At 35.7% G+C, this 72,089-nt stretch overlaps 5 protein-coding genes across 5 annotated transcripts; 4 read left to right on the forward strand and 1 right to left on the reverse strand.

The window, feature by feature from the left end:
• Positions 1–6,999: 6,999 nt before the first annotated feature.
• Positions 7,000–8,802, forward strand: LOC135152054 (uncharacterized). The gene is made up of 3 exons (XM_064091531.1): positions 7,000–8,097; positions 8,264–8,692; positions 8,794–8,802. Exons 1-3 carry the CDS (start codon positions 7,000–7,002, stop codon positions 8,800–8,802), a joined length of 1,536 nt encoding a protein of 511 aa, XP_063947601.1.
• A 14,513-nt stretch (positions 8,803–23,315) lies between these two features.
• On the forward strand, positions 23,316–24,837 carry LOC108192227 (stemmadenine O-acetyltransferase). The gene has a single exon (XM_017373369.2). The coding sequence runs from the start codon at positions 23,347–23,349 to the stop codon at positions 24,646–24,648; it is 1,302 nt and encodes a 433-aa protein (XP_017228858.1). The 5' UTR covers positions 23,316–23,346; the 3' UTR covers positions 24,649–24,837.
• A 148-nt stretch (positions 24,838–24,985) lies between these two features.
• LOC108192463 (NAC domain-containing protein 30) lies at positions 24,986–28,402 on the reverse strand. Its single transcript, XM_017373373.2, has 4 exons — positions 28,320–28,402; positions 26,785–26,968; positions 26,345–26,616; positions 24,986–25,614 (listed from the first exon to the last, which is right to left on the reverse strand). Exons 2-4 carry the CDS (start codon positions 26,951–26,953, stop codon positions 25,138–25,140), a joined length of 918 nt encoding a protein of 305 aa, XP_017228862.1. The 5' UTR covers positions 26,954–26,968; positions 28,320–28,402; the 3' UTR covers positions 24,986–25,137.
• A 4,313-nt stretch (positions 28,403–32,715) lies between these two features.
• LOC108204078 (uncharacterized) lies at positions 32,716–36,092 on the forward strand. The gene is made up of 3 exons (XM_064091598.1): positions 32,716–35,180; positions 35,273–35,550; positions 36,022–36,092. The coding sequence occupies exons 1-3, from the start codon at positions 32,716–32,718 to the stop codon at positions 36,090–36,092; spliced, it is 2,814 nt and encodes a 937-aa protein (XP_063947668.1).
• A 2,793-nt stretch (positions 36,093–38,885) lies between these two features.
• LOC108192695 (uncharacterized) lies at positions 38,886–40,906 on the forward strand. Its single transcript, XM_064087990.1, has 5 exons — positions 38,886–39,247; positions 39,344–39,655; positions 39,776–39,898; positions 39,986–40,489; positions 40,578–40,906. The coding sequence occupies exons 1-5, from the start codon at positions 39,101–39,103 to the stop codon at positions 40,758–40,760; spliced, it is 1,269 nt and encodes a 422-aa protein (XP_063944060.1). The 5' UTR covers positions 38,886–39,100; the 3' UTR covers positions 40,761–40,906.
• The last annotated feature ends 31,183 nt before the right edge of the window (positions 40,907–72,089 follow it).

Raw genomic sequence — 72,089 nt, forward strand, 5'->3', positions numbered from 1 at the left:
GAGAAAAACACAATTATTTACCGTGTTTTTCTCCACTCAGGAATTCAAATGGATTTTGTACCGTTTGACAATTAAAACTAATATTTACTCGACCAAATATTATTTAATTTAAACTCCGACGCTGGTCAAAGACTTGACCATTTGACCAGAGTTTAAACAAATATCAGACTATGTGACAAACCAAGTGTTAACAGAAAATATTGTGCTGATAAATGAAAGCAATTTGGAGTTTTATCAACAAATTTCCTCAGAGTTTGCAAACAGCTATTTGAATATAGTCAGACATTACTCGTTGTCACAAAATTTGTTATTCACAAATATGGAGTGTAAAGTGTGTGGTTACATGATTCCTCCAATGTCACAGAGACTGACAAAATTCTTAAGAACATTAGAATGAGTAAGATTATCAGACGATGACTTAAACACTTCATAGGCCGAGTTTACCATAACATGGATCAGATTATAAACTTTCTTCTCTTTACTAAGACACTAATCTTTTGAATGGAAACTTCTCAGGGTAAGTGAGTCATAACCTTCATCAGATTAATATTTCTCAGTGTATTTCTCCAGTATTTAGAGAATGCGAAAAGTCTCCAAGAAAAATAAGATTTTTCTGATTCATTTTGCTTAATACCAGCAGTGCACTTGGATCATTCCTTTCACAGATTATCTAAGATCTCAAAGGAGTACCTGAGAAGAAACTAACTTTATTGATCCATATTTAAGATTTATTAAACTTTGAGCTCATAAAGGGAGTAAGGCAAATTCCACACTGATTACATATCTAATATTTAAGAAGTAAGGCAGTCTAAGTGACAGATTTAGATCATGTGATGTGTCAGATAGATTTCCACATATGTAAAGTCACAAATATCAGACTTTAGAGATGTTCATGACTGAATTCAAGATTTTGCAACATATTCTTCACAGGAATGATACTTATCAGTTAATATTTCATGTAATCAGAGTTTGTCAGGTCAGAGTATAAATATCAGTGTTTGTCATACAGAGCATAACCATCAGAGATTGAATCATAGAATAACAGATGCAATTATAAAACATGCTTATTGTGGCAATTAGCGGCAGATACATTCTAATGCAATATAGCAGAGTTTAGAGAGGACCAGAGATCATCCCTAATTCATTTACAAGTCTTGTAAATGTTGCTTTAGCTAAGGGCTTGGTGAAGATATCTGCTAACTGCTGATCTGTAGGTACAAAGTGAAGTTCCACTGTTCCTTCCATCACATGTTCTCTGATGAAATGGTATCTGATAGCGATGTGTTTTGTCATGGAGTGCTGTACTGGATTTCCTGTCATGGCAATAGCACTTTGGTTATCACAATAAATAGGAATTTGAGTGAGAGATAACCCATAGTCCATCAGTTGATTTTTCATCCATAAAATCTGAGCACAACAGCTTCCTGCAGCAATATACTCTGCCTCTGCAGTAGATGTAGAGATAGATTTTTGTTTCTTACTGAACCAAGATACTAATCTGCCTCCAAGAAATTGACAGCTCCCACTTGTGCTTTTTCTGTCTATTTTGCATCCTGCAAAATCTGCATCAGAGTAACCAATCAGTGTAAAGTCTGATTCTCTGGGACACTAGAGTCCCATCTCAATTGTTCCCTTCAGATATTTGAAAATCCTTTTGGCTGCAACTAGATGAGGTTCTCTTGGATGTGCTTGAAATCTTGCACAGAGACAGGTAGCAAACATGATATCAGGTCTACTGGCAGTCAGATATAGAAGTGAGCCTATCATACCTCTGTAGTTAGTGATTTCTACTGATGCTCCTGTATTTTTATCTAACTTAGTGGCTGTTGCCATGGGAGTAGTAGCAGCTGAGCTATCCTGCATACCAAATTTCTTTAGCAGATTTTTAGTATATTTGGACTGATTAATAAATATGCCTTCATCAGTCTGCTTGACTTGTAGTCCCAGAAACTAGCTCATCTCTCCCATCATGCTCATCTGATATCTAGACTGCATTAGCTTTGAAAATCTTTCACAGAGTTTAGGATTAGTAGATCCAAAGATGATATCATCCACATAAACTTGAACTAAAAGCAGGTCATTACTATGATTGAGATAAAACAGAGTTTTGTCAATTGTACCTCTGTTGAAACCACTGTCCAAAAGAAATTGAGCCAGAGTTTCATACCATGCTCTTGGTGCTTGCTTTAGTCCATAGAGTGCCTTGTCTAGTCTGTAGACATGATCTGGAAATTTAGAGTCTACAAAACCTGGAGGTTGTTCAACATACACTTCTTCTTCCAGCTCCCCATTGAGAAATGCATTCTTCACATCCATCTGAACAACTTTGAATTTCTTGTGTGCAGCATAGGCCAAGAAAATTCTGATGGCTTCTAATATGGCAACTGGAGCAAAGGTCTCATCATAGTCAATTCCTTCCTGTTGTGAATATCCCTTAGCCACCAGTCTTGCCTTATTTCTGGTGATTATGCCATCACTGTCTGTCTTGTTTCTGAACACCCATTTGGTACCAACTATTGATCTGTTCTTTGGTCTTGGTACTAGTGTCCAGACTTTGTTTCTTTCAAATTCATTTAGCTCTTCTTGCATTGCTGTTACCCAGTCAGCATCCTGAAGAGCCTCTTCCACTTTCTTAGGTTCTGTCTGAGATAGAAATGAATGAAATAAGCATTCATTTGATGTTGCAGTTCTGGTTTGTACTCCAGCATCTGGATCTCCAATTATTAGATCTGGTGTGTGAGACTTTGTCCACTTCCTTTCATGTGGCAGTTGACTTCTGGAATTTGATCCTCCCCCATAATCCATGCTATTTCCAATGTCATTCTGATTCTCTGATGCTTCTCCCCCATGATTCATGCTATCTTCATGAGCATTCTGAGTTTCTGATGCTCCCCCTGAAGATGTAGTCTCATGATTTTCTGATGTAGAGTTATCAGAGTTTGATGAATCAGTATCAGAGTTTGCGTTTTCTGCTGAGTCTGCATTACTTTCACCCAGATATTCATTGTGAAAATGCTCCCCCTCAACCTGTGCTTGAGGGTGATGAGTTGGAGTGACATACTCTGATATTATCTCAGAATCAGAGTTTATTGAGTCAGAGAATGCATCTTCATCTTCAAATCTCAATTGCTCATGTTCATCAAAATCTTCCATCCTAGTTATTTTCTTATCATCAAAGGAGACATGGATGGATTCCATGACTACTCTTGTTCTCAGATTGTAAACTCTGAAGGCTTTTGTTGACAGAGGATAGCCAACAAAGATTCCTTCATCTGCTTTCAAATCAAATTTGGTCAACTGTTCAGGATGACTTTTGAGAACAAAACATTTGCACCCAAATATATGAAAGTATTTGAGATTTGGTTTCCTGCCTTTGACCATCTCAAATGGTGTTTTTCCATGCTTATTTATCAGAGTTGCATTCTGTGTGAAGCAAGCAGTTTGCACAGCTTCAGCCCAGAAGTAAGTTGGCAATTTTGCTTCTTCCAGCATGGTTCTAGCATCTTCAATCAGACTTCTGTTCTTTCTTTCTACAACACCATTTTGCTGAGGTGTTCCAGGTGCTGGAAATTCCTGCTTTATTCCATTTGCTTTACAGAACTCTTCCATCTTAGAATTCTTGAACTCAGTGCCATTATCACTCTTGATGATCTTTACTGCATCTTTAGAAATTTTGTCCAGTTGCTTGACATGCTTAATCAGAAGAGAAGATGTCTCATCCTTGCTGTGTAGAAAATATACCCAAGTATATCTGGTAAATTCATCAACAATGACCAGGGTATATCTATTCTTTGCAATGGACATTATATTTACTGGTCCAAAGAGATCAACATGAAGCAGATGATAAGGCTCAAGAATTGAGGACTCAGTTTTACTTTTGAATGAGGATTTCCTCTGTTTTGCCTTTTGACAAGAGTCACAAAGTCCATCTGGAGTAAAAACTGATTCGGGCAGTCCTCTTACAAGATCATTCTTCACTAACTCATTTATATTGTTGAAGTTCAGGTGAGAGAGTTTCTTGTGCCAGTTCCAGCTTTCTTCAATACTAGCTCCGCCAAGTAGACAAATTGCAGAGCTTTCAGAGTTTAAAGAGAGCTTGGTTTCATATATATTTCCATGTCTATATCCCTTCAGAACAACTTTCCCAGTGCTTTTGCTAACCACTTCACAGTGTTCTTCAAAGAAATCAACATGATATCCTCTGTCACAGATTTGACTTATGCTGAGTAGATTGTGCTTAAGTCCTGTGACCAGAGCTACTGTTTGAATGATGACACTTCCAAGATTGATATTGCCATATCCCAAAGTTTTCCCTATGTTGCCATCTCCATAAGAAACATTTGGGCCAGTCTTCTCCACAAAGTCTGATAGCAGGGCTCTATTTCCTGTCATATGTCCTGAGCATCCACGGTCCAGAACTAGGATGTTTTTCCTGTTGCCCTGCAATCACATGCACAACTAATGATTAGTTTTAAGGACCCAGACTTGCTTGGATCCTTTGTTCTTGTTAAGTTTGTTAACACTAGCAGCGGAAGATTTATTAGGGTTTAAATCAGAGTTTATGCTAACAGACTTTTTAACAGAGTTTAAACTAGGAGAATCAATCTTTTTCTTCAAAGAAGGTTTCAATTCATAATAATCATAGTATAAACTATGGTATTCCTTACAAGTGTAGATGGAATGCCATAAACTACCACAATGAAAACAAGGATTTTCTGGTCTAAATCTAATATTCCAATCTTAACTTCTGATTTGGGAGACATAGTATTTATGTCCTTATTCTTCCTGCAAAAAGAAGCAAGATGATTAGGATTACCACAGTTATGACAAGTTTTCCTAGGAGCATTAGGAATAGGCATATAATTATTGCTTTTGTTTATTCCTACCTTTCCATTTCTGTTTTTCCTAGGTTCCTTAATCCTGTTTTCTTGTTTAACCTCCTTGAGCTTATGCTTAAGCTGTTTCTGAGTCATTAAACCTATGTTGACCTGTTTTGGTTTATCAGTCTTTGATTTGTCATGAATTTTTGATTCTGCAACAAATCTTACTGGAGCAACCTTAGGTCTTTCAATTTTAACAGTTTCTTGTTTATATGACTCAGCTTCATTTTTATTAGAGTATCCTAAACCTTTCTTCCAGTTTCCACTTTCTAAGATATTCTGAGTGGTTTTACCTGAGTTAGTCCAAGTTCTGATTATCTCTCTTTCCTTAGCAAGTTCTGATTCAAGAGATGCAGTTTTCTTTAATAGCTCATTTTTAATGAAAACAGAATCATCTCTTTCTTTCTGAACTTCTAGCATCTGAACTAGTTCTTTCTCAAGATGATCATTCCTTTTCTTAACATCTAAGATCTCAGATTTTAGTCTCTCATTTTCTAAAGTCTGATCTCTATAACTAACATGCAAATTTTTGAGAAACAATCTTAACTCAGTTATATCTTCAGTGTCAAAAGCAAGAGTGGAATGAGGTACCTTGGATTCAACAGCCTCAGTGTTGTTGTCTATGTTTGCCATCAAGCATAGTTGACTTCTTCCTCACATTCTGATGAGTCTGCCCAGCTTCCTTTCTTGGTAATGAAGGCTTGTTCCTTTTCTTTCTTGGCTTTCTTGCACTCAGTTGCAAAATGACCTTTCTCACCACAATTGAAGTAGGTATACTTAGACTTATCAGCTTTTCCAGATTTTTCTTTTTTACCTTCATTCCTTTTGAAGACCTTCTTATCAGAGTTTCTATCTTTCCTTGAGAACTTCTTCCCTTTATTGAAGTTCTTGTAAGCCATCTTCTTGAAGCTTTTAACCATCAATGCTGCAAGCTGCATCATTTCAGTATCACTGTCATCAGAGTCTGAAGGTATATCAGTGTCTGAGTCATTTTCAGAGTTTGATGACTCAGTATCAGACTTTGTGACATGTGCTTTTCCTTTGTTTTTCACAGCTGTTTCTCCTTGAACTTTTAGAGCAACTGGTTTGGGTTTCCCTCCATGTCGTTTGCTCCTTTGTTCCATGTCAAGTTCATAGGTTTTTAATCTCCCAAAGATATCATCCAGAGACATCTCTTCAAGATCATGATTATCTCTAATAGTGGTTACTTTCAAATCCCACTTTTCAGGAAGAGCAAGTAGGAATTTGAGATTTGAGTCTTCCAGATCATATTCTTTATCCACTAGAGATAAATCATTCAGCAGCTTGACAAACCTGTCATAAAGATCAGTCAATGATTCACCAGTTTTTGAATCAAAGTGTTCATACTCTTGAGTAAGTATGGTCCTTCTATTCTTCTTGATGGATTTGGTTCCTTGACATCTGATTTCCAAAGCATCCCATATTTTTTTTGCAGTTTTGCATCCAAGCACCAAGATTCCTTGAGGACCAGAACCCTAAGTGACTCATATCTACTGTTTGAAGTTTGTGATTTTTCAGACATGATTGTGTGATTAAGATCTCACTGTAGGTATATCGACTGAGCTCGCTCTGATACCACTTGTTAGGCCGAATTAATTCACTATAATAATGAATATAGTGAACACAATCAATAATAAAATACTCAAATAATAGAATTATCAAAGTAAACTCTTATTCACAAAACTCAGTAGGTTACAAATACTCTCTTAATGATTTATAACTTATCACTAAGAGCTGCTGGGTTACGGAAACAATATACTCGATGTTCTAACTCTTATAGAGTAAACCCTAAGCTGTGTTTATATACACAGTTACATGATATCTACTGATTGATTTACAATTATCTGCTTCCTAAAATAATCTAATCAGTAGCTATCCTTCTTCTGTCCTGATCTGCACAATCTTCCTTGATCTTTATCTTCCTTGTTTATCCAGATTTGCTCCTGAAAATCAACCCCCTGCAAACTCTGATCTTCGCTAAACTCTGATCCTACTTGCATTTGTTAAACTCTGATTTACAGTTAAACTCTGATATTTGCTTCTGCACACTAAACAAGTTAGATACCTGTGACATCATCAAATATGTAACAACAATGCTATGTCGAATAGGGTGATTGGATGCAAAACTGCAAAAGAAATATGGGATGCTTTAGAAATTAGATGTCAAGGAACCAAAGGCATCAAGAATAACAGAAGAACCATACTTACTCAAGAGTATGAACATTTTGATTCAAAGGCTGGTGAATCATTAACAGATCTATATGACAGATTTGTTAAGCTGTTGAATGATTTATCCCTAGTGGATAAAGAGTATGATCTAGAGGATTCAAATCTCAAATTCCTACTAGCTCTTCCGGAAAAATGGGATTTGAAAGTAACCACTATAAGAGACAATCATAATCTTGAAGAGATGTCTCTTGATGATATCTTTGGAAGATTGAAAACCTATGAAGTTGAGATGGAACAAAGGAGTAAAAGACATGGAGGGAAACCTAAGTCTGTTGCTCTAAAAGTTCAAGGAGAAGCTGCTGTAAAGAACAAAGGGAAAACACATGTCACAAAGTCTGACACTGAGTCATCAAACTCTGATGATGACTCAGACTCTGATGTTCTCTCAGACTCTGAGGATAGTGATACTGAGATGATGCAATTGGCAGCATTGATGGTTAAAAGTTTCAAGAAGATGGCTTACAAGAATTTCAATAAAGGAAAGAAATTTTTAAGGAATGACAGAAACTCTGACAAGAAAGGTTTTAAAAAGAATGAAGGCAAGGAAGAGATTTCTGGAAAAGCTGATAAGTCTAAATATACCTGCTTCAACTATGGTGAAAAGGGTCATTTTGCAACTGAGTGCAATAAAGCCAAGAATGAAAAGGAACAAGCTTTTATCACCAAGAAAGGAAGCTGGGTTAAAAGTTTCAAGAAGATGGCTTACAAGAATTTCAATAAAGGAAAGAAATTTTTAAGGAATGACAGAAACTCTGACAAGAAAGGTTTTAAAAAGAATGAAGGCAAGGAAGAGATTTCTGGAAAAGCTGATAAGTCTAAATATACCTGCTTCAACTATGGTGAAAAGGGTCATTTTGCAACTGAGTGCAATAAAGCCAAGAATGAAAAGGAACAAGCTTTTATCACCAAGAAAGGAAGCTGGGCAGACTCATCAGATTCTAAGGAAGAAGTCAACTATGCTTTGATGGCAAACACTGACAACAGTTCTGAGGCTGTTGAAACTAAGGTACCTCATTCTACTTTTGCTTTTGACACTGAAGATATAACTGAGTTAAGATTGTTCCTTAAAAACTTGCATGTCAGTTATAGAGATCAGACTTTAGAAAATGAGAGACTGAAATCTGAAATTTTAGAAAGAACTAGTTCATATGTTGGTAGTTCAGAAAGAAAGAGATGACTCTGTTTTTATTAAAGATGAATTGTTAAAGAAAAATGCTTCAATTGAATCAGAACTTGCTAAGGAGAAAGAAATTATAAAAACATGGACTAACTCAGGAAAAACTACTCAGAATATACTAGATAGTGGAAATTGGAAGAAGGGATTAGGTTACATTGATAAGAATGAAGCTGAGCCATTTCAACAAGAGACTGTTAAAATTGATAGACCTAAGGTTGCACCAGTTAGATTTGTTGCAGAATCAGAAGTTCATGTCAAGTCAAAAACTGATAAACCTAAACAAGTTAACATAGGCTTAATGACTCAGAAACAGCTTAAGCATAAGCTCAAGGAAGTCAAACAAGAAAACAGGATTAAGGAACCTAGGAAAAACAGAAATGGAAAGGTAGGTATAAACAAAAGCAATAACTATATGCCTATTCCTAATGCTCCTAGAAAAACTTGTCATAACTGTGGAAATCCTAACCATCTTGCTTCTTTTTGCAGGAAGAATAAGGACATAAATTCTATGTCTCCCAAATCAGAAGTCAAGACTAGGAATGTTAGATTTAGACCAGAAAATCCTTGTTTTCATTGTGGTAGTTTGTGGCATTCCATTTACACTTGTAAGGAATACCATAGCCTATATTATTATTATTATGAATTGAAACCTTCCTTAAAGAAAAAGATTGATTCTACCAGTTCAAACTCTGTTAAAAAGTCTGTTAGCATAAACTCTGATTTAAACTCTGATAAATCTTCCGCTGCTAGTGTTAACAAACTTAAGAAGAACAAAGGATCCAAGCAAGTCTGAGTCCTTAAAACTAATCATTAGTGGTTTGTGTGATTGTAGGGCAACAGGAAGAACATCCTAGTTCTAGACAGTGGATGCTCAGGACATATGACAGGAAATAAATCCCCGCTATCAGAATTTGTGGAGAAGGCTGGCCCAAATGTTTCTTATGGAGATGGCAACATAGGGAAAACTTTGGGATATGGCAACATCAATCTTGGAAATGTCATCATTCAATCTGTAGCTCTGGTCTCAGGACTTAAGCACGATTTGCTCAGCATAAGTCAAATCTGTGACAGAGGATATCATGTCAAATTCTTTGAAGAACACTGTGAAGTGGTTAGCAAAAGCACTGTGAAAGTTGTTCTGAAGGGATACAGACATGGAAATATCTATGAAGCCAAGCTTTCTTTAAACTTTGATAACTCTACAATCTGTTTACTGGGCAGAGCTAGTGTTGAAGATAGCTGGAATTGGCACAAGAAACTCTCTCACTTGAACTTCAACAACATAAATGAATTAGTGAAGAAAGATCTTGTACCCAAATCAGTATTTACACCAGATGGCCTCTGTGACTCTTGTCAAAAAGCAAAACAGAAAAATCCTCATTCAAAAGTAAAACTGAGTCCTCAATTCTTGAGCCTTATCATCTGCTTCATGATGATCTATATGGACCAGTAAATATCATGTCCATTGCAAAGAAAAGATATACTCTGGTCATTGTTGATGAATTTACCAGATATACATGGGTATACTTTCTACACAGCAAGGATGAGACATCTTCTCTTCTGGTTGAACATGTCAAGCAACTGGACAAAATCTCTAAAGATGCAGTAAAGATCATCAGGAGTGATAATGGCACTGGGTTCAAGAATTCTAAAATGGAAGAGTTCTGTAAAACAAATGGAATTAAGCAAGAATTCTCAGCACCTGGAACACCTCAGCAGAATGGTGTAGTAGAAATAAATAACAGAACTCTGATAGAAGCTGCAAGACCATGCTGGAGGAAGCAAAATTGCCAACTTACTTTTGGGCGGAAGCTGTGCAGACTGCTTGCTTCACACAGAATGCAACTCTGATAAATAAGCATGGGAAAACACCATTTGAGATGGTTAAAGGCAGAAAGCCAAATTTGAAATATTTTCATATATTTGGTTGCAAATGTTTTGTTCTCAAGAGTCATCCTGAACAGTTGACCAAGTCTGACTTAAAGGCTGACGAAGGAATCTTTGTTGGCTACCCTCTGTCAACTAAAGCTTTCAGATTGTATAATCTGAGAACAAGAGTGGTCATGGAATCTATTCATGTGTCTTTTGATGATAAGAAGATAACTGGAATAGAAGATTTTGATGAACATGACCAACTAAGATTTGAAGATGAAGAAGCATTCTGTGATTCAACAAACTCTGATTCTGAAATTATATCAGAGTCTGTCACTCCAAATCATCAACCTCAAGCACATGTTGAGGGGAGCACTTTGACAATGAACATCTGGAAGAAAATGGCGAGGACTTAACAGACAACACAAACTCTGATGCAGATTCATCAAACTCTGATAGATCTATATCAGAAAATAATGAGGGTACATCTTTAGGGGAAGCATCAGAAACTCAGAATACTCATGAAGATAGAATGAATCATGGGGGGAAAGCATCAGAGAATCAAAATGATAATGGAAATAACATGGATTATGGGGGAGGATCCAGTTCCAGAAGTAAACTGCCTGATGCAAGAAAATAGACAAAGTCTCATACACCAGATCTGATAATTGGAGATCCAGATGCTAGAGTGCAAACTAGAACAGCAACAGCAAATGAATATCTGTTTCATTCATTTTTATCTCAGACAGAACCCAAGAAAGTGGAGGACGCTCTTCAGGATGCTGATTGGGTGACAGCAATGCAAGAAGAGCTAAATGAATTTGAGAGAAATAAAGTCTGGACTTTGGTACCAAGACCCAAGAACAGATCAATAGTTGGTACTAAATGGGTGTTCAGAAACAAGACTGACAGTGAGGGCATAATTACCAGAAATAAAGCAAGACTGGTAGCCAAAGGTTATTCAACAAGAAGGAATTGACTATGATGAGACCTTTGCTCCAGTTGCAAGGTTAGAAGCAATCAGAATCTTTTTGGCCTATGCTGCTCATAAAAAATTCAAAGTCTTTCAGATGGATGTGAAAAGTGCTTTTCTCAATGGGGAACTGGAGGAAGAAGTGTATGTTGAACAACCTCCAGGTTTTGTAGACTCCAAATTTCCAAATTATGTCTACAGACTTGACAAGGCACTCTATGGACTAAAGCAAGCTCCAAGAGCATGGTATGAAACTCTGGCTCAATTTCTGTTAGAAAGTGGATTCACCAGAGGTACAATTGACAAAACTCTATTTTATCTCAACCATGGTAAAGACCTGCTTTTAGTTCAAGTTTATGTGGATGATATCATTTTTGGCTCTACTAATTCTAAACTCTGTGAAAGATTCTCAAAGCTTATGCAGTCCAGATATCAGATGAGTATGATGGGAGAGATGAGCTATTTTCTGGGACTTCAAGTCAAACAAACTGATGAGGGTATCTTCATTAATCAGTCTAAATATACCAGAAACCTGCTAAAGAGATTTGGCATGCAGGACAGTTCAGCTGCCACCACTCCCATGGCCACAGCCACTAAGTTAGATACAGACACTGGAGCATCAGTGGATGTTACTAACTACAGATGCATGATAGGCTCACTCTTATATCTAACAGCCAGTAGACCTGATATCATGTTTGCTACGTGTCTCTGTGCAAGATTTCAAGCAGATCCAAGAAAGCCACATCTGGTAGCAGTTAAAAGAATTTTCAAATATCTCAAGGGAACAGTTGAGATGGGACTCTGGTATCCTAGAGAATCAAACTTTACACTAATTGGCTACTCTGATGCAGATTTTGCAGGATGCAAAATAGACAGGAAAAGCACAAGTGGGAGCTGTCAATTTCTGAGAGGCAGATTAGTTTCTTGGTTCAGTAAGAAACAAAAATCTATCTCCACATCCACTGTAGAGGCAGAGTATATTGCAGCAGGAAGCTGTTGTGCTCAGATTTTATGGATGAAAAATCAACTGCTGGACTATGGGTTATTTCTAACTCAAATTCCTATTTATTGTGATAACCAAAGTGCTATTGCCATGACAAGAAATCCAGTTCAGCACTCTATGACCAAGCACATCAGCATTAGATATCATTTCATCAGAGAACATGTCATGGAAGGGACAGTGGAATTACATTTTGTCCCTACAGATCAGCAGTTGGCAGATATCTTTGCCAAACCTTTGGCTGAAGCAACATTTACAAGACTTGTAAATGAACTAGGGATGATCTCTGGTCCTCTCTAAACTCTGTTTAGCTATCTAAGAATATATATGTTCTCATTAGTTGTCATGAGCATGATTTATAACTGCTTCTTTTATTATCTGTCTTAAACTCTGATGATTATTAGATAAACTCTGATGCTTATACTCTGACCTGACAAACTCTGATTATATGAAACTTTCTCTGCTGAGCGACCTTCCTGTGAAGAAATTGTTGCAAATTCCTGAATTGAGTCATTAATAACTCTAAAGTCTGATATTTGTGACATTACAGATATGAAAATTTCTTTGACATCCCTCATGATCTTAATCTGACACGTACTTAGACTGCCTTACTTCTTAGACATTAGATATGTAATCAGTGTAGAATCTCTTTTATTCCCTTTATGAGCACAGAGTCATTAAACCTTCAGTAAGGATTCATATTTATTATGACTTCTCTTATAAAAAAAATACTCCTTTGAGATCTTAGATACTCTGTGTTGGGAACGACCCAAGTGCATTGCTGGTATTAAGCAAAATGCATCAGAAAAACATTATTTTTTCTTGGGGACCTTTCACATTCTCTGATTACTGGAGAAATACTCTGAGCAGTAGGAAATTTATCTGATGAAGGTTATAACTCACTTACCCTGAGAAGTTTCTATTCTGAAGATTATTTGTGAAATACTCAAGAGAAGCGTATGTAAACTCTGATCCATGCTGTGGTCGACTCTGTTGCCTATGAAGTGTTTAAATAATTTTCTGACAGACTGGTTCGTTCTAAAATTCTTGAGAATTTTGTCAATCTCTGTGTCAATCTTAGATTCATGTGTACACACACTTTACACTCCATATTTGTGATTAACAAATTTTGTGACGACGACTTATTTTCGATTTAATTCAAATAATTGTTTGTAAACTCTGAGGATATATATTGTCTTAATTTAAGACTCTCGATATGTCATCTCTCATCAGATAAATTCTGTGTATATCTTATCGTTGTCGCATACTCTGATATTTATTTAAATTCTGGTTCAAGTCAATCTCTGATCGACTTCAGAATTTATTAAATAAATATTTGGTTCAGTAAATATCAGGTATAATTTTTAAACAGTACAAAATCTGTTTGTATTCTTTAGTGGAGTAAAACACGGTTAATTATTGTGTTTTCTCGGAAATGGTTATGAAAACACAAGTTTACACGCAACGTTAATAATTACTGCTCCACCATCTTTTGTTACGGTTAGCAGTCTGCCACATGTCCCACTACCATTTTGTAATCAGCTGATCGTGTGCATTCATATGTATCCTCAGTTAAAAGATTTTAATCTTTTACTCTTTCACACGAATTTTTCACTGCTATCTCTCTCTCTTTTCTCTATTTTCACTTACACATTTCATCAAGCACCTTATCTGCGTCTCTAAACTCTCACATTTTTTTCAGCAAAATGTCGACTACAGCTTTTGAGCATGATGGAGTAAAGTTCGTAACCAACAACTATGCAGCCATTTTGGATAATGATGAAGCCCCCAAGGAGTTTTATCTAATTCAAGATTTTCTAGCTCATAGTGAGCTCATGTATGCTCTGACTCAACCTGAGTCCATATCTCCTGCTCAAGTGCTCACATTTGGAGAACAACAAGATATGATGATGGAGGTGATCATGGCTCACCATCCCTGACTTGTGAATATGACGGTCAAGAGTATTTCGTCTCTCCGGCCACTGTCAGAAGGGCGCTTCATCTTCCTGACCACAACAAGTTCGAATCTTCTGTCACTACCCAAACTCTGAGAGACATGATGAATTTTTTTGGGTATTCAGGCAGTACTGACAAGATGGGGGAGCTCAAGCGTCCAAATCTTTGCAAGGAATGGAGTTTCTTTTATGACTGCATTACCAGGGCCTTTGGGAACAAGTGTAGCAACTTTGATGCAATTCCAATCTTCAGTCAACAAATTGGGTATTCTCTGATCCAGTTACAGCTCATGTTCAGGAGATCCCTTGTGATGCTATTTCTGAGGATGCTACAGAAGCTCTGGCATCTCATACTCTCAGCATTACAGTTGTTGAAGATGATGAGAATGAGGAGGTATCTTCTCTACCTATTCCAGTTCCTCAGATTGCCTCTACTCAGTCTCCAGAAGCTCCTACAATCTCTGAGCCTCCCACCACTGAAGCTCAAGCTGTGTTTATATACACAGTTACATGATATAAACTGATTGATGTATATTTATCTGCTTCCTAAAATAATCTAATCAGTAGCTATCCTTCTGCTGTCCTGATCTGCACAATCTTCCTTGATCTTTATCTTCCTTGTTTATCCAGATCTGCTCCTAGAAATCAGCCGCTTGCAAACTTTGATCTTCGCTAAACTCTAATCCAGCTGGCAGTCGTCAAACTCTGATTTCTGGATAAACTCTGATCTTCAATTCTACACACTAAACAAGTTAGATACCTGTGACATCATCAAATATGTAACAATCAGACTCTGGCGGTTTCTCTACAAAATCCATAGAAATGTTTTTCCAAGGTGTATTAGGAACTATTAGAGATTGCAGAAGTCCAGGAGACAAAAGGTGTTCATTGTTATATCTCTGGCAAATCTCACAATTTTTTATCCAAACATCCACATCTTTTTTCATTCCTGGCCTGTAAAATGTAATTTTCAGTCTTTGTAAACATGCACTTTGGCTAGAATGACTTCCCAGAGAAGAATGATGCAATGCTTCCACCACCTGTTTTCGAACTTCTCCAGTACACCCCAAGTAGATTTTTCCTTGTTTCCATATAATTCCTTGGACATACTGAAATTCACTTGTACTAGTTGGATCTATCAATATTTGGGAAAGATCCCATGGCATTCCATATCTTGCTCATAACTTTGCATAACCTGCTGTAGCCCCATAGGTTGTAATTCTGAGATAGCAGTCAACCTTTCCACCTGTCCACTACTGTCATGACCTTGCTCCACCCTTGACAAAGCATCAGCTGCTGTGTTATCAACCCTTTCTTGTGCTGAATCTCATAATCCAGACTTAATAATTTTGATAACCGCTTGTACTGTAATATGGTGTGAAGAGGTTGTTCTAACAAGAACTTCATGTAGGAACAATCGGATCTTGGCCCTGCGTTTTATAAAATTCATTAAAAGAGTAGGAATAGAATATTAACCTTAATCGCTACGTCGCAAGCGATTCAAATCTACGTCTTCTACTGTATTCCCTGATTCCCCCTTGGACGAAGTGTGGCCTTCGATCTCACAAGGTGTACCTCTCCTTAAAGCTCCAAAAATCCAAAATCCTAGCTGACTCTTTGAGAAAAATGGCTGCCTCTCTCAAACCCTAGGATGTAAATTCGTTTTTGGTGTGTCCCATAGCTTTAGGAGAAAGAGAATATATATAGGCTACAGTAGAGATCATGGACCATTAGGTCAAGCCTTCCAATAACATACCGGGCCAAGCCCAATTTCATTAAATATTAATTGAATCCACTAAAGAATTAACATTTGCACTACCTTTCCTAATTCCGTAAATTAATTATTTAATTCGGCTCCCATATTAATTGCTTATAAATTCCCCATGTTTAAAATATCGCATGTCCATTAATTAAATTAATTTTTGACAATTAATCTAATCAATATCTTTTATCCTTGATCATCCACTCAATCTTATAATTATGCAAGAACAAATCTGCCTGCAGGACTAAAGCATAATTATCTTTATGAGCTTTCAAGAGGACAACATCACAAGAATATATTTTTCAGACACGTTTTCCTTTTATAGTTAATATCCCACTTTGTATATAATGTCATTGCCGAATACATAAATTAGTAATTTAAAATAAATTACTTAACGTATGAATCAAGGCATGTGCATTAAATACAAGTGTCAATCACTATATCCTGATTAAGAACCTAAGAAATAATAATATCATAGAATCTTAGTTCTTTACTGTCAGCATAAAAGAAACAATTATTCTACTATTTTGATCTCGTTCAATATACACAAAGTATATAAGTATTATTCATTAGTCAAGATAAACTATTTCTAAATAATACTTTAGCCGTTCCAATGGTCTGTTTAACACCACTTCGACTGTGAAACCTTATTATATTATATAAGGAGTTTGACAATATTCTAACCTTCTGCTATCCCATTTGATACTAGATTGTCTACAATATATAATATACAGGCAATGTGAAAACATGCATTCAAGATTCTCATATAATAGTTATTAAAGTATATACTTCAAAGGAATATTTCAGTATAAACCCCAACACTTCAATGATTGATGGTCTATCTTGATAATAAAATGGTGACCTACTAAGTAATGTCTATATTTAGTTACTGCCAACACCAGTGCTAACAATTCTTTTTCATAGACTAAAAATCCCAGATTCCTCTTACTAAAAGATTTGCTCAAATAAGCAACTGGCTTACCCTACTGCATTAGGACAACACCCATTCCAGTTGCACAGGCATCAGTCTCCACCACAAAAGCCTCAGCAAAATTTGGCATTGCCAATACAGTTGCTTCACACAGAGCTTAAGAACATTAAAAGCTGCTGTAGCTTGATCATTCCACTGAAAACCCTCTTTCTTGTGTAAGTTATTCAATTTTTAGTGATTACCTCATAATGTTTGATAAATCTTCTGTAGTACTCTGATAAACCCAAAAACCCTCTCAAGGTATTAAATGGGTCAGGTACGGGCCATTGGATGATACTTGTTATTTTTTATGGATCCATACTAACTCCTTTACCAGATATCAAGTGCCCCAAATACCCTACAGAAACAGCTGCAAAAGTACATTTAGATCTCCTGGCATACAACTCATTTTCAGTCAGCACTTTCAAAACTAGTTCCAAATGTTGCAGATGAGAATTCAAATCCTTGTTGTACACCAGAATATCATCAAAAAACACTAATACAAATTTCCTCAAGAAGGGTTGCAAAACCTGATTCATTAAAGACTGAAATGTGGCAAGAGCATTAGTCAGCCCAAATGGCATGACTATAAATTCAAAATGGTCATGGTGAGTCTGAAAAGCAGTTTTGTAAGTATTAGTTGGCTTAACCAAGATTTGATGATATCCAGCCCTTGGATCCAATTTTGTGAACATTTCTGCCCCATGCAATTCATGTAGCAACTATTAATATTGGGTATATAAAATCTATCTTTGATGGTTAGCTTGTTCAGCTGTCTACAGTCAACACAAAATCTCCAGGAATCATCTTTTTTCCTAACAAAAATCACAGGAGATGCAAAAGGACTATTGTTGTTCTTAATAATGTCACTATCTAACATTTGTTGCACCTGTGTTTCAATCTCATTTTTTTTGTGAATGAGGATATCTATAGGGTTTTAGTTTAAAAGGTGTAGATCCTTCTTGTAAAGGAATTATATGATCCATAGATCAAGATGGAGGTAACCCTACAGGTATCTCAAAGACTTTTGAATACTTATCATGTAAAGAAGAAATAGAACCTGGAAGTTCTTGTTTCTCCTCTATTGCACGTACATTATCCTTCATTTATTGCTGTGCTAATTGCTTGTTCAACAATTGTAAATCATTTCCCCTGACTAACTGCATTGTTGCCTTTTCTACCCTTCCACTCAAAATCATTTGAGGTTCAGTGTCTGATTCTACATTCAACTTCAAGTACAATTTCTTGAAGTCAAAAAGAATAAGGCTGAATTGTTGTAACCAATCTACTCCTAGTATCCAATCCCATCCAGCAATGTCAATTACTCTAAGATCGAAAATAAACTCATATTGTTGTATTTTCCATTTAACCTTAGGTAAATAAAATTCACTAATGAATTCCCTTCTATCTGCTAATTTAACAGAAATTCCTTCACACTTCATATTCAAGAACAGTACCATTTTGAACCAATTTATTGAATGAGGGTTCCTAACCAACACCACAGATTTTAACTCCTCAAACCTTTCTACATATTCAAGAACAGTACCATTTTGAACCAATTTATTGAACTCATCATGCTCATCTAACCCTCCTTTCTTTCCAAATCTTTTAGCCAAAGCATCACAAAAATCAGACCAAGATATCGTTTCTTGAATCAACTTGAAACTCTGAAACCACACATCTACTTTACCTTCTACAAACATTTCAACAAACTCTCTACTCGAGCTTTGTCACTAACATGATGCATTAGAAAGAACTTGTTGCACTTGCGAATTCAAGCTCTTAGATCATCCCCACTAAAGCTTGGAATCTCCATTCTTGGTTGTCTGAATTTCCAATTAAAAGCTTTCTCACCCCGATTGTGGCCACCCCCATCTTCCTTCGACTGTGACTAATTGCCCGAAGTGTGTAGAATCGGTGTTCTCTCTATGAATATCTCACCCTCACGACCCACAGTTTTGGTCAAATTTAACCCCGAAAGGATTCCCCCAACCTTCGTCTGAATCCTATCCTCCATAGTAGAGTTATATATCTCAATTTTCGCATCGCAATTCGTAACCAAAGATACCAATTGATCAATCTTATTGATAATTTTTGATTCCATGGCAGAAGTTGTCTTTTCAATCTGTTTGTGACATGTGACACTCACTTCTTGAATTTTAATTTCGATTTCTCGCCATGAATCCTCCGTTAGTCTCGATCTCGTCGTCGTCATGTGGCTTGAGAATCGAGTGGCTCTGATACCACTTCTAAAGAACTAAGAAATGTATTACTGAAATGGTAAGCTGTTACAAAGAGTTTACAGAGAGAAATGGGGAAGAATAGAAGATTCTCGAGAGAGAATGGAGCAATACTAGACTGATTTTCTGTACAAGACAATGACACTACTTTATAACATTTTTTCCCTCCAAAACTAACTACATATAACCCTGACAGCTTGGATGTGTAATCGTAACACCAGGTAAAGACGAAGTGTATCATATGTTAGTCGACATGTAAAATCTCATAGCTGTCGGATGAGGCGCGAGGGATATTTTAGCGGTACAATTTTGTTTTCGTCCTAGCAAACTGGATTATTTGGACTAAGTTGAAAATGTCCGATATGAATACATGTCAAATTTCAGACTAAGCAAGGGTACTTCGAGAAAAAATTAAAAATCAGAATAATATCTATATCCTCCCTAATCGAGTGTGATGAGATAAATTTGTATTAAGAACTTATCCTAAATCGTACACTACAAGAAAAGCGGCTATTTTCGACCGTCAAAATCTGGTCGAAATTAATTATTTTCGACCGGAAAAAGTTGGTCGAATATAAGCTAGTCGAAATTAAAAACCCGGTCGAAAATATTTAATTTCGACCAAATACGGTCGAAATTATAAATTCGACCGAAATTTGAAAATTTCAAAAATTCAAAAAAATTCAAATTTGCCGCCCAAAAAGTATAATTTCGACCGAAATTGGTCGAATTTATACATGCTAAATTCGACCAAATCCGGTCGAATTTAACATACCACATTTAAAAAAAAAATACAGCAGACTGTTGCACAATGCAGCATGAATGAGAAACTAAGACATAAAACCAACAAACAATCTCTTTAATTCTAAGGTAACAATAGTAACATGATTCTTGAAGAACACCAGAATTACTTATACATAAGAAATCCAAAGAAGTTTAAAACAAAGCATATAACAAACAAAACAAAGCATAAACTAAACTCAACTCAAACCCATAAATAAGTTTGTTTGTATCTACAATAAACTTGAACATACATATGAATTTATGTATGTATATGTAAGGTATCGGCAAACGAAAAGGGGTTGTCGGAAACAGGGGCCTCTTCATCATCGGCGCCGGAGATATTCACCAAAACGGTGCCGGAGGAGTCGACAAAGTCGTTGGTGACTGTGTTAGCTTTGAGGATTTTTAGAGACTATACAGAAGACCTGCTCCATGAACAAGATAAAAAGTCCATTAGCTCCACAGCGACGGTAACTGAACCGCGTTCATTTTGGGAGAGATGAACCGGGAAGAGTTTTAAAAATATAGCTGCAGATAGATTATATGGAGGAAGAGAGAGAGAAGGGGTACCTCGGGCGGTCGGGCGTGAATAGCTTGTATGTATGAATTGTTGCGGGCGACACTGAAGAAAAGATATGTGGGGAACTCATTGAGAGTTTAAGTTAACCTTTTTATACAATGAACAGATGACAAAAACTGGTTAATAAGTTTTTGTTTTTAATATTTAAGCTTGTATCCAAACTTTTTGGATTTAATATATTTTAGTGGTATTATTAAAATTTTAGAAAATTATTAAGTTTGATTCATATAATACTTCTAACTAGTGTTATTTCCCGGTTGTTATTTTGAATTATCTAAAAATAATTATCGATAAAACAATCTTATATAAATTAATATTAATATAATTTGATATTAATAAATATTTTAGTTATATTATTAAAATTTTAATAAATATTAAATTTATATAATTTGATATTTTAACAGCCAACTGATAATTTGGCTAGTACATCTAAATCTTGTATACTCCTAATTTGTTAATTTGAATTTTTTAAAAATAATTCTCAATGATCCAACCTTATAGATGTTAAGATCGATCTATTTTAGTCATATTCCTAAAACTCACAAAATATTAAACAAATATAATTTGAAATTTTAACAGTCAACTAATAATTTTACTAGTACATCTATAGTGTATAATCCTATTTTGGTAGTTTTATTTCTTAAAAAATAATTATCGATGATCCAATCATATAGATGTTAATATCGATATATGATTTATATGATTTGAGATTTGGACAATCGATTGATAATTTGACTATTACATCCAAATATTGTATACTCCTGGTTTGTTTTTTGATTTAAAAAAAAATAATTATCAATGATCCAACCTTATGGATGTTAAGATCGATATATTTTAATCATATTCTTAAATTTTCAACAAATATTAAATTTATATGATTTGAGATTTTAACAGTCAACTGATTATTTGACTATTATATCTAAATCGTGTATACTCGTGATTTGGTAGTTTGAATTTTTTTTAAAATATTTATCGATGATCCAACCTTACAGATGTTAAGATTGATTAACTTTAGTCATATCTCTAAAATTTCAAAATATATTAAATTAATATGATTTGTGATTATAAGAGTCAACTAATAGTTTGACTAGTTCTTTGTTCTAGCGTTTAGTCCGGAATTGTCATTTGAATTTTTATAAAATAATCATCACTGAGCAAATCGCAAAAAATTATTATCAATATATTTTAGTAATATTCCTAAAGTTTGATAAAATATTATTTTAATTGATATAAGATTTTAATAGTCAACTAGTATTTCTAATCAGCATCAATCCGGTCATATCATGTATTATTGAATAAAATAAAATTTATGACAACACATAATAAAGATATTCATGTTTGTTTTAATTTTTATGTTGATCTATGCAAGAATTTGTATTAAACTAACAAGATTTGTGATTTTATAAAAAAAATATAATTTCAATAATATTTGGCCGATTTAATAATTTCGACCATTTCTGGTGGAAATTGTTAAATTCGACCAGAAATGGTCGAAAATAATAATTTCGACCAGAAATGGTCGAAATTAGTTCAAAATTTTTTGAACATAATTAGGCGGCAATTTTCCCGCTCAAAATTTTTGGGCGGGAACTTTCCCCCTCAATTTTGTGGTCAAAATAAATTCGACCATATTTGGTCGAAATTATTAATTTCGACCTTTTTTGGTCGAAATTAATAATTTCGACCAAAAATGGTCGAAATTAGTTGAAATTTTTTGGGCGGGAACTTTCCCCCCTTTATTTTGCCATCAAATTTTTCGACCAACTAAAAAAATGGTCGAATTTATGTCTATTTTCGACCAACTAAATTCGACCGGAATTATTTTCGACCAATTAAATTCGACCGGAAGTATTTTCGACCGAGTTTGGTCGAAATAATTATTTTCGACCGTTTACGGTCGAAAATAGCCGCCGGTCGAAATTAACCGGTCGAAAATAACCGCTTTTCTTGTAGTGGTATGAGTTTTTCAATTTGATTTGCAGTGATTTATTAGACTAGATACTAATTTGTAAAGTATAGGAGCTATTTATCAGAATATGTTTGTTTACCTTTGATTGAAAATTGTCAGCTTCTATTTCAAAAATGAGAATATGCAAAAACAAAATCCAGATATGCAAAATCGACCTGTTTCAAGACTTTCAAATTCGGGTTACAACCGAATTCATGAAGTATATTGGATGCATTAGTAGAATTATCGGAGAGCGATATCAGCAAGCTTGTTCAAGACTGCTCGGTTGTTTTGTGCCGTCACCAAATCATAAATTAAAATTGGTCATTTCTTCCCATAGTCTAGTTTGGTGAACGTTGGGTGTTGAATAATAAATGCGTAGCTATCTCAATGTATTCGCATCAGCATCTTCACAATCTTGCATAGATATCGATATCCAGAGTAAGAATTCGCAGTTAATATTAGTTGGACCGAGATATCGGATCAACGCTCACCTGTCAGGGACCTGATCAGTAATAAATTCAAATATTCACGGTCTCTTGTTGCACCTTTTACAGATACTAGTAGAGGATTTTAACAAGGATAATAAGATTGAAATTCTTTTTGGGGTTTTTAACAAGCAAAGCTTATCCCTTTCGAAAATTTATAAATGTAGTATGATCCTATCTGTCACGGTCAAAATGGTAACAAGGTATGATCTCATTCGACTTTAAATCTATGCATGCATATGATTTACTACCGAATATGAATTTTGGTTTGGAAATTCGTAGTTGTGACTTGTTCGGGATTGATTACTACATAAGTCTTGGTTGTTCAAGGCTAAATATGAATTTTTGGTTTCGAAATTAGTAGTTGTGACTTGTTGGGGATTGATTACTATATAAGTCTTGGTTGTTCAAGGTTAAAGACATCAACACATATTACAGAACACCAATCGTAAGAGAAGCAGAGCAAAAATGGCTATTGACATTGAAGTTGTTTCAAAACAAAACATAAGGCCATCTGTTCCAACGCCCGAACACCTCAAAAAATACACCCTTTCGTTCCTTGATCAACTCGCTCCTGGAGTTTTTATACCACTACTCTTCTACTACCCTGCTGATGATCAGGCCGAAAACAGGCTCAAATCCGATCACTTGAAAAAATCTCTTTCGGAGGCATTAAGTAAATTTTATCCGTTAGCGGGGCGTTTTGTTAGTGACAATGGTCATGTTGACTGCAACGACGAAGGTGCACAATACGTTGAAGCTCAAGTCAACTGCAAATTAAATGATGTTATTCGTGATCCGATACCTAATGAACTCGCCAAGTTGCTTCCCCTGGAACTGGATGATGCTACTGTGGACCTCAACTTTGCAGTTCAGGTCAATTTCTTCAAATGTGGAGGACTCGCTGTAGGCGCGGTGATCTCCCATAAGGTAGCTGATGCCTTGTCCTTTGTGAATTTCATGACTAGTTGGGCTGCTATTGCTCGTGGGGAGCAGGATGTACCATCTCCGATTTTTGGTCTGGCAAAATTGTTCCCCCCTCTTGATATGTCTGGATTTGAGGATCGAACGGGTGTACTGAAAGAAAATATAATTTCCAAGAGGTTCCTGTTCGATGCATCTAAAATACTTGCCTTAAAAAATAAATGTGCTGAAGATAACAAAAATAAAAGCCCAGAGGATCGGACTCAACCAACCCGATTTGAAGCCTTATCAGCCTTCATATGGAACCGTTACATGGCTGCAACAGGAAAAAACCCAGGGGCGCCAGAGAATACAAACATAATGTTTCTGCCAGTGAATCTACGGACGAGGTTTGATCCGCCACTTCCAAAGCATTATTTTGGCAATTTATACCGTATGGCCATATTGACACCGTCCATGCAGAATGGGGAAAAAGAAAATTACGGGGATATAATTAGCCAGGCCAGAGAGGCAATAAAGTCCGTTGACACGAGCTACGTGGAGAAGCTAAAGAAAGGCGAGGATCATTTGATGTGTATGAAACAGATGGCCCAAAAGTTTGATAAAGGAGAAATGCTTACCATGTCTTTCACTAGCTTGAGCAGGTTTGGTGTGTATGAGGCGGATTTCGGATGGGGAAAACCAGTATGGGTCAGTTCTGCTCGGCTCACGTTCAGTAATGTGGTTACATTTTTCGACAACAAAGAAGGTGATGGAATTGAGGCATGGATTATCTTGAAGGAGGATGAGATGGCTAAATTCGAAGCTGATCAAGAGCTCGTTTCGTTTGTTTCCTCGACTGTTTAAGTAATCAGTTACCGGTGATCTGCAATTTCAATTTCAAGTTTAAGATTTATGTTGCACTTGTACGATTTATACGATAGTCTCTGTTTAAACTAAGCATGTAACAATGTAATGTGAAAAAAAAAAAATATGTCTGCAGTTATGTTGAATAATTGTAAAATTGCTCGCTATTTTAGGGAGCAAAGCACGGTAAGATTTGCGTACATATAATTAGAGTTAATTTCACGTACAATAGAACTATATGAAACTAATTTTGTCGATAGAAAACTTTTAAAACTATATGAAACTTAAATTTGTCAATACAACTCATAATCCATATGGATACACTGATTTACAACTTAAATTTTGTAAACAAATAATTGAGTACATAAAAATTACAACTTAGTTTTCGAATTCATATCCACTACACATTTAATCAGTCTAGATACATAGCATCCCAAATATTGCTGAGAATCGATGGTCAACTACTAGAACTGCACATACATTAGCTGGTTACAGATCAGGATAGCATCCAAGGAACTCGTTCATGTGATTCTGAGAGTCTAACTCTTCGTCGCATGGAATCAGTGGCATGTTCGGAAAGGAAAACAATGCATCTGGCGCCTCAATCACTTTCGGCATGTAGAAGTTGTCAACATTGATCATTTCATTGTAATTGTTTACATAATTACCTATCTTATCTTGATCAGGATCGAGACCTGTAGAAACTGTACTTGGACTATCGAGTTGAGGAAGATCAGTAAGCTGGTGATTGAAGTGATGAGTATTGTTAGAAATCTCCTTGCGGTCTAAATTGTTGTCAAATGGTACTAGGTGATAGTTTGTGCTTTGATTAAGCAGGGCTGCGTGCATTGGATTCAGCATGTCGTAGTTTCGAAAATAATGTGCATTGTTCCATTGGTCATTTTCTTGATGCCTCTGGTTTGGAGTCGGCTTTTTGAATGCTCGGCAGACAACCCATCCTTCTTCCTGCAATTCATAATTAATATGTCATCAATTATACTATATTTACTTGCATGTTCTAAATTAACTAACGAATGTTATATACAAAATAACTAGTTATGATACATATTTTAAAATGTTGAAGCTCCCAAGACCCCTCCCTAAATCAAGCTCTCACTAAAAAAACAGGGCAAAACTGACTGTCTAAAACCGACCGACATGAAAAAGTGTCGGGTTAAAACCGACCGGCTAAATTCGGTCGGTTTTGACGGGAACGACGTCGGTTTGCCTTCCTGGCAACACCCCGACATATTTTAACCGACCACCGTCGGTACGGTCGGTTTTATAGCTAAAGTGTCCTATTAAGTTATCGATCCATCTAAAATCTCAAGGTATTAAAGAAAAATCTATCGAAAATCTTAATCTTAAGATGTCAGAGAAAGGTCTCAACACGGTCTTATATTATTCAAAAGTTCTCTTGCTAAGTGCACAACTTATCTTTGTAAAATTTGTATGATATATATGTTCACATGCGCGCGCCGCAAAAGTAACCAGAATGTATTCACATCTTCGGCCTCGTAAAGAAGCTTTCTGGAGATGGTGGTGTCGCTGTCATATAAGACTTCTTTTAAAGAACATAAGTTCTAAATGTAATAATGCACGAATAAACATTGCCAATTATCTTTAGAGTTTATGTGGTCTATTTTAACACCCTCCGAGACCTGTGTACACATTCAAAAAAGGTTGAAGAACTTGCCTGTGGAGGTCCGTGTTCCGATGACTGGAGACGATACTCATGCATGATCCAGTCAGTTTTGATCCCAGTGGGGGCACGGCCTTTGTAGAAAACTAGGGTTTTCCTCATGCCTATTATGCTTTCTTTCGAGAGTACAGCTTTATCTCTTCCGGTTGCCTTCCAAAACCCTTCAGTAGTTGCTCTATTAGTCCGTCTTCCGGTTGGATACTTCCTATCTTTGTGACTGAAAAAGTACCACTCATTTTGTTCTTCATATCCCAGTTTGCATTTGCCTGCATATATCAACACATATATGTAATTAATTGGTTTTCTCAATAGTTAAGTTGATGTAATTTTCGATAAAGATACATGGTGTGGAGAATCAAGTACGAGGACTAGTTAAAGTTCTTGAACGTGTGTGTCAGTATTTAAATTTTTATAGACTCATGTCTATAAAATACCTTGAATGTCCCAGGGTTCAATCCTGTAAAGATCGATTTCGACAATAACATCCAAATCAATCTTTAAAGAGTTAATTTTCCGCCGGAGGTAGTAGCCTACAAGCTCTTCCTCCGTCGGATGAAACCTAAAACCAGGCGGAACACATGATTCGACTTCCATCGACGACATATTGATGATCCTCCTCTGCAAAACCGAAACATAACCATATTAACATATATAATTAGAGACTGAAATGTCAATAACCATTGTAGTGATCAACTAGGTATAAATTGTAATATTATTCCTTTCACATTTCTTTTGACTTGAGAGCCAATTCAACTAATTTAGCATGCACTAAACCTTGTCAATGTTTGAACAAAGGGATAATGGAAGAAGCTTCCTAGATCATCATTATGACCTATATATGTATAATTTCCAAGCTCTATAGTGAAATCCACACTTGTATAATTGGCATTGATTCCTAACCATTCGTGAAGAAAAAAGCTATGATTATGGACCAAATTAGTCCGGGACCATAGATATAGCTAGAACACTAGCTGCATGAATGTGTTTTCAACAACTTGGCCATACAGGGTTGTTTTTGTGTGTGGGTGTGTGAGTGAGATCTTACCAAACAAATATATAAACGATATATGGTAGATTATTCTTAACATTCTTGAAAAGTGAATTTCAAGCTGCATCTATAAAAGGAAATTTGAAAGGATGTCGAAAATACAAGTTAATAATATATCCTGGGAGAGAGAACAATAAGAGATCATATTTCCTGTAACATGTCCTAATAATATTATATAATATCTACCTGACAAAAAAAAATTATATAATATCTTCGTCATAATAATATATGTTGCGGGAATATGTTCTATCGATGTTATGTGTATAAGATACATTGCACAACATATTAATACATATAAGAAAATATATTACATAACATATATATAGTCCTCGGATTAGTATTTAATTTAAAGGAATTAATCTATTCAACTAAATCATGTAAGTTTTTATTAAATATTTGTGCAGGACAATTGACAATAAATATATATAGGTATATAGTATACATAAGCGTAGAAAGCATGTTATCTTTTCTTTTAGTAAACTCCACTCCTTGTTGGATGATGATGATGATGAAAGTGAAGGTCTTGTACCCACTTCAGTCTCAATATAAATATATTTCTTTATTTAAAATTGTCAGTTTCTTCTTACACATAACAGTTAACACTGCTTAAAAACTGCTTAAGCAAACACGCCTACAAACAAAGACTCAAGATTTTCAGAATTAGTATGATAAAATAATAAAAACAATCATCATGCAATACCAACTAAAAATTAACTTATATTTAAGCTCAAGAAAATGCAATAACAAATATCAGAAATCAGTTGCATTTCCAGAAACTCAGTCTGCAGTCTCTGAGATCCTATTCTGAAATCATGCAAATGCAATTAATTTCTCGATCAGTATCGTTAACGCTACAAGATACACAGGTTTTACTGACCGAAATAATGCGACACATATAAATATCATGCAAGAACAACTAACCAGAAATGAAAACTGAAGCTGGAAGTGCTATTAGGAGGCTTAAAGAGAGAGAGAGAATTAGCAAGAGGGGTAGTGTTGTGAGGAATGTGGTTATGGCAAGACCTAGTAGGTTATGATTGTATTTATATGTGAAGAAAAACAAGGAGAGGGATTTGTGGTTTGCGCGTGGGGTAACAGATGCATGAAATGTTTGTTTGGACGGCGTGGCACTAATTTTCACGCCACCCCCAACCTCCTAAATCCACCGTTATATTGCGTTTCAAGATTTTCTTTATATTCACTTTTTTATAACTAGTTGAGAAGTCGCGCGTTGCGGCGGTCTATTAAAATTATATTAATGATTTAATTTTAATATTTGTAGAGTATAATAATTTTGTGGCTGTCTATAAAAAATATATTAATGATTTAATATTTGTAGGATAAAATAAATTTTATATTATAAAAATCTTGATGTAATACCAATACTAATATACAAAATTGCGAAATTGGACTATAATTCATGGTGAAAAAATGAAAATAAATTTCTACACGTAATTAACAATTTAAAACACGACGAATCTTAATTATTTGTGTTTTTTTAAAAGTAATCATGTTCTTACATTGTCACCTTCCTCCAATTGTTTTGGATTGTTGTGCACAAAAACATCTAACTTGAATCCGTGCGATAACGGTTTATAACTACTCTTGCGTGTAACAACTTTTATTTTTTAATACTGTATAAACAGCTTTCTTAAAAGTTGCTTGAACAGAATAAACAGATAATACATGAATAATTTTTTTCTGTATACAAAATAAATCATATGAAAATTAACAACAAACATGTCCGATTAACAAAACAAATATTATAAAAGAATAACTTCTCCCGTGTTTAGATTTTTGTCGACTCCCACGTAGCGGTCTATACATTTGCTTGCACCAACCTTTATTTTTTTAATACCGTATAAACAACCTTCACTTATCGTTGCAGAAGAACGGCACCATCGAGCTAGAAATCGAGAAAGAGGACTATCACTAGAGATATGTAGGGTTGTGATATTGAGAGAGAGTAGGTTGTGTTTAGATGATCCAAAACTCTACAACCGATAGGAGTCTTTATAGGTGCAGAGAGACTTGTGTGCTACTCTTTCCCATAATTAAATAATCTGAAACAAAATCAGATTAAAACTTTCAAGATGTTATATTTCATAAATAATCTGAAACAAAATCATATTTTGAAACTTGCTTCTAATATATCCGAAACTTGTTTCTAATATATCCGAAACTAAAAAAGGTAGTTCTATCGCTTTTCCTTTATATAGAAACAAAATCAAATTAAAACTTTCAAGCTACTATATTTCTAAATAATCTGAAACAAAATCGGATTTTGAAACCAAAACTAAAAAAGATAGTTCTAATTTTTGATATTTTTCATTCAAAAATTTCAAAAAATTAGAAAAATAGAACGGAGCGATGTGAGAGGCGCCACCTACACGCCCCTCGCTTCTCCTTTATATAAGTATATTGATTAATCTTACATAATTACAAATAGCTAATTAAGACTAGTTTTAGTATTTACTTAGTTTCACTCTACTCATTAAACATGGGAATTATGCTTATATTCCATTGGCAACTCTATTTTATGTTTGGGTTGTAAATTTTAGTTAGAGTTAACTTTATTAATGTGAGCTGTTTTGGAAAGTTTAAATGCTCAATTCAAATTATGTTTATTATAAGGTTATATATAGTCACTTTCAAAATCTTTGTATTTTTCGATATTATTGAACAGTCAGCGACAAGAGTCATCCACGTTTTCATCAATATAATTCATGTAATATTCTCAACAAAGAAATCGCATAATGTTATATTGGTATAGCGATTGTTAATTTATAAACAATATTTAGGCGTTATGACTTCATAATTTACGTCTCAATTCATCCTAATCGATAAAAAATGTTAATCGGTATAAAGATAGAGTAAACTTCAAAATTGTGGTTAAATTTTACATCGATTTTCAAAACGTTGGCCAGAGTTTCAAATAATTTTCACAAAATTAGCTAAACTTTGACTCCGTTTTTTAAAGGGGTGGCTGCCGTTAAAGATTATTAACGGGGGTAATAGACAAAGGGTAAAAATGAGTTTCAGATTTTCAGAAAGGTAGCCAACTTTGGCTCCCTTTCTAAAAGTGTGATTCCCATTAAATGACATTTAATGGGAAGAACATTTTTAGAGCTAAAATTTGACCATTTTTGTGAGAATTTGAAACTGTGGTTAACTTGTTTCACGACCCAATCCATCATTTGTATGATCGTTCATTAAATGGAACTAACAAACACAACGTCCACTTATAATGTTTTATTCGAATCGAGCAAATTTGCCACCAATTAAAGTATGTGGACGACGTGAGTAATAATAAATTACTAAAATTTTGTAATACCTACATATCATATTATTTGATTTTTGGTCGAAATTATATAATCAAAAATAGTTAATTTCAACTATTTTGATAATTTCGACGAGTTTATTATCGATCAATGTTGTTGTAATCAAAATACACTCATTTCAAATATATAAAACAAAATTTAATTAATTTTGATATTTATCCATCAACCAAAAATAATCGGTTTTTCATCGATTCAATCATAAGAGCTAGCATCTCCAACCACGACAATCTCTTAACTAAAAGCTTGGTTGGCATACCAAATATAAAAATTATAGCCAACGCCTTTAGAAAACGACACTCCAACCATAATCACCTCTTGTGTATAATTATAGACAACCTCCTGTGAAAGCATCTCTAAAGGTAATATGTATAATGGTTGGCTATTTTCATTGGCTATACTAAATATGTAAATTTTTTGTTAAGGGGTCTAGTGATTACTCCAACGGGATTATCGTTATTTATGCTTATGTAAAATTATATCTAAAGGCTTTCTTAGATCGACAAATATAACCAACTAGACATGGTTGGCTATATTTTTTGCTAAGGAGAGAGAGAGTTGGAGTTTCAAACTTTTTACATGATCTTTAAAAGTGATACGTAGATGCCAAATAAGCGCCGCCTAGATAATTTTAGCTAAGGGTTTTTATCAATATTGGAGATGCTGTGAAGGATTATATTTGTCGATTCGCTGCAGGTCTGTGAGAAATCTGAAAGAATATTACACATCACTTATTACTATATTAAGTGATAGATTTTATTTATAATAATCTAAAATATTAATAGATACTACTTTTAAATTATAGCCCATCAATAAAACCATCATCAGATTTTACATAACGTGCCAGACGTCCAATTTGATACTCTAAACCTATTCACACTAATACTAAAATACATTCTCTTTTGCATGAGTCTTCGTCTAAAACTTAACAATATCTACCTTTCAAACGGAGGTGAAAAATATGATACAGCATTTGGTGGTAATTGTACTGGTTGTTACTGCAACTCGTTTATTATACTATAATTATGGAAGTGGTAGCTAAGTTGTCGATCTTACGAAATTCCAACCAACAATCCCAAATAAAATTGATTATCCCCAACAATCCCAGCTCTTATTTATTGTCAAGTTCGTGCATTTGCACTACAAGAAAACAGGTCAAAACCGACCGCACAAAACCGACCGCCACAAATAAAACTGACCGACGGTCGCGTGGTCGGTTTTAACCCGTCGAAATCACAAAACGACGTCGACCTGGGTGACGTGGCAACAAATAAAACCGACCGGCGTCAACGGTCGGTTATATGTATGACATGGCAATGCTATAACCGACCGTTCCCTGTGGTCGGTTTTGTGTTCCGCGGAAAAATAATTAAAAATCAATTTAAATAAAAATATCTGTGCGTCAGCCCCTTAAAACGACGTCGTTTTCTTTGTTTGGTACTAAAACCGACCGATTGGTCGGTCGGTTTTATCCTGCAGCTTTTATATCACTTTTTAGCTAGTAGTGAGCTCCCATTCACTTGAAATAAAAATCAAAGGAGAAGAAAGGAGCTAAAGTGGGGAAGAATTATTGCTTGCAAACATTTCAAGTAAGTGATTTTCATTTTCTTTGCATTAAATGTGTGTGTGGTGGGTGTGTTAAATGTGTTTGTTATATTAAATGTGTGTGTGTGTGTATTGAATGCTTGTATTGAATGTATGAAATTCATGTGAAATTATTTGTTAAATGTATGTGTTATTACATTTGTGTATTGAATGTATGTGTGTATTGAATGTATGTGTGTATTGAATGTATGTGTTATTAAATGTATGTGTGTGTTAAATGTATGTGTGTGTTAAATGTGTGTTAAATGTGTGTGTAGATGACAAACTTGGATCGAAGTTGGATTAGTAATCAAGTGCAAAGTGATAAAATTTCGTTAACTCCGGAATATAGGAATGGTGTAGAAACTTTTTTAAAATTTGCAAGTGAAAATGGAATGGGAGAAGATGGTACAATGAAGTGTCCTTGTAAACGTTGTAGGAATTTGAATTGGTTAAGTATCGATGATGTTAGATTCCATTTACTTGCTAAGGGGATGCTTGAGGGTTATACCGTTTGGACATCACATGGTGAAGAAAGAGGAAGAAAACGTAGTCGAACATCGTATAATCGTTATTGTGTTCGGGAACCTACGAGGGTAGAACAACCGGTAGATTTGAATGCGATGCTACATGATTTTGCCGGTGAAAATTCCGAATTTTATAACAACGTGGATACGGGAACTAGGAATGTAGAAGAAGTTCCAAATGATAGTGCAAGAAAATTGTATGAGGTGATTGTTGAAAATGGAGCACCTATTTATCCCGGTAATACGAAGTATACAAGATTAAGCTTTACCACAAAATTGTTAGAATTCAAGAATATCTCACATTGTAGTAATAAGGCTTTTGATAGTTTGCTTACACTTTTTGCGGATGTATTACCAAAAAAACACACGTTGCCCCAAACTTATTATGAAATGAAGAAGATAATGAAGGGTTTGAGGGTTGAATATCAAAAGATTGATTTATGTGAGAATGATTGTATGTTATTTTATGGAGATGACAAGGATAAAGTTGTGTGTGATATATGTGGTCAAGATCGTTATCGGGATGTTTTGAGGAAAGATGGTAAAAAAATACCAAAAAAAATATTGAGACATTTTCCTTTGATTCCTCGACTACAACGCTTGTATATGTCAAAACATACATCCGACCATATGAGATGGTACAAGAATCGAGATGTCAAAGAGGGAGAAATTAGTCATCCCGCGGACGGAGAAGAGTGGAAAAATTTTGATCGTCGATATCCATCATTTGCTCAAGAAATTCGTAATATAAGGCTTGGCCTTGCAACCGACGGTTTCAACCCATTTGGCCCTACCGGGAAAAAGACATATAGTGTGTGGCCCATAGTAGTAGTTGTCTACAATCTTCCGCCATCAATGTGTATGAAAAAACCCTATATGTTTATGACCGATATAGTGCCGGGTCCGAATAGCATTGGCAAAGATATTAACGTTTGTCTAAGGCCTCTCATTGATGAATTGAAGATATTGTGGAATACAGGAATTGAAACATATGATCAATCTTTGAAACAAAATTTTACAATGAGAGCGGCTCTTATGTGGACAATTAGTGATTATCCCGCTATGAGTATGATAAGTGGATGGTCGGGTAAAGGAAAATTAGGATGTCAAGTGTGTCTTGGAAGTGTGCAAGGGTTTCAATTAAAACATTGTGGTAAATGTAGTTTCTATGGCACGAACCGAATATTCCTTGAACCGAATGATCCACTACGTCAGAAAAGTAATTTGTTTGATAATGCGGAAAGAAGAGTGTTTCGTGGTCGTTTGTCCGGGGAGGGTGTAAAGGAGTTGCTTGACGGTTTAGTTTTTCCACCACCTGGAAAGACTAATACAAAGGCGAGGAGTATCGGATATGGGGAAGAGCATCATTGGACTCATGTTCCAATTTTTTATGAACTCCCTTATTGGTCTTCACATAGTTTACGATATTCAATTGATATCATGCATACGGAAAAAAATGTTTTTGAGAACCTATTTTTTACTATTGTGAATGCGAAGAAGTCAAAGGATCACAAAAAAGCAAGAGCGGATTGCAAGCACTTTGGTGTGTTACCTCATTTGTGGATCGATGAAAATGGCAAGTCACCCAAAGCACCTTTTTCCATTACAAGAAAACAACGTAAACTTTTGTGTGAATGGATTAGTTCACTGAAACTTCCAGACGGTTATTCCTCAAATATATCTCGTTGTTGTAATGTTGAGGAGTGTACATTTTATGGATTCAAATCGCATGATTGTCATATATTTCTTCAAAAATTATTGCCTCTTGCAATTCGTGAGCTTTTACCGGCGCCTATTGCGGATGCCATCACGGCAATTGCAAATTTTTTTCAAGATTTGTGCTCATCCACGGTTACAAAAACCGATTTGGAAATAATGGAAAAATCAGTTGTGAAGGCATTGTGTTTGTTGGAAACAATTTTTCCTCAAAGTTGGTTTGATTCGATGGAACACTTGGTTGTGCATTTGGCGGAAGAAATTAGACTTGCTGGACCTGCTTACTGGCATTGGATGTATCCAATTGAGCGTTTATTGGGGAAACTAAAACAAAAAGTCGGCAATAAAGCAAGAGTTGAGGGTTCTATTGCCGAACGATATATGGAGGAGGAGATTGTCAATATTTGTGCTTTTTACTTTGCATCCGACTCGATTCACAATAAATTAAGTCGTAACGAAGTTTTGTTTGATGTACAAAAGACCGACAAATTAGAAGTTTTTAAATATCCATGTGATTCTCTTGGAAAAGAACGAAGTCGATATTTGAATGATGATGAGCAATTATTAGCTGATGAATATGTTCTTCTAAACTCTCCTGAAGTTCAACCTTATCTAAGGTATGTTAAATACATTTTATGATAAATTTTTGTGAAGATGTCAATACATTTTATGATAAATTCATGTTATTGACATTTATGCATTATTGTAGGAGGTACCAAGATCGAGTTATGAGACAACGTCCTGAGACAACACCACAACAATTAGATCATATTGTGAAAACTCGATTCAAAGCTTGGTTTAAGAAAAAGGTTGAGAAAGACGAGATAGACGGACCTCGTTTCATGGACTTGCTAGAAGGACCGGCATTAAAGGTCATGACTTTTGAAACTTGTCAAGTTAATGGATATAAATTTTCAACATCATCCGCATCCGGTTCCGGTGTTGTAGTTAAGGGAACTTTGCACGAAAATAATCTTGATTATTATGGTCAACTAATAGAAATTATAAGACTTATTTATCAAGGATGCAATCATGTATATTTGTTCAAATGTATTTGGTTTGATAGTCTCGGAAATGGTGTGAGGATCGATAAGAATCGAGTCGTGACGGTTGATATAACTTCAAGATTGAGATCTAACGAAGTTTTTATTTTGGCTAGTCAAGCCTCTCAAGTGTATTACGCTCCTAGCGTATTGGATCCACGAAGCAAAATATATACGGTGGTCAAATCTAAAAGTCGTCCGATTGATGAATCAATTATTGTGCAAAATGATATAGAGGACGCTTTTCAAGAAGATAGATCTAATGCCGCTAGCTCATTTTCACTATTTGTTGATTTTGCACAATATGGACAAATACCATTTATTCGGCATGAAAATCAAGATGATGATGATGAAGAAGACGAATTGCGAGATGATGAAAATCAAGATGATGATGATGATGTTGAACACAATGAAGAAGAGGAAGATGATAATGAAGATGATGAAGATGATGATGAAGATGATGACGGTTTTGATGACTTTCAATGATGTTTAATTTTGTGTAATGATTTATAATTGTGTAATCATATACGATGGTGTAATGATAAACAATGTTGTTTAGGCTGCTAAACAATGTTGTTTAGGCTGCTTAGTAATTTGGTTATGTATTGCTATTTGATGTTGGTACAGGATTTGGCAACTGAAACTGCAAACGAATTATGTTTTTTTTTTCTTTTTTTGCCCAGAAAACCGACCGATAGTACACATAACCGACCGGTTTTGACCATAAAATTTCCAGAAATCCGACCGAAATCACTTAAAACCGACCATCTTCTTCAACAAAACCGACCGTACTCATCTAAGAGCGGTCGGTTATGATTCGGTCGGTTTTAAATATCAGGATGGCCTACTGGTACAAGCCCGACCGAGTCATAACCGACCACATATAACCGACCGTGGTAGGATTTGACCTCGGTCGGTTTTACCTAAAAATCAGTCAAAGCATATCTATATTATTTGTTATATATATAAAAATTATAATAATATAAGTTTACCAGAAAACCGACCGCATTCATGTAAAACCGACCACTTCTTTCCAGAAAACCGACCGTATTCTTATAAAACCGACCGTGTTTAGACAAAACCGACCGTTGACACCTTTGACTTCGGTCGGTTTTAGGTAAAACTCAGTCAAAGCTAATATATTATTTATTTTATATATATATATAAATTATAATAATATAAACAAATATATATATTATATAAATATGTATATATATAATATTTAAATGTAATATTTATATAAAATATATTCAGAATATAAATATATATACAGTCATATAGCTATCTTCAGTCTTACATACACGGATGGTTACAAGTGAAGTATCCGGAGAGGAAGGTGTGAAACCTAACTCTTGTTTCCTCCTTTCCTCACGGTGACAAGCTGTAAACGTCGTTCATTCCGTCTCCTTTGACGATATTCAAAGCAGAATGTAGACTGACTCAGTACTAGTCAGTATCTCGTGTCTATATATTATTGGCTCCTTTTTAATATATATTATTTTAACTTTTGTTTTCTAACTTGATGTGCCAAGAATTTAAGATTATTCTGATCATTGCATGTATATTCTTATAACTTATATATGTTCATAAGCAGTGTTCTAATTAAAAATCCCCGATTTAACTGAGTAATCCCCGATTAATCCACTGCAAGGTCGGCCAATGATTCGATTTTTGAAATACGATTAATCCTTATATATATTTCTTAATCGAAGTATATATGATATATATTAAAATTAAAATATTATATTACCTTAAATATGAATAATTATAGAATTTATGAATATAGTAATATTATTTTTAATTATAGAGTTACTAATAGCTAATATAGTATTATTATTTTTAATTTGAAATTAAATTATTATTAAATAATACTAGCTATTAATATATAATTTTATCTTAATATTTTTAATATTAAAAGCTATGGTTTTTATTTAATTAAATAAAACCCTAAATTTAGGGTTCAATAAAACCGACCGACCCTTACTAAAACCGACCGATTTTTTTTGCGCCTAAATATTTCGTGAAAAATTAAAAACCGCGCCACAGTGAAACGACGTCGTTTCACTGGGGACGAAGACATAACCGACCGCTGCTGCGGTCGGTTTTGTGCTCTGTATATATAAAAAAGAACAGCCGTTACTTTTTCTTTCTATCTCCCTTTTCTCTCCCAATTAACTCTTTTCTCCCAACTCTCTTCTCTCCCAACCTTCTGCAATGGCGATTTCAGTGCTCTCTTACTCTACAATGGCTCTTCAACTCTCAATTCACTATGCTCTCTTACTCCTACTCTCTGCAATCCAACCCCCAGTGCTCTCGATTCCAACTCTCTTGCTTATGGTGGTTCCAATGGTGATGGGGGCTCACTATGGTGGTTCACAAAGGAGACCCGGTGCTTATTATGCTCGGAGGAAGAAACCCCCAACTCTCAGTGGCGATTCCAATGTATATTCTCCATTTTCTCTATTTTTAATTTCGTTTATGTGTATATATATATATATGTGTATATGTTGGTGAATCTGCATATGTATGTGTATATGTGTATGGGTGAATCTGCATATACGTATATGTTAATATAATTGTGTATGTGTGTGTTTGTATGTTGTTGGTGAATCTGCATATGTATGTGTATATACGTGTATTGGGAAATTTTGCATGCAATTTGTTCGTCGGTTATGTGCAATTTGTTGGTCGGTTATATGTGGGGTGATTTTTTTCTTAATTTCTCAATTTGTATAAATTTTGGCCTCCAATTTGTATAATGTGTGTTCGTCGGTTATGTATAATGTGTGTGTTTATGTATAATGTCTTTGTATATATAGTTTATGTATAATGTCTTTGTATAGTTTGTGTAATTTGTATAATTTGTATAATGTGTGTTTGTATTTGTATGTGTTTATATAGTTTGTGTAATTTGTATAATGTGTGTTTGTATAGTTTGTATAATGTGTGTAATTTGTCTTTGTATAATGTATGTGTTTGTATAGTTTGTAATTTGTATAGTTTGTGTTCTAATTGTGTATTTGTATTATAGGGGCTCTTTGGTTGGGTGATGATAGTCGTCATGATTTCATTGACGATATATATCATGGCAAGGAAAAGGAAAGCAACGGACAAGGACACCGACAAAGGCAAGGGAAAGAGTGTCGGTAGTAGTACAAACAAAAAGAAGGCGAAGGGAAAAGGCAAGGGAAAAGGAAAGGGAAAGACGGGGTTGCGTGATGAGCCAACGGATTCGGAAACCGAATCGGAGCATAACACAAGGGAGGCGGAGGCGGAGGCGGAGGAGGAACCGGTGAGAAGAGTTGTGAGGATGCCACGGTCACATTCATGCGGCATTTTTGGAGCTAAGATACCAACAAGACCTCGACGGATCAATATCTCCGATGGACAGTAAGTATATTTTTTTATATGTTGTGTTTTGTAGTGATTTGTAATGATTAATATATATAGTGTGCGTTAGTTATTAATAATTTGTTCACGAGTTTATATTTATAATGTTCTTATATAGTATTGAAGATAATGAGGCAAAAAAGACTTTGCTTGCGATTATTCGGGCAAGATGGCCTTTGGGTAAATACACGTTTAGTGACATAGACGCGGCTTACCCAAAGTGGCTCGGTCTAAGGGTTGAGGAGTTTCTAGTAAGTAGATTTTTTTTAATATAATATGTTTTTGATTTTGTTGGTAATTGGTGTGATTATTCAATTTTAATCCTTGTATTTGTTGATATTATGTAGAAATATTATAGGCAATTGAAAGGTCAAAGCCGTTCAAAAGCCAAAGCTATCATTGAAGATCACATAAAGGTCACAATCAAAAGGACCATGAATGAATTGAAGAGGAGGATCGAGAGGAAGTCAAGGGAGGAAGGGGTTTCGAAGTTGGCTTTGAAACCGGAATATTGGAATATCATTTTTTGGAAAGATCTTCTCAAGTATTGGGACACGGATGAAGGCCACTTGCATAGGTCGGAAGTTGGAGCTGCTAATCGGCAACGCGTGGAAAGGTTGCATAGCGCGGGTGCTCGCTCCTTCAACCGTGTGCGCGAGGTAGTACTATTTTTAATATGCAAACACACGCACACACATTTTGTTTTTACCTTATAATTATATAATATATAATATGATAATGCAAATGCTAATATAAGTTATTTTGTGGTATAATTCAAGAACATGAAAAATAAATTGTCTAAAAGTCCGACAAAGCTTGAGGTGTGGGATGAATGCCACACTAGGATCGGCTCCACTCCCGAGAGCCGGATATATACTACCCCCGCCGCTATGCGCATTGCGGTAATCTTCTAATTTTAGCACTTTAATTAATTGTTTATATCATTAATTGTTTAATTAATTGTTTAATTAATTGTGATAAATGTGTAGGAACGATATGCCTCGATTCTTGAGCGTATGCCGGTGGAGGTTACTCAAGCGGGGGAGCGGGATGAGCCTTGGGATTGGTGGATGGAAGCAATGGAGGTTCCCCAAGGCGAGAGGCCAAAAAAGAATTATGTTGTGGGGTTCCCCAAAGCTCGAGCTAGTGATTTGATCCCAACACTAGCCACGCGCTATAGGGATTCCACCCGTGGCGGCGCCGGCTCATCCTCATCCGCTCCAACACAAAATCCAGTGGTTCCCGATTCCATCTTCCTCCCGATTGTCCGCAATGTGCTCAATGAAACCCGTGCCAATCCTCTGCAATTTGCTCGTCGCCTATCGGATGAGGAGATAACAACCTTTGCACGCACAGCCCTCGAGGCGTCCGATCCAGCCGCTGACCCGGCTCGGAGGGCGGAATGGAATAACCTTCTTGGCGGCGAGGTTGTGCATATTGTAGGGACATTGCTCGAGGATGTCCTCCAAAAAATGGATGCTCGTGCTAAAATGGTAATACACTTATGACAATGCTTTGTTTTTGTTTTTGGTTGATATGTAAAAATGAATGGATTTCTAATTGTTTGACATGTTTTTGTAGGCAACTGCGCAAGAGGGAGAGAAAGATTACACGGATGTGGACGAGGACACGGATGAAAACACGGATGATGAGGGTGAGGGTGAAGCCGGTGGCGAAGGTGGTGGGGAAGGCGGTGGTGAAGGCGGTGGTGAAGATGGTGGCGAAGGCGATGGTGAATCATCCGATGTTTCTTTGACCGATTAGTGTAATTTATAATTTAATTTTAACGGATGGTATATATTAAGACAATGGTTGGATTTGGATTGTGGTGAATGTTTGTGTTTTGAATGTTTGGATTTGGATTTGTAATTAGAATGTTTGAATTTGTAAATAGAATGTTTGGATTTGGGTTTATTTAGAATGGTTTCGTTTAATTTTGTTGTTGGTATTTCGTTTAATTTTGTTGTTTGGATTGTGGTTGGTATGGTTTTGGTATGGTTCTGGTTTTGGTATGGTTCTTGTTTGGATTGTGGTTAGAATGGATTGGAAACTGCAGATTCTGCTGCAATTTTTTTAAAAATCCACCCAGCAAAACCGACCGAATGGTCACAAAACCGACCGTTTTTTACCATATTGTTGCCAGAAAACCGACCGCATTCAATTATAACCGACCGTGCTCATTACATAAAACCCAGAAAACCGACCGTCTTCATAAAGCGTCGGTCGGTTATGAGACGGTCGGTTATGTGAATCAGGGTGGCCTACTGCCACAAACCCGACCGACTCATAACCGACCGCACATAACCGACCGTGGCAGAAGGTTGACTTCGGTCGGTTTTGTGTCAAAGTCAACTCAGATAAAAAGCACATAACCGACCACTTTGGTCGGTCGGTTTTAGTAGTCGCTTCTGGCGTGGTCTGACACCTGTTGCCACGTGGTGACAGGTGGCATCAAGTGGGGCCAATTTTCTGGGAACAAAAAGGCACATAACCGACCACTTACTTGGTCGGTTTTAAGGGTTAAACCCGACCAATTCACATAACCGACCAGGGTTTAACCGACCAGCCATATCGGTCGGTTTTAGCCTTATAACCGACCGATATTAATCATAACCGACCGATTCTTTCGGTCGGTAATGTCCTGTTTTCCCGTAGTGTTGGCTTCTAAACTAAGAGAGTGCACTAACGAAGTGTCTCAAGTACTGGTGCGATCACATATCAAAGCTGTCTTAATCACCGGAACTAATCATTTCTTTCCCTTCAAACATATGTGGAAGAGGTGGTTTACTCATCTGTCTTTGTCCTTGTTTGGCTTGGCCGGTCATTCTTTGTGTGCATGTGTGTCTTGATGTTTCAACTTTAACAAGAGATGAGATAAGTCTATACTAGTAGCTAGTGTACAAACATGATCACCGGTCACACTGGACGGCAATTAGTCTAATTTTTGGATAGGGTTTTCTTAAATATAAAAAAATTTAGATTCAAAATTAAAATTTACATTCAAATATAAAATTGAAATTTAATATCCAAGAATTCAGTATATTTCGAGTTTTGATAGTAAATCAGACTTTGAAATAATTTAACTAAATTTAAAATTATAGGATTTAACTAAATTTAATAATATTGGTATGATCAAATAATATTAGTTGCATATATTAAATAAACAAACTTATAAATGCATGAATTTTTTATTTGTTCATGATTAATATTTACAACTTAAAATATTAAGTTATTTTAATATGTATACATAAATTGAGTTTCAAGACAATTTGAAATTTGGATCCAGCTTCGAATTTTAGATTAGATTTAAATTTAATATATATAAATTCCAAATTAATTTTTTTTGAATTTTGTGAAATCCAAACAATTAAATGGATAGATATTTGAATATTTATATAAGCACACGCGTGCCACTGAAACAATTCTGCGCATTTATGACGGATTTTTAACACTAAAATCTGTCGTAAATGGTCCACTTACGATGGATTTTTTCCGTCATTTTTTCTATAGTGAAAAGCTGTCGCAAATTCAAAATTGGTCGCAAGTTCATATTTCCGTCAATTACGAGTGTTTGGTTACAATGGAAAAAGAAAACATATAATTTTCATTTATTTTTCATTTTCAAATAGCTATAATTATATAATTATGTGAACGTACGACGGTGTAGTTATGACGGAATCGGAACCATTTTAATTTCATTTATTTTTTGTTTTTTTTAGCTAAATATGTTAACTTACAACGGTTTAGTACGACGAAAACATAACTTACGATAATTATTTACCACAGTTTTTAATTAGCTAAATATGTTAACTTACGACGGTTTGGTTACAATTATAATGTGTCACATAATTAAATAAACTATATTATGTAACAAATTCTATGCATACCATAAAAATTAAATATGTAGATACAAATAAAACTATGATATATATTCCATAATGTATGATTTAATATTACATAAATGTATATTAAATTACTAAATTGGACAAAAGTGACCGAAAACTATACAATACATAATTTACTAAATTTGATTTAAATTTTCTTAACTCAATTAGATATCAAAGTTTGTAATAGAATAATCGAACAGTGCGGCTACAAAATGGACAATCAATGTTTACAGATCTAATGAACATAATTTATTAACTATAATCCAAACAATATAGACTGGTTAATTAGCTAGAGAGTACCACACAAAGAGGCCTTTTTCAAGTTCATGTTCTTTCCCTTGAGACTACCAAACAAAGTGAAGAAAAAACATTTTTTAATGAATTTTGGGTCGGAAGTTAGAACATTCTTTTATATCCCAGTTGGAGAAAAAACCGTCTGCTGTTACGTTTTGCTCAACATACTTTCTTTTGTGGGGACCGGAAGTAAAAAGATGGAGGGAGGCCCACCATCTACTTTACTTTGAAAATCATAAGAAATAAATTTGGAAGGTTTTATAATCTTCCTTTTAGTTAAGATGTGTGGACAGTATGCATTTAAAATAAGCGTAGTGTAGCACATTTTTGTTTGTTTATGTTTTGCATATTTATGTTTTGTTTATGTTCATGACTCATAGCAATGGCAAGTTTACAGGTAACTAAAAAACGGTTTATAGATAAATAAATTCACATATCACATAGTGAGGTAAATGTGATCAACATGATATGATTAAATCCGATAAGAAAAAGTATATATGTTTGGTTAATTACTTGTCACGAGACTGTTCGGATAATTTTGAAAAAGAAAATTCTTACTTAAAGTAAAGGAGTGGATTAAAAGTAAAAATTAAATTAAAATTTATAAATTATTAACTCGGAAAGAAGAAAAATCGTGAAACAAAAGTTAGCATTATCATCTTCTTACAAGTGTTTCGGCTTTGTACACACGGGTCAAGAAAATTAAAAATCGTGTTCTTATAAAAAAAATCAGAAGTCGTTTTGTCCAAACAGACAACGTAACTAATCCGAAAGTAATATAATACTAGTCGAAAGGTCCGCATTCGAGAATATTTTATTGAAGACCACTCGTTTGAACTCATTAGAATATTGCGGCCTATTTAACTCGGGTCTAGTCGGAGTATATATTCTTGACATCATATGAGTATTTAAATTTGTGCGATTAAAATTAAAAAAAAATGGCGGTAAATTGATCAATTTTTCAAGAAATACGGTAATGTAACTGGATGCAGTATTACAGAAATCGGAAATCGGACTTAATCGGTTGAGCTACCGATTCAGAGATTAATCGGAAATATTTTAATATTAAAATATTATTTAATATTTAGTTATTATAATATTAGCTATTTAGTAATTAATATATTTACTATATTCATAAATTTTATAATTATTCATATTTAAAATGATATAGTATTTTAATTTTAATAATTTATCATATATATTTCGATTAAGAAATATATATAAGGATTAATCGGATTTCAAAAATCGAATCGGTGGCCGACCTTGCAGGGGATTAATCGGAGATTAATTGGTTAAATCGGGGATTTTTAGAACACTGACCGGATGTTATGAAAAGGAGCTTTGCTTTAGATTAATTTTAGTACTAAACAGTCAAATCGTTGGGATTATGATCAACTTGAGTTAAAGGAGCATGAGTAAGTATGATCAACAGGATCTGATGCAATCAACAAAATCTTATGTGATCAACCGACTTTGCTTCTTTTTACGTTTTAAGATTATTTAAACCTAGCAGTCATATATAATCGATGGGACAAAACCTATTAGTCATGGATCAATAATCAGGATTGCAGTTAGTAGGGTAAAGTTAATCAACTGATTATTCTCACTTTTAACTTGCAAATGCATTCGTTAGTATAAGGTTGAGCTAGCTCAATTTAGTTAAAACACCAAGTTAAGTGCAATTTGAATCATGATTTACCTTGTTATCTAATTACGTACCCGACCATCGGTACATTAGGAATAAATTAGAGGGGCATCATTGTTCAGCAATATGCAAATTCTAGCTCGGCTAATTGAGGATTTGGTTCGGCTATAAAATTAGAACTCAAGTTCAAAAATCAAACTTCTAAAAAAATAAAAGGTATTTGCTAAGACAACGAGTATTTAGATATTTGTTGACAGAACGAGTTCGGGATGAACATTAGCATGCATGTACCGTTCGATAAATCATTTTTGAAATCTTCTTAACTTTTCTCATCACCTCGTTAAAACTTGAAAAAAATACCAAAATTTATATTTGTTGAGTTGATGATTGGATCTAAATTTATATTTATTAATTTATATTAAATTTTGATATTAATTAAGAGGTGCTTTGAGAAGCTCGAATGCGGCTCGGTAACTTAACGAGTGGAAGCATGAAACACATATTCTATGATTCCGCTGTGCATAAACGAACACACATGCACAACAAAAATATGCCATGCTAGTAAAAGATCTTCTTCGTGATGTGGAGAAAAGAGTAGTAATGTGAAACCAACATCTATTTAACAAGCTTATCATTGGCAAAGAACAGCACAGAAACAAAACATCATTCCAAATTCTATGAGCATGGTCTCACAGCAACCTACTTGTAGCACAGAGACAGAGATACAATACACAAGATAGAATATATATTTATCTGTGCATGTTTGTTAAAGGGAAGGGGTGGGAAAGAAGCATAGTGTAAATTAAGCAAGTGGGGTTTTTTGGGGCGGTTTGTGGGGTTGTGCAGTGCTGCCATCCCCACATACTTAACTCTCCTAAACTTCATTTTCACCCTCTCCATCATTTCCTACATATAACCTAGCTATATCTTCTAGATAAGGTGATTATCTTAATTAATTCTTGTATTTGGGTTCATAATGACTTGATTAATTTGTCCCCCTCATCGTCCATTTTCTCTCTCCTAAAATTATTTGCAACTTCTATTAATAGAGGTCGTTTGATTTTCATACACATTTTAAGATTTTGAAAACATACAAGAAAACATTATTTAAAAAATTCTAAATTATTTGTTTATTAAAAAAGTTTTAAAATAATAATTTTACCCATATGGTTAAACGATTTTAAAGTACGTGTTAAAAATTTAAATGAACTATATTTCATTTCAAAATAGGAGTATAATACTACGTCTCGATAACACGTACACTAAAAAAACACTAATTTTATTTAGTTAACTTCGACGGAGTATCATTTAAATTACTTTCAGGCCTAGACAGAAAACTATAATTCTTTAGATATTTTTGATAAACTGTAAATCTAATTTTAAAAATTACTATTAATTTCGACTGATTTTATATTCATATTCGAACAAATGTCCAAATCCGGTCGGGTTGCAAGCAATAAGTTTGACATAACTCAAATTCGACATAATTACAATTGAAATTAAATTCAGTCGAAATCATTTTATTAAAGTTAACAATTTTTTATAGAGTTTAATTTTGAAAAAAAAAAAAATTCCGTTCCGAATTTAATTAATTGATTGTACATATTTCGGCTATAGTGCAGCACAGATTTTAAAAATTCGAGATACATGCCATGAGGCCAAGGACGGAAGGACAAGCAGAGAATGGGGAGAGAGAGACAGAGTGGTACAAGGTGTTTGATGTGAGAGAGACGTTTTGATGATTACTAACTGTATATTTTATTGCTGTATAGGAGTATACTCCCTCCGTTTCTTTATTCTTTTCCTATTTGGGATGTCGGTATTGTTCATAACATGAGACAAATTACTAATTTACATCTAATCTATAAAACTAAATATAGTCATGAGTGATCTTGTTAGATTCGTATTCACAAGTACTTTAATACAGTGAAGTTTTTATATTTAATGCGACTACGAAATGAAAGATATTAACGATTAAAAATGTGTATTGGCAAACGTGAAAAGTACAAACAGGAAAAGTATTTAGAGACGGAGGGAGTATTGTTTAATGAATTTGTTCATGATCAATCTGTCTCTTCCTGTTCTATTAAAAAAATACTGTAGTACAATATTTTATAAATCTGCAGAGAACAGTGGTCACCTGCAAGCTTCACATTTATGTTTGTTTATATAGAAAGACAAAAAGAGGCAAACAAAGGTTTCATCTCTTTTTTAGTTTCTTTCTCAGGTCTGTAATCATATTTTAGCAGTACAGATATATGCGGGTAGAGAGAATTTAAACACAAACTAGTTAATCCAGGCTTTCGAATTTTCAACCCAATACAAACAAGTAAATATGTTATCCCATCAAATTTGTACGAGTTCTGAGCTATATTTACCCAACTCACTACAACAAAACAGGCTTTTTACGACGGAATTTTTACACCAGTTCCGTCGTTAATACATGCAATTACGACGGATAATTTCCGTCGTTTTTATAGCCGTCTAAAGTTCATTTTTTGGTCACATGCATAAATTTCGTCATAAGTTACAATTTTCGTCATAAGTAAATGTATGTGGGCTCCACAAACTTACGACGGAAAAAACGTCATACTTTAGTGGTGGGTCCTACATGCGGATTTCTTTTTGTTAACTTACGACAGACGGTGTTCGTCGTAAATGGGCACCTTACGACGAAATGTCCGTCGTAATTTAGCATGGGCCCTACATTGAGAAATTTTTGTCTTAATTTACGACGAAACTGTTTTGTCGTAAATAATTTATCTTGCGACGAATTAACTGTCGTAAATAGTTGCGGGCCCCATCCCTAAGATTTTCTACCACAATATGCGACAGATGTTTTTCGTCATTATTTTGTTATATTGTGACGGAAAAACCGTCGTAAGTTTGGAATCCCTGTTTCTTATTACTGTTATTTTCGCTAGTTTCCCGCCAATTTTTTGGCATCCAAAAAGACACACAAATATATATATAACCTGCCCAAACATGCAATCAAACTTCAGAATATATGAAAATCGTAGATAAAATACATAATCACAAACACGCAACCGGATATGATCCCAGAAAATACTGAAAACAATTGTCTAATACATGAAATGCCCAAAATATAACCATTTGTTACAAAAGTTTGTTCATGCCAAAGTTTGTCCACATCATCATACAAAAGCTGCATTGTTGCTTAAAATTACATAATAAAGACTTCAACCCTTAATCACAGGACCACCTTTAGATCTAATATTAGGTGGTGGGCGGAGTTCACCATCTTCAGAGTCAGTACTAGAGTCCCCCCCCCCCTCACGACAGCCCGTGTCAGTGTTGCCACCATCCTCCTCCACAATGCCCTTCCCCTGAAAATTTACATAACAGTCTAAGTATTATTCTTGCAAGTTGATAGCTTTAATACAACTATACTACAATAAAATAGTGCACCGGCCTAGACAACACTTAATAAAACTATACTACATTACTGTGTTACATTAGTTTGTAGTACTCATCTTAGAAAACATCTGTTTGTTTTCCAGAGATTTAACGTTTTATATAGCCATCAACCAATTTCAGTCCAACTAAAGAAACAGAATGTAAAGTACAATTATAACAAACAAAATAAGTAAGGAAACTACATCCACAAAAAAGAACATTTAATCCTTAGCTTGTATTGTATGAGTTTAGAACATTACCTTATAAAATCTGCTATGAGGTAAAGACTACTAAGCAAAAACCAATAATACAAATTCAATTTAATTAATTCTATATAAGAAATAGTATGTGTGTGTGTATATATATATATTATCATTATTGCATATGCAAAAGACGAGACATAAGGCCTTCTTTCTATTTCAATTATATTATAAAGTGATAATAATAATTCACACACATATCAGAATCTGTAAACTATTTATGCTAATCATCCATTTTTAACCTTTTTATGCGAAACTTTTGGAACTTACAATCTAATACTCAAGAGCAGAAGCTTCAATTCTTTGTCCATCTATACTCCATGTACTTTTTTTTATTTATATATAATCATGGTCCAGTCATGAAAAGTTAATCAACATTAGTACTCGTTTACCTAGGAAAACTACACAAAAATATTTCTTTAAATAATATCTTACTCCTAAAAATTAATAAAACTAATAGGCTGTTTTGGACTACATTTCAGTTTGAAACAGGACATTGTCAGAGGACACTATGGTATCATTTCTATTGCTGTAGCTAAAGAATGTAATTTGTTTACCTTAGCTTTTCCTGGCCCATGCGTCTTGTATAAATTGTTGAGTACCTCAATTGCTACCCGAATAATAGACGTCCTTATCTCTATCATCACAGGATGGCCATGAGGTAGATCGCTGTATCCTTCAATCACATTGCTAGCTAAAACTTGGATCTCCTCAGGTGTGAGTGTGTACTCCTCTGGATGTGCTCGAGCTCGTGTTAAGGTCTCATCCACAACTCGCATAAACAAATCATCTTGAATGCGAGCCATGGAGGATCTGCCAGAGCTGCCCTCCCCCTTTCGAGGCCTAGAGGATTTCGAGTCTGGCCCTACATGCCACATATACAAGTAATTATTTGAAAACAAGTAGTGGTGCCAATTTAGGATTTGGAAACTAATAATTTGTGATATTTTAATAGAGAATATATTAGCAGCATTGGCATAATAGGTTGAATAATATACCAAACTGAAAACAGGATTAAAGGAATACAGATTATTTATTTTTTGTTTAGAAATATACCTAAAACATCATATGCGCGAACCCGAGGAAGTCCAGGAATTGTGTTCTTGCGAGCACCTCCCACCGCCTCTATCCAAGTTTGGATATTGGTGTCCTTTGAATCTATCCCTTCTGCTTCACATATCTTAATGTACCGATTCTGGAAAACAAATTCTATTACATGTATGCACGTGTTGGTTTTTTAATAGATACCTATATATATGTGTGTGTGTTCGCTTGAATTTTAATTAAAACGTATTGTCATAAAGACGCTTACAATTATTTCCTTGGCTTCCTCGCTAATCCATTGGCCCTTCCTATTTTTGTCTTTCAAGGTATGACAATCCTTATACACGACAACATAATCTAGTTTGCCTCCATATTTGTCCATATAATCCTTATACACAATAACCAAGTGAAGGATTAGATGCCACTAAAAATTATTATAATCTCATTAAAAAAATGAGCCAACTTGAACTTGTTAACTTTATAGAAATGTAAACACACCACACACGCACACACTGATATGTATATCAAGTCTGGAAGAAAATAGCAGGGGATGTTTATTACTAAACCAATGTACATGAATATATAAAGGAAGCAAGAAGTGATAACTACTAAAACAGAAACTACCTATGAAACTGATCCTACATGACTCTACTGCTATTATTCTACTACTCCAAATAAATAATTGCATGCAGCTATTCTACGTAACATCTGTTTTATTCAAATGTGTATAGATTAGATAGCATACCCGACGACGACGATCGAATGAGCGTGCTCCAGAAGTGTGAGGCGCTTTAACTTTTTTTCGGGCAGCTTTGCCGGCAATAGATTTCTTTTTGAATGCGTCGCTGCACCAATATTCACATAATCTCGACCACACACCAGGTTTTACGTATTTGGGCCTGTAATCTTGATAAGTCCCTCCATGATCAGCAATAGTTTTATCTGCCCGCCTTTTATCGTCACTAAGTGTACGGCGCAGGTTGTTACGCATGTGATTGCGTACAGAAGTCCTTGCCTCCTCCTGAGTTGCAAATCTTGGATCCCACGTATAGTAGCGCTAAAAAACAAATAGCATTAGTGTTCATGATCACAGGGCTGTTTGGTATAGATAAACTTAATTATGAAACTGAATACATAGAACTTTCTTTTTCTTGTTTAATTTAAGAGCATGTTCTAAGCACATTAGTTCAAAATTAACTTAAATACTAAATCACAAAGTCAGTTCCAAAATATATGTTAAAGAATACTTGCAAACTATTTAAACTAGACAACTATTTAAACTATTTAAAACATATGACCAATGAGGAGCTTCTCTGTTACAAGCACAGATGAGGGATTTGGAAGGTTTTGTGGAAACTAGACAACATAAGTGAAATACAGAGCAATTTAACCCCCACCTCCAGATCATTGGCTAGCACTTGTCAGAATATAACTAATTATATTTACATACCTATTCTTCTCTGTTAATTACAAATCAATTATTAAAACAAATAAATCAATATGTTTATCACCAGATCATTACAACACAACAAATAAACTTACTAAGATGTCTTCTCTGTTAATTACAAATCAATTATTAAAACAAATAAATCAATATGTTTATCACCAGATCATTACTGGTGATATTAAAACAAATAAATCAATATATAGTACTGAATAAATTGAGACCCTACATAATAATATTAAATACATTCGTCACAAAATATGGGCTCTACATCCTGGTATGTCAAATGCAGAAGCTTTCCGAAGAGAGTTTAAAGGGAGCATGTCTAAGATAGGCATTTTAATCTAAAATAGGCCAATGACTACTCTTATATATATATATGGGAAGATTAATTTATCAGACACAAGGCATACAACTTAATGTGTGTGTGACGTACCAAGAATTCTTCTATGCACAGATCCCAAAATCTAGGAGATTTTCTATCAATGTCTTTTACGCCTACACAACCATCTGGCCAGAGCACGCGTGCAATTGCCAGTATATTCCGCAATGCCTTTGGACAATCAATCCTGAAATAATGTGACAATAATCAGAATGGAACTAAAATTATTAGACACTAGCTGTAATATCAGGTCAGGACAATGGAAATAAATTAAGGAGGGACGAGAACTTACAAGTTACCCGAAATTCGAACCACATCTGGGGTCGCAGGGTATGTACCAAATCCACCCGGAGAATATCCACGAACCCTATAATTTCGAGGATCAATCTTCACCGTGATTGGTACGATATTCCTCCCATCATCATCCTATTGAGCACAAGTAGAATTATCCACGTCAGTAAGCCTGCGTTTACGGCTTCTCTTGGTGCTTCCACTAGCACCAGTCCTTCCGCCACCCTTTGCGCCCATAATGTTTCCTTCACCTTCACCACCAGCACCACTACAGTTCCCTTCACCGCCGACACCACTACTCTCCCCCCCCCCAGACAACTACCATCAGTGTGTCCCACATCATTAATGCCCCGACCTCGACTAGCCCTACAATTTTTGTCTCCACGCCCACCACCAGAACCATCCCTTCTGAAAGGCATATGTTAAGCCTATTTGTATTTAAGAGGAATCAACTCAACTCTGATAAGAAAGCAAGTAAATAGCAAGTACTGTTATCCGGAATCCGTACGAAGAACGTCAAATGATTTATTGAAGATTTTATGTCAGAAGAATTTCAGGATGCTGCTGCAAACCACTGGAAGAAGTTCATTAATATGATCAAGCCTCAGTGTACAAATAATCTTTTGTAGCACGTCCAGAAGATCAGAAGGTATAAAGTTTAAATACTTTATTTATTCAGATGATTCCATATTGTGTCAACAAATGAAGAAGAACTAAGAAGACGAAGAATCGACGAACAAGCCACCGCCTAATTGTTTAATTGACAAGGAATATTTAATTCAGCTAGTTACAGATGAACCAGACAGTACATTTGTGTATCAGCTCATCCGGTTAAATATTCTGAGTCAAGTGAAGGTGGTCGTTCAATCAAGTCGAAGATCATAATTGTTTAAAGAAGACTGAAGACTCTGCTGAAGAAGGAAAAGGATAATTAATTATCTAATTATTTATTTCACTTCTTTAAATAATTATATTGGATGTGTAATTTATTTATTAAATTAATTCTATCTCGAATTAATTTAATTTATGAATCTATGCATTTAAAATAATTAAGTGAATATTAATTGGTTAATTAATTAAAGGGAAAATGGATTGTCTACTTGAAATACACAAGGAAAGACAATCTAATTGATTGTCTAAGTGTTAAACTACAAGGAAAGACAATCCAAGGCATTGTCTTGCTAAAACAAGCAAGGTAAGACAATCCAATGGATTGTCTTGCTGTTTTTAAGCAAGGTAAGACAATCTAAAGGATTGTCTTACCGCCTGTTGCCCTCTCCTAATGCGGCAAGACAATCCCCCAGATTGTCTTACCGCCTGTTCCACTCTCACAATGCGGCAAGACAATCATCCAGATTGTCTTACCGCCTATTGACATTGTCTTGCCGATTGTAGAACAGTAAGACAATCTCCCAGATTGTCTTACCGCACTTCTCAATTGTCTTACCGACCCCTAGATTGTCTTGCCCACGGATTTCATTGTCTTACTAGTTGTAGACAATTAATTTAATTGTCTTACAAGGTCTAAAATAGCAAGACAAAGTGCCAAATTGTCTTAGCAAGCTAGGGATTGTCTTTGCCACCATTGTCTTACTAGTTCAAGGGTTTTGCCTATAAATATGGCTCTCCCTCATTCATTTGTTCTTGTTCAAAGTATTGTAAAGCTTTCAAGTTGTGCTAAACTTGCTATTCGTTAAATCCACAGTTTACTGTGCTTTGATCATTCAGTTGTTTTGTTCCGCTGAGTTAGAATACTTTCTGTCAAATTTATTCTACGAACTAGTGGACATTAAAACGAACCATATTAATTATATAACGACTTAAAACATTGTTATATTAATTAATCTTAATCTGATTAACAAGTTACATTCCAATAAGATTTATTCCGCCGCGATTATTTTTAGTGACGATTGTATTCAACCCCCCCTTCTACAATCGTTCCAGGACCTAACAATTGGCATCAGAGCGGTTGATACCATTTTACCGTATCAGATCCTATACACACTCCGTAACGTCCAAATATTTTTTATTCGAATTAATTTTATTCCAAAAATTAATTTTGATTAAAAATATTTTTCTTTCAAAAATCCAAATCTCATCCAAACACTATTCACTTCAAATCCAAATATTTTAATTCGAATTAATTTTTTTTTAAAAATTAATTTTGATTTAAAATATTTTTCTTTCAAAAATCCATTTCTCATCCAAACACTATTCACTTTAAATCCTTAAAAATGAGTACCCAAAAGATTAGTAGCATTAAAATCCCACCGTTCAGCAAAGAACACTTTGGCCTATGGAAGAGGCATATGTTATTGTTCCTTCGCACCGCCAACAGAAAATATATCGGGATTTTAAACAAGGGTGTTTCTACTCCGATGAACGTCATATTAGCACACGAAGAAGATGGTGTGTTAATACCTCATCAGACTATTCCGAAAGAACTTTCTGAGTACACAGATGAAGAGAGTGAACAGATGAACCTAGATGATGCTCTTCAACTGATCTTAGTTGAATCCCTAGATCCTGTTATGTACAATGCTGTTGTTAATTGTACGAACGCGAAGCAAATCTGGGACACTCTAGAAATTATAAATGAAGGCTCAGAAGAAGTTAGGGAAAACAAGAAAGAGATACTGATGGCTCAGTATGAACAGTTTGGTTCCAATCCCGGAGAAGGGATTTCAGAAGTATTTATCAGACTCAATAATCTGATTAATAACTTGAATCTGAATGGGAAATACTACGACAAGAAAGAGGTCAACATGAAGTTTCTCTTAACCCTTCCCGAACATCTGGAACACAGAATCACTGCCATCAGGGAAAGTAGAGATCTGAATGAGATTTCTCTGGAGAGACTCTACGGAGTTTTGAAAACTTATGAACTCGAGCAAGTTCAAAGTAAGCAGAGATATGGCTGGGGTAAAACACAGAACCATTCGAGAGCTCTAGTTGTTGAGTCACCTGTACCGGAAGAAAAGAAGGATGTTGTTGTTCCTTCTAAGACTACTCAGGAATTTGTTGTACCTGAGATGGGTCAAACTGCTTCTTCCAGTGGTGACGAAGAGTTCTATACAATGGAAGAGCTTGAACAGTTAGAAGATCAATCTCTATCACTGTTTGCCAAGAAGTTTGGAAACATGAGATTCAGGAAGAACCCCTCCTACAAGTACAAACCTAATGTCAACAGGTTTCAAAAAGGAGGTTATTCATCTTCTACAGGCAAAGGAGGATACAAGACTAGGATGGTGGATAGAAGCAAGTTCAAATGTTTCAACTGTGGTGAACCGGGACACTTTGCAACTGAATGCAAACAGCCCAAGGTTCAAGGAAAGAGAAAGGATTCGTACGACGAGCTGAAGCAGAAGTATGATGCACTAGTGAGAAAGCATCAGGGTACTTCTGGAAATCAAAGTTTCAAAAGCAAGTCTTATCTAGCAGAAGGGAAAAGCTGGGATGATACAGACAGTGATGAAGAAGAGCAAATAGGGAATGTTGCTCTCATGGCTAATGCTGGATCATCTTCACCTCCTCCTGCTGGAAGCTTTCAGGGTGCCAGTGGAATTGTTCGTGTTACCTGGGTGCTTGACAGTGGAGCGTCAATGCACATGACTGGCAATAGATCCCTGCTAGAAGACATAAGAGAAGGAGCTGGCCCAACAGTCAGTTTTGCTGATAATAGCAAAGGTCGTACTGTGGGATATGGCAAGTACAAAATTGGAAGAATCATCATAGAGGATGTTGCTTTAGTTGAAGGACTTCAACATAATCTCCTGAGTGTCAGTCAGTTTTGTGACAAAGGATATTATGTTCACTTTGAAAAGGAGATATGTATCATCAAACATATCAAGGATAAGCGTCCTTCACTATGTGGCGTAAGGAAAGGCAACATATACGTAGCTGATTTGTCTTCAGGACCGGGAAACGAAGTTCACTGTTTCTACGCTAAAGCGTCTGCTGAAGATAGTTGGTTATGGCATAAGAAGCTCTCACACCTCAACTTCAAAACCATGAACTCTCTAGTCAAGAGAGATCTAGTGAGAGGTTTGCCTTCCCTGGAATTCTCAACTGATGATCTCTGTGAAGCTTGTCAGAAAGGAAAAGCGAAGAGAGCATCTCACAAAGGCAAGACCATCAATACCATTACAGATCCACTTCAGTTACTGCATATGGATTTGTTTGGCCCCGTAAATGTTGCATCAATTGATGGAGGAAGATATGCCTTGGTTATTGTGGATGACTTCTCGAAATTTACTTGGGTTTACTTCCTTACTTCTAACGATGAAACCCCGATGACAGTGATTGATCATATAAAGTCAGTTGAATTGGATAAAGGTGTGCCAGTCAAAGCTGTAAGGTCAGACAATGGCACAGAATTCAAGAATCAAACTCTAATCAACTTTTACTCTGAAAAGGGAATTAGAAGGCAGTATTCAGCACCAAGGACTCCTCAGCAGAATGGAGTCGTCGAAAGAAAAAATCGTACATTGATTGAAGCTGCAAGGACTATGATTGCTGAATCAAAGCTTCCACTGTACTTTTGGGTTGAAGCTGTGTCTACTGCCTGCTATACCCAGAATAGAACTTTGATCAACAAGGATCATATGAAAACTCCATTTCATCTGTATAACAACAAGAAACCTTATGTCAAACATCTTCATGTCTTTGGAGCCAAGTGTTATGTTCTCAAGGATGGTGAAGAGAACTTGAACAAGTTTGAGCCAAAGGCATCTGAAGCAATTTTTGTTGGTTATACAAATAATGCTTATAGAGTTTTTGTAATTGATACTCTGTCAGTAAAAGTTAGTGTCAATGTAACATTTGATGACACTAAACTACCAAGTTTACAATCTGCTGATCCATCTGAGTCTCTGAAGTTTGATAACTATCCAGATTCTGATTCAGATGATGATGTACCACCTGAGGTTGCAACAGGTGATGACAACAATGATAATGATCCAGGCAATGGTGGAGGAAATGGCAATAATGCTGGAGATTCCACTGATGCTAGTGGTGGATCATCAAGTCATCCTGGCAACAACTCAGGGGGAGCTGGTGGATCAACTAGTCATACACATCAGCTTACTGACAATACAGCTGAATCATCAAGGACACAACTTCCAAGGGAAAGGATTTGGAGCAGAGATCATCCCTTTGATCTTATAATTGGTGATCCTGATGTTGGTGTAAGAACTAGAAGTGCTACGACAAATGAATGTCTATTCTCTGGTTTTCTATCACAATTAGAACCAAAGAAAATAGATGAAGCACTTGTTGATCCTGATTGGGTTTTTGCCATGCAAGAAGAACTCAATCAATTTGAGAGACAAGAAGTCTGGGCCCTGGTTCCAAGGCCAAAAGGAAAGTCTACAATTGGAGCTAGATGGGTCTTCCGTAACAAGTTAGATGGTGATGGCATTGTTGTGAGAAACAAAGCCAGACTGGTCGTAAAGGGTTATTCTCAAGAAGAAGGAATTGATTACGATGAAACCTATGCTCCAGTTGCTCGTCTTGAAGCCATCAGAATATTCCTTGCATTTGCTGCACACTCCAACTTCAAAGTTTATCAGATGGATGTGAAGAGTGCATTTCTGAATGGAAAGCTAGAAGAAGAAGTATATCTGGAACAGCCCCTGGCTTTGAAAATCCAGAATTTGCTGATTTTGTTTACTTCTTATTCAAAGCTGTCTATGGGCTCAAGCAGTCACCAAGGACATGGTATGACACTCTCTCTGAGTTTTTAATTGAAAACAATTTCACTAGAGGTGTCATAGACAAAACTCTCTTTTACAAATTGCTTGATAATAATATGATATTTGTTCAAATATATGTTGATGATATTATATTTGGTTCTACTAACGATAACTTGTGCAAGAGGTTTGCTAAGTTAATGCAGAGCAATTATGAAATGAGTATGATGGGTGAGCTATCCTACTTTCTTGGTCTTCAAGTAAGCCAAAAGGAAGATGGCATATTCATTTGCCAGTCAAAGTATGTCAGAGATCTTCTGCGAAAGTACAATCTAGAAGACTCTTCTCCGGCAAAGACACCCATGGCCACTGCCACAAAGCTTGACCAGGATAAATCTGGTAAGAAAGTTGATATCTCAAGCTATCGAGGTATGATTGGCTCTTTACTCTATCTCACTGCTAGTAGACCAGATATTATGTTTGCAACATGTTTGTGTGCTAGGTTCCAAGCTGATCCTAAACAATCACATCTTATAGCCGTCAAAAGAATCTTTAGATATCTTAAGGGTACACCTGGTTTAGGTATTTGGTACCCTAAGAATACTGGTTTTGACTTAACCGGCTATACAGATTCTGATTATGCAGGATGCAGGATTGATAGGAAAAGTACGTCTGGAAGCTGTCAATTTCTAGGACGTCGGTTGGTTTCCTGGTACAGCAAGAAGCAGCATTCAGTGTCTACTTCTACTGCTGAAGCTGAGTATATAGCTGCTGGAAGCTGCTGTGCTCAGATACTGTGGATCAGAAACCAATTGAATGATTATGGTATTTCTGTCGACAAAATTCCAATATTTTGTGACAATACAAGTGCCATAGCCATTTCCAACAATCCGGTTCAACATTCCAGAACCAAGCACATAGATATCAGGTATCATTTTATTCGAGAACATGTCATGAATGGTACAGTGGTGTTACATTTTGTGCCCACGGCTGATCAAATCGCTGACATCTTCACCAAACCACTTGATGAATCCACTTTCTCTAAGTTGGTTTGTGAGCTAGGGATGTTAAATATGACATGATTCTCATTGTATATATTTTTTATATGCTTTATATATTGTTATATAATTTTGTGAATTTTCTGTGTATTTATAGGTATTTTATTAGATTTTATATGATTGTCTGTATATTATTTGATAATTATCTGTGTAATTATGCATGTTTATATGTTTACCTGTAATTTTCTAAATGCCTGATTACTCCCCTGTATTATTCTCTAAGCATTTAGATAATTATTTGTATTTATTTTTGTTAGATATAATTGATGATTACTAATGTTCTTAAAGTTTGTTTTAGAACAGGAATGATCAGAGTTTAAGCTGGAAGCTGATCAGAGTTTGATGAAGCTGATCAGAGTTTAGTAAAGTCTGACCAGAGTTTGATAAAGTCTGATCAGAGTTTACATAGTCAAGACTCGTCAGAGTTTACACGTGGAAAGAGCTCAGAAGCGGATATACTTCAAGGAAGGATAGAAGCTGAGGAGTGATTTGCTGACTATGGAAACTAAACAGAAAACTGGAGCAATCTTTGATTGATAGAATACATAGCTGATTTATAGGATATCAAATCAGAGATTGATTTTGTAACTGTGTCTATATAAACACAGATTAGGGTTACTCTATATGAGTTGAGTTATCGAGTACATTGTTAAGAACCCTAGCAGCTCTTAGTGATACATTATAAGTCACTGAGAGAGTTTTTGTAACCATTAAAGCTTTGTGAATAAGAGTTTATTGTTTTCAATCTCTTATATAGTCATACTGTGTTACAGATTGTGATCACTATATCATTTTATATAGTGAGTTTATAGGACCTAACAAGTGGTATCAGAGCCAGCTCTGTTAAGATTACTACAGTGAGATCTTAATCACAATCATGTCTGAAAAATCACAAGCTTCATCCTTTAGAGTTCCAATTCTTAAGGCATCTGAATATCCAGTCTGGAAAGAGAGAATGATCATATTCTTAGACTCTGTTGATCCAGAATACCTTGACAGGATCTATGATGGACCACATATGCCCACCAAGCTCTCTGTTGGGCTTGCAGATGAACCTCAGAAGATGGTTCCAAAAGAAAAGAAAGATTATACCCCTGAGGACATCTTGTCAATTGGTAAAGACTCTAAGGTGAAACACCTTCTGCACAGTGCCCTTGATAATGCAATGTCTAATAGGGTGATTGGGTGCAAAACTGCTAAACAAATCTGGGATGCTCTGGAAACCAGATGTCAAGGAACTCAAGCCATCAAGAAGAACAGAAAAACCATCCTTACACAGGAGTATGAGCACTTTGACTCAAAAACTGGTGAGTCCTTGACAGATCTGTATGACAGATTTGTCAAACTGTTGAATGACTTATCTCTGGTGAATAAGGAATATGATCTTGAAGATTCAAACCTCAAATTCCTTCTGGCTCTTCCTGAAAAGTGGGATTTGAAAGTCACCACAATAAGAGACAATCTTGATCTTGGAGAAATGTCTCTTGATGATGTTTTTGGAAGACTGAAGACCCATGAACTTGAGATGGAGCAAAGAAGCAAACGTCATGGAGGCAAATCAAAGTCTGTTGCTCTGAAAGTTCAAGAGGAAGCTGCTAAGAGCAAAGGAAAAGCTCATGTCACAAAGTCTGACATTGAGTCATCAAACTCTGATGACTCAAACTCTGATGTCTCAGACTCTGATGACAGTGATGGTGAGATGATGCAGTTAGCAGCATTGATGGTGAAAAGCTTCAAGAAGTTGGCTTACAGAAAGTTCAACAAAGGCAAAAGTTTTTCAAGGAAAGACAGAAACTCTGACAGAGTTTATGATAAGAAGAACTTCAAGAAGAATGAGGGCAAGGAAGGGAAAGCTGGAAAGGCTGACAAGTATAACTGTTTCAACTGTGGTGAAAAGGGTCACTTTGCATCTGAATGCAAGAAAGCCAAGAAGGAAAAAGAAAAAGCCTTTATCACCAAGAAAGGAAACTGGACAGATACATCTGATTCAGAGGAAGAAGTCAATTATGCTCTGATGGCAAACACTGACAACAACTCTGAATCTACTGCAAAGGTACCTCATTCTACTCTTGCCTTTGATACTGAAGATATAACTGAGTTAAGATTGTTTCTTAAAACTTTGCATATCAGCTTTAGAGATCAGACTTTAGAAAATGAAAGATTAAAATCTGAAACTCTAAGTGTGAAGAAAAGGAATAATTATCTAGAAAAAGAATTAGTTCAAATGTTGGAAGTTCAAAAAGAAAGAGATGATGCTGTCATTATCAAAGATGAATTATTAAAGAGGTATGCATCTCTTCAATCAGAACTTGCTAAGGAAAGGGAGATCATTAAGACATGGACTAATTCAGGCAAAACTACTCAGGATATCTTAGGTAGTGGAAACTGGAAGAAGGGACTAGGTTACAATGATAACTCAGAAGCTGAGTCATCAAAAACAGAGTTTGTTAAAACTCAAAAACCTAAGGTTAATCCTGTTAAATTTGTTGCTGAATCCTCTAAGTCTAAACAGAATAGACCAAAATCAGAGATTAACAACAATTTAAAATCTGATAAGCCCAAACAGGTTAACATAGGACTGATGACTCAGAAACAGCTTAAACATAAGCTTAAAGAGGTAAAGTCTGATGACAAAAACAGGGAGCCTAGGAAAAATAGAAATGGCAAGATTGGAATAGACAAGAGTAATAACTACATGCCTATTCCAAATGCACCTAGGAAGACATGCCATAACTGTGGGAATACTAATCATCTTGCTAATTTTTGCAGGAAGAACAAGGACATTAACTCTTTACCTACAAAGTCTGGAGTTAGAAAAAGTAGTATTAGATATAAACCACAAGATCCATGTTTTCATTGTGGTAGTTTATGGCATTCTATTTATACTTGCAAAGAATATCATAGTTTGTATTATGATTATTATCAATTGAAACCTTCTTTAAAGGTTAATAAAAACTCTGCAAGTACAAACTCTGTTTCCAATACAAACTCTGTTGCAAAGTCTGTTAGCTCAAACTCTGATAATAATAAATATTCCGCTGCAAAAGCTAACAAACTTAATAAGGCCAAGGGATCCAAGCAAGTCTGGGTCCTTAAAACTAACAATTAGTGGTCTTTGTGATTGCAGGGCAACAGGAAGAATATTCTAGTCTTGGACAGTGGATGTTCAGGACACATGACTGGAAATAAGTCCCTGCTGTCAGAGTTTGTGGAGAAGGCTGGCCCAAGTGTTTCTTATGGAGATGGCAACATAGGAAGGACTCTGGGATATGGCAACATCAATCTTGGAAATGTCATCATATCAAATGTAGCTCTTGTTCAAGGGCTAAAACACAATTTACTCTCTGTCAGTCAAATCTGTGACAGAGGATATCATGTTGATTTCTATGAAGAACACAGTGAGATAGTAAGCAAGTCAACAGGCAAAGTGGCAGTGATTGCTCACAGACATGGGAATATTTATGAAATCCACTTGCCTACAAACTCTGAAGGAAAAGCAATCTGCCTGTCTACAAGAATCTCTGCAGAAGAAAGTTGGAAGTGGCACAAGAAACTCTCACATCTCAATTTCAACTCTATAAATGAGCTTATAAAGAAAAAGCTTGTGAGAGGACTCCCTGAATCACTACTCACATCTGATGGATTATGTGATTCATGTCAAAAGGCCAAGCAGAGAAAGACATCTTTCAAGAGTAAGACTGAATTCTCAATAAAGAAACCATATTATCTTCTACATGTTGATCTATTTGGACCAGTTAATGTACCATCCATTGCAAGGAAGAAATATGCTCTTGTTATTGTTGATGAGTATACCAGATACACTTGGGTATATTTTCTTCACACTAAAGATGAAACAGCCTTGCATCTGATGGATCATGTGAAGCAACTGGATCATGGATCTGAAGACAAAGTAAAGATCATTAGAAGTGATAATGGAACTGAGTTCAGAAATTCAACAATGGAAGAGTTCTGCAAAGAAAGAGGTGTAGTGCAACAATTCTCTGCACCTGGTACACCACAGCAAAATGGTGTAGTTGAAAGGAAAAACAGGACTCTTATAGAAGCTGCCAGAACTATGCTTGATGAGGCTAAATTACCTACTTATTTCTGGGCAGAAGCTGTTCAAACAGCTTGTTTCACTCAAAATGCAACCTTGATTAATAAGCATGGCAAGACCCCATATGAGATGGTGAAGAAAAAGAAGCCAAATCTGAAGTACTTTCATATATTTGGATGCAAATGCTTTGTATTGAAGACTCATCCAGAACAGCTTACCAAGTTTGATTTAAAAGCTGATGAAGGCATTTTTGTAGGTTATCCTCTGATAACAAAGGCCTTCAGAGTCTACAATCTCAGAACCAAGGTGATCATGGAATCCATACATGTGTCATTTGATGACAAGAAAATTATTGGCTTAGCAGACATGGATGATCATGAAAGATTGCATTTTGAAAATGAAGAAATATTCTCTGATTCGACAAACTCTGATGAACAGTCAAACTCTGACTGTGAACAAAATACAGCAAACTCTGGTGAAAATTTACAAGTTCATGATAATGACGCAATTGTTGAGGGGGAGCATCAGAATGGTTCAGACTCTACCCAAGACTCATCAGAGAATGCTGACTCAAACTCATCAGAGAATACTGATTCAAACTCTGATAGCACAAATTTAGGGGGAGCTACAGAGAATAATCAACAGAACCAGGAGAGCATGGATCAAGGGGGAGGATCCAATGATGAAAATGGTCAACTTCCACATGCTAGGAAGTGGACAAAATCTCACACACCTGATTTAATAATTGGCAATCCAGAAGCAGGTGTGCAAACAAGGACAGCTACAGCAAATGAGTGTCTACATCATTGCTTTCTGTCACAAACTGAACCTAAGAAAGTGGAGGAAGCTCTTCAAGATGCTGACTGGATTCAAGCAATGCAGGAGGAGCTAAATGAGTTTGAGAGAAACAAAGTATGGACCCTAGTACCAAGACCTAAAGACAGATCCATAGTTGGTACAAAATGGGTGTTCAGAAACAAAACTGACAGTGAGGGTGTCATTACAAGGAATAAAGCAAGGCTTGTGGCAAAAGGGTATTCACAACAGGAAGGTATTGATTATGATGAGACATTTGCTCCAGTTGCAAGATTGGAGGCAATTAGAATCTTTCTGGCCTATGCTGCTCACAAGAAATTCAAGGTATTTCAGATGGATGTCAAAAGTGCTTTTCTAAATGGGAAACTGGATGAGGAGGTATATGTTGAACAACCTCCAGGCTTTGTGGATCCAAAGCATCCAGACTATGTCTATAGATTGGACAAGGCACTTTATGGACTAAAGCAGGCTCCAAGGGCATGGTATGAAACTCTGGCTCAATTTCTTCTTGAAAGTGGATTTACTAGAGGTACCATAGATAAAACCCTGTTTTATTTGAATCATGGTAATGATCTGCTTTTAGTTCAAATCTATGTTGATGACATTATTTTTGGCTCCACTAATGCTAAACTCTGTCAAAGATTTGCCAAGCTCATGCAGTCAAGGTACCAAATGAGCATGATGGGGGAACTCAGTTATTTTCTGGGTTTACAAGTTAAACAGACTGAAGATGGGATTTTTATAAATCAAGCCAAGTATACCAGAAATCTTTTGAAGAAATTTGGTATGCAAGACAGTTCAGCTGCAACCACTCCTATGGCCACAGCAACCAAACTAGACAAAGATACTGGTGCATCAGTGGATATCACAAACTATAGAGGAATGATTGGATCTTTGCTTTATCTGACTGCAAGTAGACCAGACATCATGTATGCCACATGTCTATGTGCAAGATTTCAGGCAGATCCAAGAGAGCCTCATCTGATTGCAGTAAAGAGGATATTCAGATATCTCAAGGGAACCACATCATTGGGATTATGGTATCCTAGAGAATCAGATTTTAGTCTAATTGGATACTCTGATGCAGATTTTGCAGGTTGTAAAATTGACAGGAAAAGCACAAGTGGGAGTTGTCAATTTCTGGGTGGAAGACTAGTTTCTTGGTACAGCAAGAAGCAGAAGTCCATTTCAACATCAACAGCAGAGTCAGAGTATATAGCTGCAGGCAGCTGCTGTGCTCAAATTCTTTGGATGAAGAATCAACTGTTGGACTATGGGTTATCCTTTTCTAAAATTCCTATTTATTGTGATAACCAAAGTGCTATTGCTATGACAGGAAACCCAGTTCAACATTCTCTGACAAAGCACATCAGTATAAGATATCATTTTATAAGGGAGCATGTGGAGGAAGGAACCATTGAACTTCACTTTGTTCCTACTGATCAGCAGCTAGCAGACATATTCACCAAACCACTAAGTGAAGCAACCTTTACTAGGCTGGTGAATGAGCTAGGAATGATATCAGGAACTGAGTAAACATAATGGTCAGATCTTTCAAATTTAAATTGTCAATTTACCATATGTATTGCTCACACACTTTCCATGATATACTCTGATTGTTAAACTCTGATGACATTCTCTGATGATATACTCTGTTTGCTATACTCTGATTGACATTCTCTGACGTCATTATCTGACGATATTCTCTGATGTTTGTAAACTCTGAATCTTGATTAATGATTTCATTCTTATTTCTCTGAGACAAATAACCTGTGAAGATATTATGAAGCATGATCTGAATTAGTAATCATGAATCTTAGTTCAGTTCTTTAATCTTGATCTCAATTTTGTGCTACTATATTACACCATATGCATGTTGATATCATTGAGACTCTATTACTTCACATATCTTAATTATAAGTGAGACTGATTAATTTGCATTTTCTCTCAGAAAATTAGACACTGATTATAAACTCTGATGCTATAAACATACCCCTGCAAATAAGCATAGTACTCCTTTGAGATCTTAGATGTCTATATGACAGTGACTGGGAAGACCCAAACACTTACTGGTATTAAGTAATTGCCAAGATTTTAAAATCTATGGTGACCAATCACAATCTCTGATTACTGGAGAAATACTGTTGCAAAATTATCCTTAAAGGTCGTGATTCATTTACACTGAAAAGCGTCCTTTGAAAAAAAAAAAAAAAAAAGGGGGGGGGGTTAGTTTATTTTATATTTCTCCATCAGAGTATGCCTATTGTCTATGTCTTGAGAGTTTAAATAAATTATTCTTGTCTACCTTATAATTACGAAATTGTGAAATTCTCTAGTCTCTGATTTAATATGTTAAATCACACACATTATTTCACAAGCACATTATTGAGCTATGGATTTTATGACAAACTCTGATTTTTTTGATGAATTTTCTATACATTATGTCTTTATTCTGAGGTATTAAGAATTAATTTTCTTTGATTTAAATCTCAGAGTTTAAAATTCGTAAGATTTGATCTTGATTTTCTAAACTCTTATACATTTCAGGAGTTCAAATATTCAGAGAATATGAAGGGAGTATTCCAAACGGATGTATTATTAGTGGGTTTACATGAAAAAAATTTTAATAGGAGAACGTGTAATCAGCATTTATAACTGCACATGTTTTACTGCGCTCATGATTATTACTCTCCTTTCTCCATCCCACTAACTCTCATCTACCAGTTAAAATCTGACAGGTGTCCAAGTGAACAAAGAGCCATGCGTGTACAGCTACACAAAATCTGAAGAGTTTATCACATCAGATTTTATTGCTTATCATTCACTTATACACTTAATCCTCACACACACTCTCTTCACAAACTCTTACTCTCTTCTCTCTGAAATTCAAATCTTCTCTCACACACTTCCTCAAACACCTTCTTTCATAAACTCTGTTCTCATGGCCACTACAGCATTCATCTTTGCAGGTGTGGAATTTGTTACCAATAACCATGCTGCTATTCTAAACACTGCCGACGCCCCAAGGGATTATCATCCCATGCAGCAATTTCTTGCACAGAGTGCCATTGCTACCGCTCTTACCGCTCCTGCCAGACTCTCAGGAAGCCAAATCACCAATTTTTGGAGGACGGGTAAGTATGACAATGGTGGTGAAGATGGATCACCATCGATTGTGTTTTCATATGAAGGGGAGGAGTATTTTGTTACTCCAGCCACAGTCAGAACAGCATTCAACCTACCAGAACTTGACACTGCTTATATCACTAATGGAGATGCAAATCTGAGAACAATGATGACTGATTTGGGCTACAGTGAATCACTTGAAAAATTGGGACAACTGAAGCGCCCAGGGCTCAGAAGGGAATGGAGTTTCTTTTTCGACTGCATCACCAGGGCATTTCAAAAGAAGTCTACAAACTGGGATGCCATACCAATGGACATGCTGCAGATTGGGTATTCTCTGATCTACTCTACTAATTTTGATTTTGGTAGATTAGTTCTTAGAAATATTGGTGAAAGAATGCATGAGAATAGACAAGTCATATATTTCTCAAGATTCTGTCAATTATTGTTTAATGCTACTGTTGGTGAGGTAGATTTTGATGTTGTTGATGAGATCAAGCCATTCAGGCTTCATAAAAGAGTGTTTAAGGACCTCATCTCCAAGGATGAGAAGTATCCAATTCAGAGACCTCTTCTAATTCCGGCTCAAGTTAGAGCTAGGATGAACATGCCCCCAGTACAACAACAACCACAACCACAACAGCCTCAACCTCCAGTCTCTCCTACAATCCCCAAACAACCCAGAACTTCTGCATCCAAGTCCAAGAGGGCTGCAAAGTCTGATGCAGCCCCCTCCACTGCCAAAAGAACAAGAACCTCTGTTGCTACACATGTTCTGAAAGCAAACCCTGAAGTGCCGACAAACACTGATGAGCCAGTAAACTCTGAGGCTCATTTAAACTCTGAGGCTCCAAACTCTGATATTCCAGTAAACACTGAAGCTGCTTCTCCTCAAAAGCAGAAAAGAAGAAGACTGGTTGCAGCCTATGACTATGATGATCTTGAACCTGCACATGCCGTAAACTCTGAACCTATTCCTACAACAGACTCTGAACCTGTTCAGACCAGTCCTCAACAACAAAAGCCAGCCAGATTCAAGAGAAGGGCTCAAAAGCCTGAGAGGGCAAAAGTCCCAATCACTGAAATAACAGACTTCACAGTTGAGGAAGAGCAAACACCATCAACTCCAGTTGCTGAACATTCTCAAGCTCTGATGGTGCTTCCTATCCAAGCTGTTCCTCTAACATCTCCTACAGCATCTTCTACTTCATCTGAAGTAGATGAAGAAATTGTTTGCAAGGAGCAAGCTACAGCTGAAGCTGAAACAGCAGTATCTGATCCCAAATCTCCCATATCTGATCATGGAACCCCAACTCCAATTCCTCAATCTCCAATGAAAATTCCTGAGGGTGCCATTGTTCATGATACAGCTCCAGAAAACTACAAGTCTGATGTAGTTGATGAATCTGACAAATTAGCTATGGAAGCCCTACAGTCTCTTGCTAAGACTGGTGAAGAGCCTAGCAAATCACAGTCTAAAGCTCAAGAAAAATCTGCTCAAGACACTGTTGAGAAAGTTGCTGATCCTGCATCTGATAATGATGAGCATGATGAAAGTTCAGATGATGACAATGATGACAATGATAATGAAGTTCCTCAGTCACATCTACAACAAAAGTGGGAGTCCACCAGCCAGTATAATGCCAGGCTACAAACTCTGAACACAGACTCTGAGCCACTTCCCAGGGATCTTCAGGTTGATCCACCAAATGAAGTATGGGATAAACTCTGGCTGAGCCACCAGCATTCTCTGGAGCCAACTAAAGCTGAAGAATTTTTATCTATGGCAGAGAATAAAATCACAAACTCTGATGTTATGTCAAGCCTCAAAGGCACAATTCTCTATCTGAAGACATTTCATCCTGCTCATGCCCAGACATCTAAATCAATAGATGGTCTCAGAACAGAAGTGGCTAATATCAAGGAGACAAATGATATGGAGAAGAAAAGGACTCTACTACCTCTAAAAGATAATGTTCAGAAGCTGGTATCTGCAAATGATTCTCTTGAAAAGAGGATGACCACTATTGAGTCTACTCAAGAGAACATGTCCAAGCAGCTGGAAGCCATCCAATCTTCACTTTCTCTGATCACATCAATACTGATTCCTGATGAGGATGATGTCAAAAAGGGGGAGAGAGTAGCTAAAGTCAAATGCAAGTCTACTACTCAAACTCTGAAGAGAAAGAAGAAGGATGATGATGATGATGATGTTGATGATTTCACAAAGCACAAAAGATTTCAATCAGGGACTGGTGGAAGAGTTTCAAACTCTGACAGTCAGAAACAGTCTAAGCAAAGCACAAAGTCTGCTCCAACACATAATTTCACATCTGGATCTAAGCAAAGACCAGTGACTGGATCAGACAAACCCATGACTGATGAAGAGCTTGCTAGATTGATTTTTGAACAAGAAAATCCAGAAGCCAATTTGGATTTGGAGTTGATTGCTGCAGAAGAAGAAGAACTAAAGAAGGAACATGCTGAAGCAATAAAGTCAGGAAAAATCCAGAAGCCTGCAAAATCAACTGCCAAACCAAATGAAAAGGGGATACTGATTAAGGAAGCCACTGTTGCTGATCAGAGTTTGTCTGTCAAAAAGATATACTCTGAGGATGAGTATACATCTAAAGGCAAAAGCAAAGTGGATGAACATCTTGAGAGAGGATTCACTCTGAAGAAATCTACAACCTCTGACAAAGATCAAGTTGTAAAGGAAAAGAAAACAGAAGCTGCAATCTCTGACAAAGCTCATGTTGCAGAATCACAGAAAGGAAGATTAACCTCTGACATAGCTCAAGTTAATACAGAAGCAAAGAAAGACACAACCTCTGACATAGCTCAAGTTAATACAGAAGCAAAGAAAGACACAACCTCTGACAAAGCTCAAGCTGTGTTCAAACCAACAATTACTCCATTAGCTGGATTTGCAAAGCCTAGTCTGATGACTGAGATAAGCTTTGAAAAGGGCTCAATTCAACCAATCTCTCATCGAAAAGCAGGAAGAGACAAAGGAGGGCTGGGATCCAAATATGAAAAATTTGATCAGAGTATAGGATCAAGACCAGATGACCCCTCATCTCTCTGTGCTCCCAAGACTGGAGCATTGCAAGAAAAAATGGACAAACTTGATTCAGTCCAGCTGGTGAAGAATGACAGAGGAGATAATATTCTTATCTACTTCATGTCTGATGGAACAGTGTTTAGAGTACTTGAAGCAGATCTCTATGCTAAACACTGGGAGGAATTGAGATATGTATCACACATATTTCAAGTGAAAAACAAGTCATGTCAACACATCTCCAACCTGCTTAAAGATCAAATCAGAAGAAAGATGGGTATTACAGGAAACAAAAATGCTGGACCTTTCATTCCTAAATACCTCAATCATAAAGGACAGCTGGTTGAGATGAAGAAAAATTCAGCAAGAATAGTGACAATAGCTGGAATCAGAACTCTTGCATTTAATGAAGAGTCTGATAAAGCTTACAATATCAGGCTGGATAGAGACTTGAGAAGAAACAAGATATATGATCTCAGAACTGCAATTTATCAAACTGGAGTTTCAGATCCAGAGCTTAGAGAGATCAAGAGACAGATGATTACAGTACTTGAAGAAGCTGAAAGAGAACTCCTCAGAGGGTATCTAAAGACAGCAAATGGTGTCTATGAAGCTAAGGAGTAAAGTATCTGTAAGTTTTAAAAAGTTTTCTGTTATATAGTTAAACTCTGTTGCATTTGACTTATCTGTTTTGACATCATCAATTATCTGTTAACTTGCACATAACTTATTTATGCACAAGTTGGGGGAGATTATTAGATATAATTGATGATTACTAATGTTCTTAAAGTTTGTTTTAGAACAGGAATGATCAGAGTTTAAGCTGGAAGCTGATCAGAGTTTGATGAAGCTGATCAGAGTTTAGTAAAGTCTGACCAGAGTTTGATAAAGTCTGATCAGAGTTTACATAGTCAAGACTCGTCAGAGTTTACACGTGGAAAGAGCTCAGAAGCGGATATACTTCAAGGAAGGATAGAAGCTGAGGAGTGATTTGCTGACTATGGAAACTAAACAGAAAACTGGAGCAATCTTTGATTGATAGAATACATAGCTGATTTATAGGATATCAAATCAGAGATTGATTTTGTAACTGTGTCTATATAAACACAGATTAGGGTTACTCTATATGAGTTGAGTTATCGAGTACATTGTTAAGAACCCTAGCAGCTCTTAGTGATACATTATAAGTCACTGAGAGAGTTTTTGTAACCATTAAAGCTTTGTGAATAAGAGTTTATTGTTTTCAATCTCTTATATTGTCATACTGTGTTACAGATTGTGATCACTATATCATTTTATATAGTGAGTTTATAGGACCTAACAATTTTGTATTTTTCAAAATTAATTAAGCATAAATATTTGACTTTAAGTTAATTCATTTTCATGAATTAAAGTTAAGTTCATAATTATTTATATTTAATCAAAGTTGAATTTTACAAAATATATGTGTAATAATTAATATTGCTTGTATTTTAGATTTTTGATTTAATGTGCAAAACATTTTATTTCAAAAATAAATCAAAAATCACCTTTTATATATATTTTTCGTTTGTTTTTATTAAGAGAAACTCGGCAAGACAATTGTTTTAATTGTCTTACCGAATTTCTCAGATTTTTTCTTTTATTTTCTTATTGAAAATTCGGCAAGACAATTCCAGTAATTGTCTTACCGCAATTTTCAAGCATTTTACATGTTTTTTTTCTTTTGTTTTATTCATAGAAAACTCGGCAAGACAATTACTTCAATTGTCTTACCGAATTTTTTTTCAAGTTTTAAATGTTTTTTTTCTTTCTCGGCAAGACATTGTGTTTTGCTGATTCATAACTCGGCAAGACAATCTATTTGATTGTCTTACCGAGCTCTGTCTTCCTTCATACGCTTTAAAAGACTCGGCAAGACAATTTAATCAATTGTCTTACCGAGTATAATACCTGCACTCCCCTTCGATATCTCGGCAAGACAATCTCTCCGATTGTCTTACCGAGATTTGAATCAATAAGACAATATATTCGATTGTCTTACTCCCCATTACACTCATCTTCTTCACCACTGTCGCGCCTATACACATACTTACACGCATCGTACTCGAGTTTTTCAAGTTTTAATCCATAAAAACTTGTTGTTCTTCGTTTTCAAGTAACGTATAACTTGCTGGTGTGGATTATTTGGTTGATTTCTACCGAAGTGCTGCCGGATTTTCGCCGGATTTTTAAGTATCGACTTCGTGGATTTCGATCTGGTTTTGTAGTTTTCTGAACACACGATTCATCTGCTAATCTCGTTGTTTGATTGTTGTTACTCGCCTGCATTTCGAGTTGGTGTTGTGTTCGAATCAAGATCAGCCCTCGATTTTAATTTTTGGGCTTTTCGAAAATTAGGGTTCTTGAGTTCGAATTGGGGATTTTCGAGATTAGTTGAATTATTTGGATATTTTGAACTGATTTTGGAGTTTTGGTTCAAGTTGGATTGAATTTTCACACATTAAATTAATTAAATTTTAATTCGAGATTAAATCAATATTTCGAATTATTAATTAATTAATTAATTGTTAATTAATTATCAAGTGAAATTTGCGAGAAATTTGAGAAGTATCATTTAATTTGATAAATTCTCGCTTAAT

Source organism: Daucus carota, chromosome 1, assembly GCF_001625215.2.
Source record: "Daucus carota subsp. sativus chromosome 1, DH1 v3.0, whole genome shotgun sequence".
Classification (NCBI taxonomy): Eukaryota; Viridiplantae; Streptophyta; class Magnoliopsida; order Apiales; family Apiaceae; genus Daucus; species Daucus carota.

What these genes read in the sequence shown, in the direction of transcription:
- LOC108192227 (XM_017373369.2), top strand. Translation starts at nt 23,347, where the DNA reads ATGGCTATTGACATTGAAGTTGTTTCAAAACAAAACATAAGGCCATCT.
- LOC108192695 (XM_064087990.1), top strand. Translation starts at nt 39,101, where the DNA reads ATGTTCTTATATAGTATTGAAGATAATGAGGCAAAAAAGACTTTGCTT. An exon ending in CCTTCAACCGTGTGCGCGAG is followed by an intron (nt 39,656 to 39,775) that starts GTAGTACTATTT and finishes GTATAATTCAAG; the next exon opens with AACATGAAAAATAAATTGTC. An exon ending in CCGCCGCTATGCGCATTGCG is followed by an intron (nt 39,899 to 39,985) that starts GTAATCTTCTAA and finishes ATAAATGTGTAG; the next exon opens with GAACGATATGCCTCGATTCT.
- LOC108204078 (XM_064091598.1), top strand. Translation starts at nt 32,716, where the DNA reads ATGGGAGAAGATGGTACAATGAAGTGTCCTTGTAAACGTTGTAGGAAT. An exon ending in GAAGTTCAACCTTATCTAAG is followed by an intron (nt 35,181 to 35,272) that starts GTATGTTAAATA and finishes GCATTATTGTAG; the next exon opens with GAGGTACCAAGATCGAGTTA. An exon ending in AAATAATCTTGATTATTATG is followed by an intron (nt 35,551 to 36,021) that starts GTCAACTAATAG and finishes AACACAATGAAG; the next exon opens with AAGAGGAAGATGATAATGAA.
- LOC108192463 (XM_017373373.2), bottom strand. Translation starts at nt 26,953, where the DNA reads ATGTCGTCGATGGAAGTCGAATCATGTGTTCCGCCTGGTTTTAGGTTT. An exon ending in TGAACCCTGGGACATTCAAG is followed by an intron (nt 26,617 to 26,784) that starts GTATTTTATAGA and finishes TGATATATGCAG; the next exon opens with GCAAATGCAAACTGGGATAT. An exon ending in CGGAACACGGACCTCCACAG is followed by an intron (nt 25,615 to 26,344) that starts GCAAGTTCTTCA and finishes TATGAATTGCAG; the next exon opens with GAAGAAGGATGGGTTGTCTG.
- LOC135152054 (XM_064091531.1), top strand. Translation starts at nt 7,000, where the DNA reads ATGTCGAATAGGGTGATTGGATGCAAAACTGCAAAAGAAATATGGGAT. An exon ending in AAGTCAACTATGCTTTGATG is followed by an intron (nt 8,098 to 8,263) that starts GCAAACACTGAC and finishes CTGAAATTTTAG; the next exon opens with AAAGAACTAGTTCATATGTT.